Consider the following 54,462-nt stretch of genomic DNA (forward strand, 5'->3'; position numbering starts at 1 on the left):
CGATAGGAATGACAACATTTATAAAAGAAATATGTTTTAAGACAGGAGGCATATTAAAAACCATAACAAAGAGGTAATTATTCCACAAATTAATTCATATTCACCCAAACATTAGATAATGCTAAAACAAGAAAGTTGTTACAACTTGAAAATAAAAGAAAATATTCAATCATGCGAGCAAGGCTTTGAAAACTAAGATGCGAGATTGAATATTTTCTTAATTATTGCCTATAATTCTAATGGATCTCCATTGTCATCTATTTTTAATTTTTTTAAACACATTTTTAAATTGAGTCTACAGATTTAATATTTAATCTATATCTATCATCTCTAGTAGACTAAAAGGAAAAAAATATTTAAATAATAATAATAATAATAATAATAGTAAACTCACTTGGATGTTTTCATTGTCTAGTTTTTTCTTTCTCCATTCTTAACTATTGTGCCTCTCTCCCACCATTGAAATATAAGATAAATCCTTAAGATTATCAAAAAAATATGATAGAATAATAAAAACTGAGTCATGTTGGATACTATTCTTCAAGATTTATTTTGCAATCTCTTAGGAAAAAAATAAATTCTTCTGGAATTTTAATTACAGGATCAAAACAGCAAAAATTTATTTCTAATTTGCAACCTAGCAGATAGCAAAAAAAAGGAAGGAACGAAGTAGAAAATGGAAGTGATTTTCTTTGTGAAAGTGCATGCTATTTATAGTTAAAAAACTAGTTCTTGTAAGTTATTATAAAAAGTTTAAGATAATATAATCAAATTTGTATAATATCTTAACAAACAGATTTAATATTAGATTTAAATATTAAACTTGCAACAACAAAAAAATCTCATAAATAAAATTTTCAATGACTATAAAATCTTATAAAATAAGATAATTATATTTGAGATATAAAATATTTAAAATATCAAAATTAGTATTTATAGTTTAAAATATACACTTTTTGTTTTTATAACAGTACCACTATAGCAAGTTTCGGAAGTAAGCTCTATTATTAGAAATCTTTTATACAAATCAAATATGAAATGAAACCCGTATAATATAATCTTTGTTAATATTTCATTGAATTTCATGTCTTTGACCACTAAAGGAAGGATTTAGTGTCATGTTAACTTCACTTTTAATAGCGGAGGGTCAGTGCGAGACATGCATGCTCTACTGCCTATTTCACCAAACTTCAACAATCTCCATATGCCTTCAACCATAACCATGGAGTTTTTTTCTCTAATTACACAAAAAACAAAAAATAAATCCGATGAAACTCAATGAATCAAGCTCTGGATTTGCAAAAGAAAAACAACATCTCTGCTAGCAAGATTAAGCATCCTTTGAAAAGGGCAAAAAGTGTTGAAAAGCTTATGGGCTCAATCCAATGCAAATGGTAGAGTGCTTGACTAAATTGAGCTTGATGAGTTTTGATGATGGATGGCTTTCTCTATAATACCTTTAGGCATTTTGGTTTGGCCCTACCTCACTTTACATGCCTTTCTTTTTTTTTCATCTACTTTAGATGTCAGGTTTATTGCTCACTTCACCTTTCTCTTTATTTTTTTGTTATTCTCCAACACTCCCCCTCAAGCCCAACTAGCCTAAACCAACTGTAACTTACTTTTATTTTGTTATCTTGGATTTGTGTTTTTTTAGTCTTAGAAGCCTTAGATCTCTTTTTCACTTTTGTCTAGGCTTGTACTCTTTTTGAACTTTAGAGGCCATACAGCTTCAATTTTTTAGGTGGATCTTTCTCACTGAGCCTTCATTCTTGGACTTTAAGTCATTGGCCTTGATCTTTAACATTTTTATCTAGATTTGGAACCCACTAAAAAATTTCTTGAACCTTGAATCTTCATAGGCCATAGGGCCATTGGACTCTAATAATGCAAAAATTAATGAACATATATTAGTGGATAATACAAAAATTAATCTTTGCTACACTTCCACGTTCTTTACTAATTTGTATTTTCTATTATTTCTTTTAATTGGTAATAGCTGTCATATAGTGTCCTATTTTGCTGTTAATGTGTCTTTATTATTTATTTATATATATATATATATAAATAAAATTTAGGATCAGATGAGATTGATGAATAAAATAGTCTCACTTGTTTGATAAAGCGATCCTATAGATAATTATCTATGTTCTTATTTTAGCTTGTGTACTTATAAATACTTGTTCAGATTTAACATCTAGTATCAATGCCAACAATATCTAAATGGCTAACAATTCTATAGGAGTCAATCTTTAATAACCTTTGGTCCCAATTCTCTAAGGTAACAATTATGACATATGGAGTATCAAGATGAAAACTCCATTTTTTTTCCCAGGAAATAAAGGATTTAGTAGAAAGCGGCATCAGCTAAAATTCTTTGAGACGTGCGGAAAAAAGATATTAAAGTTCTTTTCTTCATTCAACAAGCAGTAGATGATGCTATTTTTCTTTGAATTTCAGCAACAATAAAACCAAAAAAGCACGGAAATACTCCAAAATAGTTATCAAAGTATAACAAAGGTGCTCACATTAAAGATTAAAAGCTTTGCATAAAATTTGATTGCTTCTTTGTGAAAGATGGTGAATCAATGCATGATTATTTCAAAAAAAGTAATGGAAGTCATGAATCAAATGATAAAGTAAGGTGAGTAATTGTTTGATCAAAATGTTGTCTGATCAATTGTTTGAAGAACCATCAACCCACATCTTCCATTCTTCCTTCTTCTTAGCTTCTAGGAGAATTGTGGGTATGAGTTCTGCTACAAAGTCTACCAATACTTGTTCCTCCAATGCTTATCTGGTTGCATATCTGATATCATATGTGCTTAATTAGACTGTCCATTATGTTAATCGTCCAGTTATGTCGTGCCTGTGGAGCAATTTTCTAAAAGGATAGTTACTTCTTACCTTAATTGTATGGATCTCAAAGTAAGGTCGCAATTTCCTAGATGCTAGTAACACCAGATAAGCCAATTTTTTAAGGCTGGGTAATTGCTTTTGGCTCCTTTCAATATCTGGCTAGTATAATAGATAGAAAATTGTTCCCCCTTATATTTCCATACTAATACTAAACTTATAGTCTTTGTTGTTACCAAAAGGTATATTACAATGTTTCTCCTTTGGATGTATCAAGAAGTGGTGGTGTGGAAAGAAAATTTTTCAACTCCTCAAAGGCCTTTTGGTAGTCTTCTCCCCATCGAAACTGCTTTCTGGCTTTCAAAGCTTGGTAGAAAGAAAGGCATTTGTGGAACAAGTTATAAATCTACCCAACATTGTTATTCTCTCAGCCTTTGCACTTTCTTAATCATTTTTTGTGGTTGCATGTCCAAGATACTTTGATTTTCTCTAGAGTGGCTTCGATTCCTCTTTCAGATACCATTAAACTAAGGAACTTTTCAACTTTGACTCTAAATGTGCACTTTTAATAGCGGTTGTCGAAACCGTAAAAAATAAACCTATTAGAAATCAACAATTAAGAACTATAAATAGTAGTAATAGGGTCGAATCCACAGGGATTTGACACTAAGGACTTTACTAACAATGATTTGGGCAAATTAATAAAAGTAAATTAAAGAGTGTGTTTTTTTGAATGATGATGGACTAAGATTAAAACTAAAGTAGTAAAGGAAAGCAAGGATTAAAATATGAGTAAATCAATAATAAAAAGACTCTAGTTAAAGCTTAGGATCCATTTCAGTTTTGAATTGATCATTGATACTTTGATTTTTTTATTTATTTCAATAAATTAGTTTAAGTTGTGGAAGACGCTCCACACAACCAAATTCCTTCTTAAGTGTAGTTTGATTAGAAAACGTTCGCTAACCAAAAACTAGTTAACAAGTTGCCAACAAAACGTCCTTTGGGTTATTCGCTTTTCAACTGTTAACTGCTTTATGAAATGGAGAAACCTAATTCTAACTTTGCCAACCGCGTGGTTTAGTTAGATCATGCAACCTATTGTTACTTGTATTCAAACAATCTAAGCAATTATGGACCTAGATTATTCAAAACTAACAATATATTACTTCGCAATTAAAAGCAACGGGCCCTTCTAAAAGCAAGGCAATAATAACATGAAGAACAAGTTGCATAAATACTGAAAAAATAGAATTTTGACAATTGAATTTTAAATTTCCCGATTCATAATAAAACTGAAATTTCCCCCACTTCAACTAGAAGAATATGTGTTTAGCCACTCATGGTGGGCAAGGAATACATAAAGAGAAAAGAAATAAGAAGAGAAGAAGATGTGGTGCTGCTGAAGCTCTTTGCCGAAAATTGGATACTTTGCTGCTGCTGCATGTTGCTCTCTTATAAGTGAGAAACCCTAGATTAGTCCTTCATGAGTTGAAATTCCAATTTGACTTTGGTCTTTGATTTCTTCCTTACTTGTATTTCATCATAAATAGACCTCCTTGGGTGAAAGACCTCTTTTTGCGTAGTTTTGGAGGTGTCTTGGATGAGTCTTAGCGTATTTGAGATAGGATGGAACTCTTAAACTCTTAAAAATTTAAATTTCTGCAATTCCCGCGCTTCTACACTTTTCTGCTGGAGACAGTCGATTTGGGCAAATCACTTGTCCCAATCGTTTCTGCAAGATACTTTCGGGTTTCAGTTGTCACTGGCTTCTAGCGATTTGGCCAGTGATCTGGGTAAATTGACTCAGGCATATCAGGATTTGAGTTTTGGTTTCTTCTTCCTTCCACTTGTGCAGCTTCCTTAGCCATTCTTTGAGGCTGATTTGGCTAAATCACTTCGGCCAAATCAATTTTTCAGCATTTTAAGCCATTTTCACCAAGTTTTCATTTTTCATCTTTTCTGCAGAAAATATCACAAAAACACAAATTAAGTTAGGAAAATGCATGATTAAGCAATAATAATAATAGTAAAAATGTGGCTAAATTATGTTTGATCAACTTCTCAAGGTTGAGCTTCATTCTAGCCCGATCTAGGATGTCCAAATCTGTTATAATATCTATGGCATAGTCTTCTACCTTCTTGCTTTTGATGATCCTATTATCGATGTATACTTCTATCGTCTTTTCTATGTGCTCTTCGAACCATTCTGTAACGACCCGAAAATCGGACCGCTACCGGCGCTAGGATCCAGGTCGACTTAAGGCCGCCGGGACCCGTAGCAAGCCTAACATGCATCCTGTTAACCTGTTTAATCCCATACATGATCAACGACATACATAAAAATTAAAACTTTTCTTTCATACATTCTACCATACGCCAAACTCAACCTGTGCATGCACTGAACATAATCATCATTATAAACTTGACCCCTCTATGGGATCTCATCAATGCCCCCAATGGGTGGCATACAAATGTTGAGTTGGCTAACATAGTCATCAATGAACATTAAGATCATGTAACAAAAAGGGATTACAACATCTATAGGGTCAAGCACAACTTCTAATCCTCAATATCAATATACATAACATAACTATTCAGTTATACATCATCTTACAATTTATCATGTCCACTTTCTAACTATTACAATTACAAGACTTTACTCTTCTTGACTTCTCTATCTAGCCCGTACCTGCAATCCTAGGGGATTAGGGAAAAGGGGTGAGCTACTAGAGCCCAGTGAGCAGAATAATAGAAAACATCATTTAAATTTCATGCCATCATGTAATGCAACACATCACAACAAATCACATCTCGGATGGTATTGTCACCAATAGTCCTCTACATTCCAAAGTGCCGGGACGTAGAATGGGTACAACCGGTCTTTCTCTTAACATAACATATCATACATACCAATGTGCCAGGGACGTAGAATGGGTACAACCTGGACTTTCTCTTACATAGTGCCAGGGACGTAGAATGGGTACAACCTGGACTTCCATACCATATCATGCCGTAGCATCATCATACCATATGAGGACTAAAGGATCATTCAATAACCAATCCACATCAACATCATAAATGCAATGCAACATATTCGTGAATTCTAATGCAAACAACCTAATTAATCACATGGCATTCATGATGCATGAACATGCTCAACTGTATAATTCATTTGCTTTAAAAACATAAAGGTTTATTCTACTCACCTCTGGCTGAAGCTCTACTGACTCAGAAGCAGCTGAACTCACTGCTGGGGTCCTCGGTTCCTCGGGTCTGAACCTACACAGGTGGACTCAAATGAGGGACCAAACAACTAGAACATAACTCTAAAAACATCCCCCAAAAACCCCCTAAAACACCTCAAAACAATCATGCAAAAACATGCAAAGGAAGGTAGAACAGGGCAGGTTCGGCGGCACCTTCGGCGGCCGAAAGTCCCTCCAGAGCCGAAACCCAAGCAGGTTCGGCGGCACCTTCGGCAGCTGAAAGTCCCAGACAGAGACGAAAGACTCTTTTCGGGGGCAACTTCGGCAGCCGAAAGGCCTACCTCCCAAGCCATGTTCGGCGGCCGAAAGTTCCTTCGGCTGCCGAACCTGGTTTCTGCCAAAGGGCAGAAACTTGGCTCCCTTTGCACAAAAACTTCTCCCTTCCATTCCAACATGCATATAACTCACCAAATCATGCAAATATACATACATTGGCTCCTAAGGGTTTCAAACTACCTAAAACCCCAACTACAACACACAACAACAACACAAATCCAACATACATTGCTCAAAACATAACATTAACTCAAAAACCTAACTATGAGCTAAACATGCATTCTACCCCATAGATCTTGCATAAAACTTACTTTAAACATGAAATGAGCTTAAGATCGGCTCTTACCTCTTGAAGATCGAGAGAGAGACGTCCTAAACTCGGAGGTGGGAGATTTTTGAGTTCTTGAACCTCAAAACTCCAAAACTTGCTTTAAACTCGAAAATCTTCAAAACAAAGCAAAAACTTGTGAAAATCTTGAAAGATTTGAAGGAAAAACATCAAAGATTGGTGAGGGACGGCGGAGAGCTCACCTTGGCCGAAAATGTGGAAAAGCTCGCCCGTTTTCGGCTAAGGGACCCTTTTATAGTGGCTGGCCAGACCACGTTCGGGGACCGAATGTGCCTCCGCATGCATGCCATGTTCGGCGGCCGAACCTGGGCTTCCCTCACTTATGCCTTCGGGGGCCTAAGGCTCACCCGAAAAGCATGCATGTTCGGCGGCCGAACTTTGAGTTTCGGCGGCTGAACCTGAGTTTCCTCCAAGGGTGTTTTTATTCAAAAACTCATTTCCTCTTTACTTAAAATCATCAAAAACATTAAAACATTTCATGAAAACATGGTTTTACCCTTCTAGAGGTCTCCGACATCCGAGATTCCACCGGACAGTAGGAATTCTGATACCGGAGCCTAGCCGGGTATTACATTCTCCCCCCCTTAAGAACATTCGTCTCCGAATGTTCCTCAACTAGCACATAGCAAGGCATATACAACATAACATACATATAAAACACATGAAACACATAACGCTCACAAGGAACTAACCTCAGAAAAGATAAGGATATTGCTGGAGCATGGACTCCCATGTCTCCCAAGTGCATTCTTCCAAATTGTGGTGGTTCCATAGGACTTTCACTATCGGGATTTCCTTGTTTCTCAGCTTCCTGATCTGGGTGTCTATGATCCGCACTGGCTGCTCAACATAGGTGAGATCCTCTTGGATCTCCACATCAGCCTCACTAAGAACCTTGCCCGGATCTGACACGAACTTTCTCAACATGGAAACATGGAAACTGGATGGATTCTTTCCATTGAAGCAGGTAAATCTAGCTTGTACGACACATTCCCAATCTTTTGCAAGACTTCAAAGGGTCCGATGTATCGTGGAGCCAGTTTACCTTTCCTTCCGAACCGAACCACTCCTTTCATTGGAGACACCTTGAGCAATACCAGATCCCCCTCCTGAAACTCTACCTGTCTTCTGCGGATGTCTGCATAACTCTTCTGTCTGCTTGCAGCAGTCTTGATTCTCTCTCTAATTATGGGTACCACCCTGCTGGTGATCTCTACTAGCTCAGGCCCTGCCAAGGCCTTCTCTCCAACTTCCTCTCAGCAAACAGGTGACCTGCACTTCCTTCCGTACAAAGCTTCATATGGAGCCATCCCGATGCTAGCATGATGGTTGTTATTGTAGGCAAACTCCACCAAAGGTAGATGCTGCCTCCAAGAACCGTCAAAGTCCAGCACACACATTCTAAGCATATCCTCTATGGTCTAGATGGTCCTTTCTGATTGCCCGTCCGTCTGGGGATGGAAGGCAGTACTGAAATCCAACCTGGTACCCATGGCATTCTGCAGACTCCGCCAAAACCTGGAGGTGAACTGGGGCCCTCTATCAGACACTATTGAAACAGGAACCCCATGCAGCCTGAAGATCTCATCCACATACACCTGCGCCAACTTGTCCACAGAATAGCCACTCCTGACAGGGATGAAGTGAGCAGATTTGGTGAGTCTGTCCACAATCACCCATATGGAGTCCAATCTGTTGGACGCCGCCGGTAACCCCACTACGAAGTCCATAGCTATATTCTCCCATTTCCACTCTGGAATAGGTAGCGGGTTAAGCATTCCAGCCGGCTTCTGATGTTCCAGCTTCACCCTCTGACACACTTCGCAGGCTGACACAAACTGTGCCACTTCTTTCTTCATCGCTGGCCACCAATAAACTTTCTTCAAGTCTTGATACATCTTGGTGGCTCCGGGGTGAATGCTGTATCTTGCATTATGAGCCTCTCTCATAATGTCTCCTTTTAGCCCTATGTCATCTGGTACACACAGTCGACTCCCATAGCGGAGGATCCCCTTACTGTCAAATCTGAACTCACTGTCCTTGCCTGACTGAACAGTCCTGGAAATCTTCACTAACTCTGGGTCCTCATGCTGTTTCTGAGCCACCTGCTCCAGAAACACGGGTGTCACTTTCATCTGAGCAACCAAGGCACCTGTACCAGACAACTCCAACTGTAGACCTTCATCAATGAGCTTGTAAAACTCCTTCACCACTGGTCTCCTCTCTGCCGTGATGTGGGATAGACTGCCTAGTGACTTCCGGCTTAGGGCGTCTGCCACGACATTCGCCTTACCCGGATGATACTGAATCTTGCAATCATAGTCACTTAGCAGCTCTACCCATCTCCTCTGTCTCAAGTTCAAGTCTCTTTGACTCAGGATGTGCTGCAGGCTCTTATGATCTGTAAAGATCTCACATTTTACCCCATAGAGGTAGTGCCTCCACATCTTGAGCGCAAAGATTACTGCTGCCATCTCTAGGTCATGTGTGGGGTAATTCAACTCATGCTTCTTCAGTTGTCTAGAAGCATAAGCAATCACCCTCTCATTCTGCATTAGTACACAACCCAGTCCCACACGGGACGCATCACAAAAGACTGTAAAGTCCTCATCACTAGATGGCAGAGCTAACACTGGTGCTGAAGTCAACCTCTTCTTAAGCTCTTCAAAACTCTCTTCGCACTGGTCGGTCCACACAAACTTTTGATTCTTCCTAGTTAATCTGGTCAGAGGAGCTGCAATCTTTGAGAAGCCCTGAACGAACCTCCTGTAGTAACCTGCCAAACCCAAGAAACTCCTGATCTCCGTCACTGAAGTGGGTCTAGGCCAGTTAGCCACAGTTTCTGTCTTCTTGGGGTCCACCTCAATCCCATTCTCTGACACTACATGCCCCAAGAACGAAATGTTCCTCAGCCAGAACTCACACTTAGAGAACTTGGCATACAAGCCATGTTCCCTCAAGGTCTGCAGAACCAACCTCAGATGATGGGCATGCTCCTCTGCATTCCTGGAATACACTAAGATATCATCTATGAAGACAATAACGAAGTGATCCAGGTATTGACTAAACACTATGTTCATGAGATCCATGAATGCTGCAGGGGCGTTGGTTAACCCAAACGGCATTACAAGGAACTCAAAATGCCCATATCTGGTCCTGAAAGCTGTCTTTGGCACATCATCTTCTCTGATCCTCAACTGATGGTACCCCGATCTCAGATCTATTTTGGAGAAACAACCTGCTCCAGCTAGCTGGTCAAATAGATCGTCGATCCTTGGCAATGGGTACTTATTCTTGGTAGTGACTTTGTTCAACTGCCTGTAGTCGATACAAAGTCTAAGGGATCCATCCTTCTTTCTGAAAAACAAGACTGGTGCACCCCAAGGTGAGGTGCTCGGTCGGATGAAGCCCTTTTCTACCAACTCTTGCAACTGTTCCTTCAATTCTTTCAACTCGGCTGGAGCCATCCTGTAGGGAGGGATAGAGATCGGTCGGGTTCCAGGCATCAGTTCTATCTCGAACTCTATCTCCCTAGCAGGTGGTAAACCTGGCAGCTCGTCTGGGAAGACGTCTAGAAACTCTCTAACCACTGGCACCGAGGCAGGCTCTCTAACCTGACTGCTAAGCTCTCTCACATGAGCCAAATACCCCTGACATCCCTTCCTAAGCAACCTACGAGCCTGAAGAGTTGATATCAGACCTCTAGGTGTACCCCTCCTGTCTCCCCTGAAGACCACCTCTGACCCATCCTGAACTCTGAACCTGACTACCTTGTCCCTACAGTCCAAGGTAGCACCATGGGTAGATAGCCAGTCCATCCCTAGAATGACGTCAAAATCTGTCAAATCTAGAACCACCAGGTCGGCGGACAAGCATCTTCCCTCAACGAACACAGGACTACACTGGCAGACTGACTCTGCCATTGATGGATCACACTTGGGTCCACTGACCCAGAGAGGACACTCTAACTCAGAGATCATCAACCCCAACCTCTGGACGGCTCTCGGAGCAATAAAAGAATGAGATGCACCAGGGTCCATCAAGGCATACACATCTGAACAACCAATGACTAAATTACCTGCCACCACGGTGTTAGATGCATCTGCCTCTTGCTGAGTCATTGTGAAAATCCGTGCTGGAGCTGATGGACCTTCACCTCTGAAACCCGCTGAAGAAGAGGCTGCCCCTCTCCCTCTGCCTCTACCACTGGCCTGAGTCATGGCTGGAGCTGCTGGCTGAGCCACACTACCAGAAGCTGTCTACTGAGACTGTGCCCCAAAAGCTGCCCTAGGACACTCCCGAGCCATGTGTCCCTCTTGCCCGCATCTGAAGCAGGCTGCTGTCCCAGCCCGACAAACTCCCCTGTGTAGCCTACCACACTTTGCACAAACTGCATTATCCGCGCCAGAGCTTGAGCCACTCCCTAGTCCCAGACTAGACTTGACCTTGTTCCAAAACTTGTTCTTCTTGGGCTTCCTAGTGGTGTTACTCCACTTTTTGCTACCTGAAGCTGCTGCACTAAAATAAGAAGAGCCTGGGGTCTTAGAACCAGAAGGCTGTGCCACTGACTGCTTAACTGTCCCCTGAACGATGGCACTGGCCTCCATTTTCCGGGCCATATCCACTATGGCATGGAAGCTCTCCCTATCTGCTGACTGGATCAAGGAGGAATATCTGGAGTGGAGTTTCATGATATACCTCCTTGACCTTTTCTAATCCGAGTCAAGATTTTGCCCTGCAAATGGCAACAGCTCCAAGAATCTGTCTGTGAACTCCTCTACACCCATATCGTCAGTCTGCCTCAACTGCTCAAACTCTATCATCTTCAGCTCCCTTGAACTATCTGGGAAAGCCCATCCTGCAAACTCGTTTGCAAACTCCTCCCATGACATGCTGTCTACTCTGGGGTTCACATAATTCTTGAACCACTCTCGTGCCTTCTCGCACTTAAGAGTGAACCCAGCCATCTGAATGGCTCTACTGTCATCAGCCCCAATCTCATCCGTGATCACCTTAACCCTTTCCAGATACACGAATGGGTCATCCCCTTTTTCATACTGGGGAGCACCCAGTTTCATGTAGTCGGTCATCTTGACCTTGCTCCCACTGGCTGAGCTAGGTCTAGGAGGTTGGGTAACTGGGGCTGCTGGTTCTGTAGGTGGTGGAGGTGGGGCAACATTTTCTGAGGTAGGGTTTGGATAGTAAGGTGGGGGTGGATACATTGGGTATTGTGAATATGGTGGGTAGTAGGGTGGGTATGGCATCTGTGTGGGGTAAGGGGTGAAGCTAGGATAATCCGATGTACCTTCCATCGAATACCCGGGATTTTGTGAGAAGTGTGGGTAGTGGGGTGGCTGAACAAATCCCGAGGCCTGAGTGCCTCCCTGGGATTCTCCCATTCCCTCTTCTGACATGCTAACTCCCAGACTGTCATCCCTCCTCTGCTCTACATCCATATCATCCCCCATGTCTTCTGACATTCCTCCCTGAACTGTTCCCCTCACTGATCTGCTTCTACCCAGATCCAGAGACCTTCTAGGGTCTCTTACTGCTCTTTCTCTGTTAGACCTACTAGACATTGCCCTAGGCAATGTAGGAGGACGGGCGCTCATGCCCTCATCCTCAGGTGGCACTCCAGTCAATCTTGCTGATCGACGAGTTCCCCTCATCCTGTTTTCTGAAAGGCAGCACATAACAAGCAAACATTAGCATCATATGGTTCATGTGGGCACACATGAACCCTCATCACATACATCACATACAGATCATTCATATCATAACATTAATGCACATGTATATAATCTTGACATTTCACATCATCATGCAAGACAGGACTCCACATCCTATCCTAGTGGACATGATCTTCCTATTGTGCTTGACCTTCTACAACATCTATGAGCCCGACACTCTAGGTCCAACCATATGAACCTAGGGCTCTGATACCATTCTGTAACGACCCGAAAATCGGACCGCTACCGGCGCTAGGATCCAGGTCGACTTAAGGCCGCCGGGACCCGTAGCAAGCCTAACATGCATCCTGTTAACCTGTTTAATCCCATACATGATCAACGACATACATAAAAATTAAAACTTTTCTTTCATACATTCTATCATACGCCAAACTCAACCTGTGCATGCACTGAACATAATCATCATCATAAACTTGACCCCTCTATGGGATCTCATCAATGCCCCCAATGGGTGGCATACAAATGTTGAGTTGGCTAACATAGTCATCAATGAACATTAAGATCATGTAACAAAAAGGGATTACAACATCTATAGGGTCAAGCACAACTTCTAATCCTCAATATCAATATACATAACATAACTATTCAGTTATACATCATCTTACAATTTATCATGTCCGCTTTCTAACTATTACAATTACAAGACTTTACTCTTCTTGACTTCTCTGTCTAGCCCGTACTTGCAATCCTGGGGGATTAGGGAAAAGGGGTGAGCTACTAGAGCCCAGTGAGCAGAATAATAGAAAACATCATTTAAATTTCATGCCATCATGTAATGCAACACATCACAACAAATCACATCTCGGATGGTATTGTCACCAATAGTCCTCTACATTCCAAAGTGCCGGGACGTAGAATGGGTACAACCAGTCTTTCTCTTAACATAACATATCATACATACCAATGTGCCAGGGACGTAGAATGGGTACAACCTGGACTTCCATACCATATCATGTCGTAGCATCATCATACCATATGAGGACTAAAGGATCATTCAATAACCAATCCACATCAACATCATAAATGCAATGCAACATATTCGTGAATTCTAATGCAAACAACCTAATTAATCACATGGCATTCATGATGCATGAACATGCTCAACTGTATAATTCATTTGCTTTAAAAACATAAAGGTTTATTCTACTCACCTCTGGCTGAAGCTCTACTGACTCAGAAGCAGCTGAACTCACTGCTGGGGTCCTCGGTTCCTCGGGTCCGAACCTATACAGCTGGACTCAAATGAGGGACCAAACAACTATAACATAACTCTAAAAACATCCCCCAAAAACCCCCTAAAACACCTCAAAACAATCATGTAAAAACATGCAAAGGAAGGCAGAACAGGGCAGGTTCGGCGGCACCTTCGGCGGCCGAAAGTCCCAGACAGAGACGAAAGTCTCTTTTCGGGGGCAACTTCGGCAGCCGAAAGGCCTGCCTCCCAAGCCATGTTCGGCGGCCGAAAGTTCCTTCGGCTGCCGAACCTGGTTTCTGCCAAAGGGCAGAAACTTGGCTCCCTTTGCACAAAAACTTCTCCCTTCCATTCCAACATGCATATAACTCACCAAATCATGCAAATATACATACATTGGCTCCTAGGGGTTTCAAACTACCTAAAACCCCAACTACAACACACAACAACAACACAAATCCAATATACATTGCTCAAAACATAACATTAACTCAAAAACCTAACTATGAGCTAAACATGCATTCTACCCCATAGATCTTGCATAAAACTTACTTTAAACATGAAATGAGCTTAAGATCGGCTCTTACCTCTTGAAGATCAAGAGAGAGACGTCCTAAACTCGGAGGTGGGAGATTTTTTAGTTCTTGAACCTCAAAGCTCCAAAACTTGCTTTAAACTCGAAAATCTTCAAAACAAAGCAAAAGCTTGTGAAAATCTTGAAAGATTTGAAGGAAAAACATCAAAGATTGGTGAGGGATGGCGGAGAGCTCACCTTGGCCGAAAATGGGGAAAAGCTCGCCCGTTTTCGGCTAAAGGACCCTTTTATAGTGGCTGGCCAGGCCACGTTCGGGGGCCGAACGTGCCTCCGCATGCATGCCATGTTCGGCGACCGAACTTGAGGTTCGGCGGCTGAACCTGGGCTTCCCTCACTTATGCCTTCGGGGGCCTAAGGCTCACCCGAAAAGCATGCATGTTCGGCGGCCGAACTTTGAGTTTCGGCGGCCGAACCTGAGTTTCCTCCAAGGGTGTTTTTATTCAAAAACTCATTTCCTCTTTACTTAAAATCATCAAAAACATTAAAACATTTCATGAAAACATGGTTTTACCCTTCTAGAGGTCTCCGACATCCGAGATTCCACCGGACAGTAGGAATTCTGATACCAGAGCCTAGCCGGGTATTACAAATCTGTTCACCAAACACTGGTATTTTGACCCAACATTCTTGAAATTAAAAGGCATAACTTTGTAACAGAGGACTCATTCGTCAGTGATAAAAGTTTTTTTTTTCAGTATCAAATTCATCCATCATGATCTGATGATATCTTGAGATTGCATCAACTAAGGAACAAATGGTGTGTCCAATGGTTGCATCAACTAGTTTGTCAATGGAAGGGGGATAGTGATCTTTCGAGCATGAGTGATCTTTCGAGCATGCTCTATTTAAATCCATGAAGTCGATGCATATCTTCCACTTCCCATTTGATTTCTTGATCAGTACCACGTTTGCTACCCAAGTTGGGTATTGGACCTTTTCAATTAGGCCAGCTTCCTTCAGCTTCTATATTTCTTTAGCGATTACCCTTCACTTTTAGGGTGCAAAATTTCTCTTCTTCTACTTTACTGGTTTAGTACAAGGGTCTACATTGAGCTTATAAGTGATGATTGTGGAATCTATTATTGTTACATCTTCTGGTTTCTAAGCGAAGGTGGATATGCGACTTTTAAGAGTTTCTAAGATCTTGGAGTGATTCTCCCTTTCCAATATTGAATCTAACCTGACTAGCTTTCCTTCTTCCAATTCCACAATAGTAACCTCATGTACTGGTTCTAGGAAGATAGTCTGCTCAGGCTTTCTCCAAAAGATCTATGGGTAGAGAGGTCTGGTAGATCACCTTTGTGGACTGCTTGTAACATTCGTGGGTTGATTTCTCGCTCCTTCTTGCAATTGTTATACCTTTAATGGCTTGGAGTTTCAAGCACAAATACTCCATATTAATGAGTACTCCATAGTTATTAAGGATGGATCGTCCCAATATTACATTATATGATAGAGGGATGTCAACTACTGTCAACTCAGTATAGATCTCTCTTTTGTATTTCTCATCCCCCAAGACTATAGTCAGGTTTGTAACACCCATTACTGGCACTGATTTATCTCCCAATCCCACAAAAGGATAGGGGACCCTTGAAAGGTCCTTTTTCTTGTCCAAACCTAGCTTGTCAAACACTTCTAATGTGATCAAGTTTACAGAACTCTATATCAATCAAAATTCACTTTACCACTAATTTGTTCACTCTTGTTGAGATCACTAAAGGGTCAGAGTGAGGAGATGAAACCTTGTTGTCTGCTTCTAACTCGAATTTTATTGGATGTCAGGATAATGTCTCCATTGCTATAATGTGTGCTTCTTTGTAAGCTTGCCTTCCTCTCTTTCGTTCATCTCTCTGGAGTTCAGGTCCACCCTCGATCATATTAATAGTTCCTAGAGTCTCGACACAATCTTCCTCATTCATGTCCTTGTCCTTGGGAGCGATCCTAGTCCTTCTTTTTCTGAAATTTGCCCTTCTATCTTCCCTTTGATGGGTGAACTTGTTTAAAGCTCCATTCTTCACAAGCTTCTCAATTGCATCCTTTATATTTTAACATTCATACGTGATGTGGCCATAACCATCATGGAATCAACAGAACTTGCTTTTGTCTCTTTCATTTACAGTTTTGGGATTCATTCTCATAGGGCACTTGATGTGCTCACCATTCTTCTTAATCCATATGGGGAAATCGGACCTGCTTTTAGTTAGGGGGGTGTAGCTTTAAATCTCTTCTCCCTTTATCGCTTGGTACCCCCCTTCTCTAATCTCCTGGTACCCGCCTTCTATCTATGAACTTCTCATCTCTTTTCTCTACTTTCTAGGCTTGCTTTTCATCGTCTAATTGAATGTATTTTTGGGCCCTTTTCGTCAGCTAGTGGTAACCTCTAACCGAGTTTTTTATTAAAGATTCCACGAACCTTGTGTTGCGGCACCCCTTTTTTATTACTTCGAAGGCTGTTTCATGATTTAGGTTGTCCACCTGAATTGCCTCCATATTAAATCTATCTACATAGCTTTTGAGGGACTCATACTCCCCCTACCTTACCTTTTGGAGGTCAGAAGATGACCTTTTTTGAGGGATACATGTGATGAATTGCTACTTAAAGGTGTAGGCTAATTCCTTGAAGTCATGAATGAATTAGCTGAAAGATGTTGGTACCACTTTTGAGCTAATCTAGTGAAAGTAGATGGAAAAACCCTACATAGGACCATGTTGTTGATGTTCTGGAGGAGCATGATTGTGCAAAAGATAGCCAGGTGGCTATGCGAGTTAATCTTGGCGTTATATTTATCCAAAGACGGCAGCTTGAATTTGTCTAGAAAGGAGTCAGCTAATATCTCAATAGAGAGGGGAGAAGCATTTCTGATTTCAAAGTCATCCTCCAACTGCTCCTTTTGGATTCTCCTTACAGCATCCATCATTCTCGCTTTCAGATGCTCGCCTTCATGGTTTTTAGTTTTCATTCCAACAGTTTCGCGACTTTCTAACTTTCTCTCCCATACATCATCCCTATTCTCCCTAGCATGAACACCATGGGACTAGGGGTGAGCATTCGGTCGGTTCGGTTCAAAACCGAACCGAACCGAATAAACCGAAAACCGAAATTTTAGATTTTATAAAAACTGAACCGAACCGATTTTGGTCAGAAACCGAATCGAACCGAACCGGTCTGATTCGGTTCGATTCTGTTCGGTTTGATCGGTTTCGATTTTTAATATTTTTTAATTTTTTACACTTTATTTTTAGTATTTTAAAATTTAATTAAAATATTTTAATTTTAATATAATTTAATTTCTCTATATTATTGAAAAAACATATTATTATTCCTAATCGGTTCGGTTCGGTTTTTTCGGTTTTTTTCTGATCAAAACCGAACCGAACCGAAATAACCAAAATTTCTGAAATTTAAAACCGAACCGAACCGAAATGTATAAAAAACCGAATCAAATTTTCAAATCGGTTCGGTTCGGTCGGTTTTTTCGGTTCGAACCGGATTCTGCTCACCCCTACATGGGACCCTTGCGGGATGCCTTCTCCTTCTCGTTTCTTCAATAGTTCTGTCAACATTCTCAATTTCTCTAAAAGTTGTTCCCGCGTGAACAATTTATCTCCGAGACACTCTTCCATACTTGTGAGGTTCTCATTGTTGTCTACTTTGGTGGTATTGTTATTATTCATTGCCGCGATTAAGAGTAAGAAAATTAAGAATCACCTAAAGATAGAATTGAGGCAAACAAACACGAAACTTGTTTTCCTTTGAAAAAACTTTTGTTTTCCACAGACGGCACCAATAATGTTGCTCCAATTCTTTTTTCGGGTATGGATCTACAAAACAATAAGAAAACTAGGTGGTTTGGTGGGCAAAACCTTTAATACTTAAGCGAGTCAAGGGATCAAAAAGATATTTAGTGAAAAGATTAGATAATGAGATTGATCACATATTTGGAGATTGTGTGTTTATATAGCTTATCGATGGTCTTATCTTAATAGGATTCAGAATCTATCATTGAGTTATTAGTAGTATAAAAAACTTTATTTAACTTTTATTTAAGTATGCTCTATAAAGGAGTATAGAAGGCCCGTTCGAATTATTAGGTCCAATGTCTAATATCTCGTAGTATTGAATCTTTAAAGTGAGATATTCTTAAACACAGCAATATTCATTTTGTCTTTTTCTCAGTATATACTATTAACAGCCACATTAATCAAATAATTTTTAATTTATGGATATTAATATCGTTTTCAAAATAATAAAATTTTCAATTCAAAATCTAAATAAAATAAATGAAAATTATTCCTTTATGCCACTAAGTCAATTGCCATTCGAAATTTTTATAACTCTTATTTGAAATGATAAATTTTAAAAAAACTTAAAAATATTTTTCTAAAAATTTTTATATCTAACAAAATCAATAATATGAAAATTCAATTTTGAATTAATTTTAAATTAAAAATAAACATTGTTAGAATTTTATAAAAAAATAATTTTACTTAAAAGGTTATTTATATTAAAATTATTTAATTAGCCTTTGATTTTTTTTTATTTTTTATCATTTATCTTTTTACTTTAATTTTAAATTTATTTTTTTATTTTTAATTAATACTTTCTCTTACAAAAATTATTTTAATTTAATAGTGATTATTAATATATATTTAATATATTTATAATTAATATTAAAATTTTATTATATTATTTTATTAATTAAAAAATATAATTTTTGTATTTTTAATTAATGGTAAAAAATTATGTAAAGTTTATATTTTAAATGTTATAAAAATATTAATAATGTTTTATCAATGAATAAAAATTATTATTATTTATAAAAATAAATATTTATGTTTAACTTAAAATAATAAAAATAATGAATAAATTAAATCAATTTAAATTTTATTATTAATCTATTTAATATAAAAGCATCAATTAATATTTATTAATTTTTTTCTCATAAGAATTGCATATCAAATAAGGGCATAGTATTCTACATATTAAATTTGAGTTAGATCGAAAGGAAAAATTATTTACAACTCTTATAAAATGAACATTATTCCTATTTCATTTAAATCGATGCGGATTCAATATATTCTTAAACTCAAAACTATATTAGACCGTGAAATATTTATAAGAGATTCAATAATTACACGTGAAATATTTACGAAAGACTCAATATTGATATTGAGATTTATGATTTAAATTTAATTAAATCTAATTTACTCTAAAAATTAACTCAGGCGATGTGAGATCCACCAATTAAAAACTAGAAACGTTGAGATCTATATGGATGAAGTTGTTAATTAGGGCGTAATCCAACCAAACCACCCTACCACTTACAATTTGAGTCAATTCAGTTTTATTTTTCATATTCAAATTTAATTTGATTTTTATAAAGCATTGATTTTGCATTATTTATTTTTAAAAAAATAATTTTTTTATAAAATTAAATATAATTTCAAATTTTATTAAAATAAAAACTTTTAAAGTTAAAAAAAATTAAATTATCTTATTTGGGAATCATTAAAAAAAATCGAATTGAATTCTTAACAAATTACTGATTCTAATTAAATAAAAAGAAAGGGTTTGAAATATTCAAACTGAATTCAGTTTTTTAAAAAATTAAAATAAAATAATAAAAAATAAATTATTTTAAAAAAATTTATTATTTAATTTTTAAATATGGTGATTATTAATAAGTCAGTATCTTCATTTTTTAAAATTTATTAAAACATATTTATTTTTTTAATTAATAAAATAGTTATTTTATTTAATTTTATTTATTTATTTCATTAAAAATATATCAAAAGACTAAATTAGTATGTGTTCTTCTTTTTTATTTTTTTTTATAAAAAAAAATTGAGTTTTAAAATTTAAGTTATTGAAAAAGGAAAAATTAAAAAAATTAAATTTAAAAATTAAATTATTGAGAAAGAAAAAGAAATATAAAAGAAATTGAATTTTAAAAATTAAGCTATCGAAGAAGAAGAAATTGGGTTAGCGAAGAAGAAGAGGAGGAGTTATTGAAGAAAAAACATTATATTTTAATATTTTTTTTATTTTTTATTTATTTTTAATAAAAAATGAAAGATTATTTTGTTAATGAAAATAAAAAATAAATATATTTTAATAATTTTTTAAAAATATAGAAAATAATTTATTAATAATAACGAAATAGCAAATTTTTTATTATCTTATTCTATTATCTTATTAAAAAATATTTTCAAGGGAAAAAATTTCTCATAACAAATATTTTGTAGCAAATAGTCTCAAATTAATTTATAAACCGAAGCCTTTGAATTGATTAACTCATGATTTGGAGCAGACAATAAAAATAAATTAGGTTATGAGTTTCACCGAATATTTTTTTAAAACATTTTTTATAATTTTCAGAAATTAGTTAATAAAAATATTTTATTATTTAAATGAAAATTTGAATATTTTTAAAAAATTGACTTCTTTTTTAAAGAGGAAAAGTTACTTTCTGCTCATCGAGAATTTTTTATTAAAAATTTATATATAAATCTATTAATATATTTTATTTTTTAAATTAAAATTAAATAATGAAAATAAATTAGTTTCACATGAAAATCATTTAAAAAAAATATTTTTCGCAGAAAAATATTTTTTAAATATAAATTATTTCTACAAATAAACAAAACCTAAGTTATCAGAATATTTTTAATAAATTCTTTATGTTTTTTCCATATATATATCCATTTATTTCGATTGAAAAATATGTTATTATGTAATAGAAAAATTACTATTTAATTTTTATAATATAAAAAATTTATTGATTAATTTCTCAATTTCAAAAAATATATAAAAATATATTAATTACTCTTTTTATTAATTATTTTACTATTTAGTTTCTATAATTTTGAAAAATTTATTAATTGATTTTTTAAATTTTTAAAAAGTTTACTAATTAATTTTTATGTATTAAGAGTATTTTAGGTTATTTTATAATATTTAACGGTTAAGATTAATAGATGGACTAAATAGTTGAACGTATTAAAAATATTTTAATATATTTTTTAAAATTAAAAAATTAATTAATACTTTATCCATATCATAAAAATTAAATAATAATTCTCTATGATAATTACTTATGAGCTTGAGCCGATCAATAAATTTAGTTTGACTTTTTTTTTTATTATTTTGTATCTAAAATTTAGAAATTCATAAAAATTTCAGGATTTTCAAAAATTATGAAGCTTCTGAAACAATTTTTATAATTTTCATATAATTTTGAAAATTTTTAAAAATATTGCAAGCTCTTGTGCTTTTAAAATTACTGAAAACTTGGTGAAAAAAAAATTATTATATAGTCCATGTATTATAAAAAAATTTATTAATTTATTTTTTAAATTTAAAGAATATATTAAAAAATTTTAAATTTTAAAATTATTTACTAATTAGGGTATTTATGCTAACTTATAAGTTTTAAATTTTTTTTTGAGATCAATAGCATTGTAATTAATTTTTTTTAAAAAATAGAATAATTAATTTTAATAAATAATAATTTAGGCGTCCTATTATCAAACATACAGAAAGCCACGTTCCGCCCCATTTTAATGGCGTGCAGGGCCAAGTGTGAAAAGCCCACACGAGAATGAAATAAAATTGATAAAGAAAAAACTTTTTCCGTTGCCGGGAATCGAACCCGGGTCTTTCGGGTGAGAGCCGAATATCCTAACCAACTAGACTACAACGGATTTGTTAGTTCAATTGGCATGACTTAATTGTTCTTAGTATTTTGTGACTTGTTAATTAATTTTGCTGATAGTGAGATTGGAGATGGTTAAAAAAAATAATAATAATTTGAGCAGTTTCGTTTTCTCTTTGTAATTAGAGGAAGGGAATGCAGAGCAAGGAGACGAAATGATTTTGAGGACTAGAGCGATATTTATGACTTGGATGGATATCTAGAATTTCATTTCAACTTAAATAGGAGGAATTAAAATTAAATTAAAATTAAATTATTTTAAATTTAAAATAAAATACAAGAATTTTACCTAAATCTTGGCCAACTTTTTAATCTAAAATAAATTTAATTATAGCCGTTATATATCTTATGATGGTTAAAAATTTAATTTGTGAGATTTTTTTTATAATATTGAAATATAATATTAAATTTATTATACTTTATTATATTATTTCAAGATTTTTATAACAAATTATAATAACTATTTTTTTCAATTATAAATAAATTAAATATAAATTTTTATTAGTCTAATCATAAAAATTAAATTTAAGAAAAATCTATTTAATTTTGGAGATTATAAAATAAATTTTTAAGAATAGTGTTCAAAACAACTCAGATTTTATTATTTTATTCTATTTTTTAATAATTTTTTTAATAATAATAATAATAATAAATAAATAATTTAAAAACTGATATGACCAATTAAAATATTAGATTGCATTATATTATATTAATATACATTTTAATAATTCTAATAAAAAATATATTTATAAATTACTTATTATTAAATATGTCAATCACTTATTAATGATTTATAAATATTTTAATTAAATATATAATTATTTAAATTAAACGTACAAGTTTCAAATAATTTATAAATATAAATACAAAAAATTAAATAATAAATAAAATTAAGAAATCAATTAATTAACTAAATAATAATGAATTTAATTATTAAAATTTTTAAAAATAATATTTTAATATATTTTTAAAATTAAAATATTATTTAATGAATTTTTTTATAATACAAAGAGTAAGATCTTATTTATTTTTAACTGTTGAATATAATTACTAATAACTTATTATAATTTATAGTTAATAATTAATTCCAGTGAATATATTTTAGATATTTAGTAAATTATATTTAACCGTTATTGATATGTAAATAATTAATAAAAATATATCAATTTATTATATTAATAAAATAAATATAAAAATATTAATTTATTATAAAATATATATAATAATTTTAAAATGTAAAAATTATAATTTGAAAAAATATCATTAATAAATGAACTCTTAGAGCTTATTCGAAAATTATAGGATGGAATTACATAATGTACTTCACATGCGGTAACACGTGTAAATATGAAATGGACCGCGTAGTGGAGATGCGGGGTATCGATCCCCGTACCTCTCGCATGCTAAGCGAGCGCTCTACCATCTGAGCTACATCCCCTCCTGTTGATTTGATAAACGAAGTGTTTATAAAGAAAATTACGCTTTCATTTGAGAAAATAAATAAATCTACTTATTCATAGTTTGAGTTAATGATTGACCAAATTCCATAATTTAAATAAGTAATTTTTTGACATGATTAAAGTAATATAGTTAATATAATTAAAGTAATATTATATTTTTGACATGAAAAATATTTTATTTATGTTTACAATATTTAAAAAAAATAATTATTGAAGAATATTTTTTTATAAATAAAAATTTAAGTTATTTTAAGAAAAATTACTTTCTATTTTCAAAATAGAAAAGTATTTATTCAAAAATATTATTAAGAATTCTATGTATAAATTTACTAATATATTCTATTTTTTAAATTAAAATTAAATAATAAAAAATAAATTATTTTAAAAAAATTTACTATTTAATCTTTAAATATTATTATTATTAACAAAGTCAATTCCTACATTTTTAAAAATTTATTAAAATATTTTTATCTTTTTTTCTTATCAACGAAATAATTATTTTTATCTAATTTCATCTATTCCTTTCATTAAAAATATATTAAAAAAATTAAATTACCATGTGTCTTCTTCTTTCATTTTTATTTTTTTATAAAAAATTGAGTTTTAAAAATTGAGTTATGAAAAAAAAAATTTTAAAATTGAGTTATTAAGAAAGAAAATTAAGTATAAAAAAATTGAAATTTAAAAATTAAGTTATTAAAGAATATGAATAAATTAGATTATTGAGGAAGAAGAAGAAATTAAATTATTGAAGAGAAAATTAAATTTTAAAAATTTTTTCACTAATTTTTTTTATCTATTTTTAATAAAAAAAATAATAATAAAATATTTTATTAATAAAAAATAAAAATAAGTACATTTAGATTTATAACGCAGGAAGTGATCTGTTAATAATAATTAAAATAGTAAATTTTTTATTATCTTATTAAAAAAAATTTCAAAGAGAAAATTTTCTCATAGCAAATGGGAGCTAATATTTCGATTATAATTCAGAAAGGGAGGCTAAAAAATTATGTTGTAGCAAATAGTCTCAAACTAATTTATAAATCGAAGCCTTTGAATTGATTAACTCATGATTTGGACCGGACAATAAAAATGTCCCTTAAGATGCACAGTTAGACGGAGACTCCACCATAAGAGTGCAAACCATTTATGAAATTGCTGGTAGATGATTGCAACCCTCTACCAAATGCCGCAGAAAAGGGGTAGGATTGGAAAACAAAAATTTTATTTTAAAATATTTTAAAAATATTAAATAAGATTGGACTGCTAAAAAAATTATATTTATCAGAGAGTAACCTCATTTATCACTCTTGTCATGTTGCTTTACGTCCCACAACAAATTCTCTTTCACTAAAAAATATTTTTTTTCCCATTTTTAAATGATAAAATTATATATTAGTATATAGAATAAAAAATAAATTATGAAATGATAAATAAATGAAAAAATGTTTTTAATGCATAGAAAAAATTATTTTATAAGAATTACTAAATTTAATTTGTTATTATATAATAAAAAATTACTACTTAATTTTTATGATATAAAAACTCACTAATTAATCTCTTAATTTTAAAAAATATATAAAAAATCTACTAATTACTTTTTCATTAAATATTTTATTATTTAATTTTTATAATTTTAAAAAATTTATTAATTGGTTCATCAGATTCTTAAAAAATTTAATAATTAATCTCTATGTATTAAGAGTATTTTAGACTATTTTATAATAATTAATAATTAAAATTAATAGATAGATTAAATAGTAAACACTTACATTAAAAATATTTTAATATATTTTTTAAAATTAAAAAATTAATTAATATATTTTTTATATTATAAAAATTAAATAGTAATTCTCTATTATAATTACTCATGAGCTTGAGTCAATTAAGTTTGATGTTTTTTTTCCTATTATTTTATATTCAAAATTTAGAAATTCATAAAAATTTCAGGATTTTCAAAAAGTATGAAACTTCTGAAACAATTTTATAATTTTCATATAATTTTGAAAATTTTTAAAAATATTGCAAGCTCTTGTACTTTTAAAATTACTGAAGAATCGGTGAAAAAAATATGGACAAATTATTATATATTCTATGGATTATAAGAAAATTTATTATTTTATTTTTAATTGTAAAGATTATATTAAAATATTTTTAAAATTTAACATTATTTACTAGGGTATTTATACTAACTTATAAGCTTTAAAAAAATTTTTTGAGACCAACAGCCTTGTAATTAAATTTTTGAAAATAAAAATAGAATAATTAATTTTAATAAATAATAATAATAATAATTTAGGTGTCCTATTATCAAACATACAGAAAGCCACGTTCCGCCCCATTTTATTGGCGTACAGGGCCAAGCGTGAAAGCCCACATGAGAATGAAAAAATTTGACAAAATAAAATTTTCCTTCCGTTGCCGGGAATCGAACCCGGGTCTTTCGGGTGAGAGCCGAATATCCTAACCAACTAGACTACAACGGATTTGTGGATTTGTTTGGCAAGATATTTATAAGATATAAATATATTATCAAGTTCAAATAAATAAAATATAAAATTTTAATATCTTTGTTCAACTTGTTAATTAATTTTGCTGATAGTGAGATTGGAAATGGTTAAAAAAAAAAAAAAAAGCTCTGAGTAGTTTCGTTTTCACTCTTTGTAATTAGAGGAAGGGAGTGCAGAGCAAGGAGACGAAATGATTTTGAGGAGTAGAGGGATATTTATGAGTTGGATGGATACCCATCATTTCATTTCAACTTAAATAGGTGGAAACAAAATTAAATTATTTTAAATTTAAAAACGTACAAGAATTTTACCTAAACCTTAGCCAACTTTTGATTGTAAAATAAATTTATAGATTTAAAGAAGGAAAAAAAAAATCAAATTTAAATAAGAGAAAAATGTGAGGCTATCGAATCACAAAGGGATCACAAAGAGAAACTTGTATCGAAAGTAGAATAACTTTTGTTTAATTATTCATATTTTCTATTTTAATTTTTCTATCTTCTATATCTTTTATTGGATCATAAATTAAATTATAGAAAAACATTGTTTAATTCTGATATTAACAATATCTTATAAATTAAATTCTAGAAAAATATTGTTTATTTTTTAGATTACAAAATAAATTGTTAATTACAGTCTACCTTATTTTTTCCATAATAATAATAATAATAATAATAATAATAATAATAATAATAAATAATTTAGAAACTGATATGATCAATTAAGATATTATATTGCACTATATTATATTAATATATATTTTAATAATTTTAATAATAAATGTGTTTAAAAATTACTTATTATTAAATATGTCAATAGCTTATCAATAATTTATAAATATTTTAATTAAATATATAATTATTTAAATTAAATCTATAAATTTCAAATAATTTATAGGTATAAATACAGAAAGATTAAATAATAAATATTTTTATAAAATTAAAAATTAATTAATAAGTTTTTTCAATATAAATTATTTAATTACTAAAATTTTAAAAATTTATTAATATTTTAATTTTTTAAAATCAAAATACCATGAATTTTTTTTATAATATAAAGAGTAAGGTCTTATTTGATTTTAACCGTTGAAATATAATTGTAATTAATAATTAATAATTGATTCAAACTGATATATTTTAGTTATTTTAATAAATTATATTTATTGTTACTATTTCTTTTTGAAAGCAGTTTATTGTTACTATTAATTTATTATATTAATAAAATAAATATAAAAATATTAATTTATTATATAGTATATATAATAATTTAAAATATAATTTTAAAATATAATTATTTTACACGTATATAATTGTTATCATATAATAATAATAACTATTTAATTATTATTTATACAATTTTTAATTTATGTAATATATAATAATTTTTTAATATAAAAATTATAATTTTAAAAAATATCATTAATAAATTAACTCTTAGACCTTATTCGAAAATTATAAAAATTATAATTTAAAAAAATATCATTAATAAATTAACTCTTAGAGCTTATTCGAAAATTGTAGGATGGAATTACACAATATATTTCACGTGCGGAAACACGTGTGAATTATGAAATGGACCACATTGTTATGAAAAGGAGGTGGAGATGCGGGGTATCGATCCCCGTACCTCTCGCATGCTAAGCGAGCGCTCTACCATCTGAGCTACATCCCCTCTCGTTTATTTAATTTCATCGGATCTATTAAAGAAATAAGACAAATGTAATTAAGTTTTTATTTGAGAAAAAAATTTGTATAGACCTGACATCATGATCGGAGATTTCATTATAAAAAATAAAAATATATATAGTTAATATAATTAAAGTAATAAAAGTTATTTTATTTTTTTAATACACTTTTTCACTTATATTTTTCATTATTGAGCTATTTTTAAAATAATAAATAAATTATTATATACATTATAATAAAAAATTGAGCTATTTTTAAAATAACAAATAAATTATTATATAAATTAAAATAAAAAATTTGAAGGGATGAGATGGAATGAAGCAGATTTTTTATTTTTTAATTAGAAATTTTGAATTTAATTTTTTTTAAAGTAGAATTTAAATTTTAAATATAGAAAACTTTTAAAATTTGAAAAGAAATAATTTTTTTATTAATTTTTAATAAATATAATTAATACGAATTCAAATTAATCTAATGATATATTCTGTTTAGAAGGGTGGAAATAATAAATTTATTTATAATTTAGTTTTTATTAAATAAATTGATTGCAAATTATCACTATTTATAAATATTTTAATCAAAATAATAACTATTAAAGTTTTTTAATAATTTATTAATTAAAATTAATTTACAAACACTAAATATTTATGAGCTAATTTTTGTAAGGAGCCCTACACAACCTCTAAATTTCCAAAGTTGGCTTCTTTCACGCGGTAATTTAAGTGAAAACTCAAAAATATTTTTAAAAAATTTACTAATTAATTTTTATATATAAAAAATATTTTAAATTATTTTACAATATTTAATGGTTAAGACTAATAAATAAATTAAGTAGTAAATTTTAAAAAGTTAAAAATATTTTAATATATTTTTTAAATTGAAAAAATAATTAATATGTTCTCCTTACCATAAAAATTAAATAATAATTTTTTATTATAATTACTTATGAGCTTGGCCAATCAACAAGTTTAGTTTGATTTTTTTTATTATTATTTTGTATCCAAAATTTAGAAATTCATAAAAATTTCAGGATTTTCAAAAATTATGAAGGTTTTGAAACAATTTTTATAATTTTCATATAATTTTGAAAATTTTTTAAAATATTGCAAGCTCTTGTACTTTTAAAATTACTGAAAAATTAGTGAAAAAAATATAAACAAATTATTTTATAGTCATGTATTATAAGAAAATTTTATAATTTATTTTTAATTTTAAAAAATATATTAAAATATTTTTAAAATTTAAAATTATTTACTAACTAGGGTAGATATATTTGTCCATTTCAAATAAATAATTATAAAATTTGAATATCTTTGTTCAACTTGTTAATTAATTTTGCTGATAGTGAGATTGAAAATATTGCAAGCTCTTTTACTTTATTGTTCCTCTCCTCTATATTTTATACTGAATTATAAATTAAAAATAAATTTTTACTATTTTAATTTTGAAAATTAAATTTTAAAAAAATTTATTTAATTTTAAAAATTATAAAATAAATCTTTAAAAATAATAACACAATTAAGATTTTATTATTTTATTTTATTTTATTTTTTCAACATTTTTTCTTAATAATAATAATCAATTAAATAAATAAATAATTTAAAAGCTGATATGACCAATTAAGATATTATATTGTACTATATTGCATTAATATATATTTTAATAATAAATATGTTTATAAATTACTTATTATTAAATATATTAATAATTTATAAATATTTAAATTAAATATATAATTGTTTAAATTAAATTAAACGCATAAATTTCAAATAGTTTATAAATATGAATGCAAAAAAATTAAATAATAGATGCTTTTTTAAAATTAAGGAAATTAAATGAATTTTTTCATATTTTGTTAATTAAATAATAAAATATTTAATTGTCAAAAGTTTAAAAATTTATTAATATTTTAATATATTTTTTAAAATTAAGATATTATGGATTTTTTATAATATAATAAGAAAGGTCTTATTTGATTTTATATAATTGGTTGTTAATAATTGAATCTAACTAACCATTATCGTTGTTAATATGTAAAATTTATTTAACCGTTATGGTTGTTAATATGTAAAATGATTAATGAAAATATATAGTTTATTATATTAATAAAATAAATATAAAAATATTAATTTATTATATAATGTATATAATAATTTTAAATAATTTATTAATATAAAAATTATAATTTTATAAAATATTATTAATAAATTAACTCTTAGACCTTATTCGAAACATTATAGGATGGAATTACATAATATATTTCACGTGCGGAAACACGTGTGAATTATGAACTGGACCACATTGTTAAGAAAAGGTGGTGGAGATGCGGGGTATCGATCCCCGTACCTCTCGCATGCTAAGCGAGCGCTCTACCATCTGAGCTACATCCCCTCCTGTTGTTTTGATTTCATCGAATTTTATGAATCATAAAAGTAAATAAGATAAATGTAATTAAGTTTTCATTTGAGAAAAAAATTGTATAGACCGCTATTATGATCGGGGATTTCATTATAAAAAATAAATAAATCTACTTATTCATAGTTTGAATTCATGATTGACCAAATTACATAATTTAATGAATAAAAAAATATAGTTAATATAATTAAAGTAATAAATGTTATTTTCATTTTTAATACACTTTTTCACTTATATTTTTTATTATTGAGCTATTTTTAAAATAATAAATAAATTATTATATAAATTAAAATAAAAAAATTCGAGTGGATAAGATGGGATCACATAGATTTCTTATCTCTTAACTAGAGAATTTGAATTTAAATTTTAAATATGAAAGACTTTTAAAATTTAAAAGAAAATATTTTTTTAGTTAATTTTTAATGAATATAATTAATGCGAATTCATATTAATTGTATGGTATATACTAAAAAAGGAAAAAATAAAAGTAAACCTATTTTAAAGGAAGGATGGAAGTAATAAATTTATCTATAATTTACTTTTTATTAAATAAATCAATTACTAATTATCACTATTTATAAATATTTTAATCAAAATAATAAAAATTATTTTTTAATAATTTATTAATTAAAATTAATTTACAAACACTAAATATTTATAAGCTAATTTTTGTAAGGAGCCCTACACAACCTCTAAAATTCAAAAGTTGACTTGTTTCAAGCCTTGTTGGTAATTTAAGTGAAATCTCAAAAAACCTTTAAAAAAAAATCAATTTTATATTTATACAACTTCTAAGAAATTTTAGGGTATTATAATCCAATGTCTATATATTTTGCTAAAAAATTATTTCTGATACTTTAGAAACAAGTTCAATGTTTAAAGAAATTTGGAGTTCTTGAATTCAGAAGCGTAAGTATAATGAACCGAGCATTTATGTTAAAGATAATATGGGATACTATTATTGACAAACAAGTTTTATGTGTGAAAGTCCTTGTCCCTAAATATAAAATGGAAATAATTTAACCAATCTTTATGTTGTAGCATTAGGTGTAACAACTCGGTTCAAACTGACCCAAATAATTTTTCGACCCAAGATAATCTGAGATTCAGAAAGTGATAGGTTTTGGTATGAGAGAGTAAACTTAGCTTGAATGTTTCATGCCTTTTTCTTTTATTTCTTTTTCCCTTATCCTCTATGATGCATAACCGCCACTCTGCTCCAGTGCCATTTATCACTATCAACCAGAATCGTACATATGGACATGTCTGCCTTTTCACCATCATCAGGCGGTCATTTGATTCTCTTATAGCGCTCGTATTGATAGGGTCACTGTAATTAAATTTAATTTAGATCTTCTAGTATCAAACATAGAATAATTAACTTTTTTAAAATAAAAAAATTGTAATTAAAAATTGGTCTCAAAAATCCAATAGCATTGTAATTAAATTTTTTAAAATAAAAATAGAATAATTAACTTTAATAAATAATATAATAATTTAGGCCTTCTAGTATCAAACATACAGAAAGGCCACGTTCCGACCCATTTTAATGGCGTAGTGGGCCAAGTGTGAAAAGCCCACATGATAAAAAACTTTAATAAAAACCTTTTCTATATTTCCGTTGCCGGGAATCGAACCCGGGTCTTTCGGGTGAGAGCCGAATATCCTAACCAACTAGACTACAACGGATTTATTGACATATTCTTTTTAATGAAACACATAATTGTTTAAATTAAACATATAAATTTGAAATAGTTTATAAGCATAAATACAGAAAAATAATAAATTTTTTTATAAAATTAAGAGAATAATTAATAAATTTTTGTATATTTTTTGAATTAAATAATAAAAAATTTAATCGCTAAAACTTAAAAAATAGTAATATTTTAATATATTTTTTAAAATTAAAAAATAAAATTTTCATAACTTATAACTTATTATAATTCATTACTAATAACTTATTATAATTGATAGTTAATAATTGATTTTAATTGATATATTTTAGACGTTTGATAAATTATATTTAACTGTGACTAATGACTAATAAAATATATACTAATTTATTATATTATGAAATAAAAAAATATATTAATTTATTATATAATATATATAATAATTAAAAATAAAATTTTAAAATAAAATTATTTTAACACTTAATAATAACTAGCTAATTATTATTTATAGCATTTTAAATTTATGTATTGTATGATAATTTTAATTTTAAAGAATATAATTAATAAATTATAAAATAATAATATAATTTAAATAAAAAATAAATCATTAATAGATCTTATTCGAAAATTATAGGATGGAATTATGTATTTCACACGTGGTACACGCGAAAATATGAAATGGACAGCATTGTTAAGAAAAAGTGGAGATGCGGGGTATCGATCCCCGTACCTCTCGCATGCTAAGCGAGCGCTCTACCATCTGAGCTACATCCCCTCCCGTTGATTTCATCGAAGTTTCCAATAGGAAACTTGTGTAGATCGTTATCATGAACTCAGTATCATATATGACGGGATTTCATTATTAAAAAAAAAAAAAATCTAATTTTAAATTTAGATAATTTAATTGGGTATTTTTAAAATAATAAATAAATTATTATATTTAAAAAATAATAATCTCTAAGTTTAAATAAAAAAAAATTCGAAGGGATGAGATGACACGATTTTTTATCTGAATATAAAATATATTTAAAATTTGAGAGATTATTTTTCTCTTAATTTTTAATGAATATGACTGACGCAAATTTAAATTAATTAAATGATATATATTAAAAAAATAAAAAATAAATTTATATTTATAAATGGTAAAAATAATAAATTTATTTATAATTTATTTTTTATTAAATAAATCAATTACTAATCATCGCAATTTATAGATATTTTAATCAAAATAATAATTATTATTTTTAATAATTTATTAATAAAAAATAATTTATAAACATTAAATATTTATAAGCTAATTTTTGTAACGAGCACTACGCACCCTCTAAATTTCCAAAGTAAATTAAGTGAAATCTCAAAAAAGTTTAGAAAAAAAAAATCAATTTTATATTTATACAACTTCTAAGAAATTTTAGAGTATTATAATCCAATTTCTCTATACATTTTTTTTCTTGAAAATCAATTAGGTTACCTTGTTATGGGCATAATTTATTTAACTTGTCTTGAAGATAATTTTTTTAGATTTAAATAATTATTCTAATTTTTTTTATTTTAAAATAATTAATTTAAGGAATACTTAAAAATCAATCTTGAAAATAAAAATCAAGTTTGCCCCAGTATTAAATGGACCACAAGAACAATAAATCCACAGAGTCTACCCCTTGCACAGTGGCTCAACTTTATCATGAAGGTAGACAAAAATCAAGGATATATTAAATAAGTTAATGCACTGAATTTGTTAAAAAAAAAAAAAAAGTTTACTGCCCTCAAATTTTGACTTTTTTTTATTTAATAATTATATACATTTAAATTGTTATGTAGAATGAGTATTTTGTTAAAATGGGGCTTTATTATTGTTAGGGGTGAGTAGTATTCGGTTCAAATCGAAAAAATCGATCGAATCGAATCGATTTAAAAATTTGGTTCGATCTTTTATATATTTCGGTTCAGTTTTTAATTTCAAAAATTTTAATTATTTCGGTTCGGTTCGGTTTTAATAAAAAAAAATCGAAAAAACCAAATCGAACCGATTAGTGATAATAATATATTTTTTCAATAATATAGAGAAATTAAATCATATTAAGATTAAAATATTTTAAAATATTAAAAATAAAGTGTAAAAAATAAAAAAATTATTAAAAATCGAAACCGATCAAACCGAACCGAATCAGACCGGTTCGGTTCGATTCGGTTTCTGACCAAAATCGGTTCGATTCAGTTTTCATAAACACTAAAATTTGAGTTTTTGATTTATTCGGTTCGGTTCGATTTTAAATCGAACTGACTGAATGAACCGAACCGACCGAATACTCACCCCTAATTATTGTAATATTAATATAATTTGTCTGATAAATTTTAATTTCTAATTAAAAAATATTTCCTTTTAAAAATTATTTGTTTGAAATAATAATAATTTTATTGAGATGAATTATTGTAATATTAATATAATTTGTCTGATAAATTTTAATTTCTAATTACAAAATATTTCCTTTTAAAAATTATTTGTTTGAAATAATAATAATTTTATTGAGATGTAAAATAATGTTTGACAAAAAAAAATATATGTATTGGTTTTTTAGTACGTGGCCTTGCGATTTTGATAATCAGAGAATTGTTGCTCTTCTTCCTTGTGATAGAGGCACGGCAGCAATGAAGACGCTGGTAATGTCTACTTAGCTTTAAGGTTTTCTATATATTGGCTGTAAATTTTTTTAGTGAATTTAGGGTTAAGCTAATTTTATTTTCTTAAACTTGTGTTTTGCGTTTGTATGTTTTAGTGTTGCACCTGTTTTATTTTATTATAATCTATATCTTTTAACAAAATTAAATAATTATTTAAAAAAAAAATAAAAGTTTATAAAATACTGCTATTTTAATGATTTTTAAAATATCAATACTATTATATTTTAATAAAATTTCAATTACTTAAAAAATATTAAAGTTTTGTGATGGCTTTTACCGATAAAATTATATTTATTGATTTTTTTAGATTTTTCTAAAATATAAATTTAGAGTATATTTTGATAAGTGTTATTGTCAAGTGGTTATTTATAGGGGTGAGTATTCGGTCGATTCGGTTAAAAATCAAACCGAACTGAATAAACTGAAAATCGAAATTTTAGTACTTATGAAAATCGAACCGAACCGATTTTGGTCAGAAATCGAATCAAACCGAACTGGTCTGATTCAGTTTGATTCGGTTCGGTTTAATCAGTTTCGATTTTTAATAATTTTTTATTTTTTATACTTTATTTTTAATATTTTAAAATTTAATTAAAATATTTTAATCTCAATATGATTTAATTTCTCTATATTATTAAAAAAATATATTATTATCACTAATCGGTTCGATTCAATTTTTTCAATTTTTAAAATTAAAAATCAAACCGAATCGAAATATATAAAAAATCAAACTAAATTTTCAAATCAATTTGGTTCGATCAATTTTTTCAGTTTGAATCGAATAGTACTCACCCCTAATTATTTAATCCTATTTGGCATTAGGTGAATATGATCCAGATATTATAGAATTTTTTATTTCATAAAATTTATTGTTTCATAGAGGTAACCGATTATTTATACATATAGAGTTGCACCGTCTGATTCGTCAAAGTCTAGGACTTATACACAGAGTATACCATGCATCGAGTTCTAATAAAATTAGACATAATTTTTTTTCATGTAAACTCTACCGTGATCGGAATATTTAGAATTCATTTGTAATTATTTATAATTATTTAATTAAAATTTAAAATATTTAAAAGAAAATTTTAAGTATTAATAAATATTAAATTTATACTTATAAATTAATGTATAAATTAAAATACATTTTAAAGTCAAAAGCTAATAAAAAAAACCCGAAAAATCATGAGATCATGTCTCTTTGACTGGTGAATATTAATACAACAAATCCAAGAATTAGGCGTGCTAATCTTCTAGATTGCGACTTTTTTTAATTAATGAATCAATGACTTGACTTAATCTAATAATTATTTAAGAATTAATTATTACCGTAGCATGGAGAAAACCATGGCAACTTGCAAGTTTTCTTTACTTAGAAGAAATGACAATAGGTTAATTGGGCGTGAAAAGTCAAAATTTTCTTTTTTTTTTTTAATTATTAATTATTAATTATTTTTAAACATTCTAATTTTGAGCTGCATATCAGTCTTTAATATTCTAAATATTTGTAGCCAAACTTTAAAATATAATTTTTTTTAAACTCAAAAAATTAAATCATAAAAGATTTAATGAGTAAAATTAATAAAAAAATTAATTAATAAATTTTAAATATTTAAAATTATTAAATGTTTTCACAGATTAAATAATAAAATTTTTTTACTTAATACATGTTGTTATACTCAACCTTAACTAATAAAGATATGTTGACTTAATTTGTAAAAATTAATTTAGTTTTTATAAATTATTTAAAATTTATAAATATTAAAAATTTTAATCATTACCTATTTTGATTAAAATATTTATAATTGATCGATAAATAATTAATATATTTAGAAATTAAAAATGATACTAAATAAATTCATAATAAAATTTTAAAATTAAATAAAAGTAATATAATACATTACTTAATTAAAATAATTCTTAAGTTTTTTATTTAAAATAGCTAAATAATTTTTGGCATCCGTTAAGATTATTTTATTTTATTTTGGAAACACGTTACCTTTATTTAATTATACATGATTAAATGTTATAGTCCATTTCCATGGCTTGATGGTCATAGGCCAACCGCATCGGTTGAAAAGTCCCAGACAAGTCAACTGTATCTCACGTAGTCACGTGTATATATAATTGCAACTGTTTTTCTTTTTTAATTTTTAATTTTTCATATTTCTGATGCTGAATTTTGCGAGGGAATTTGTTACGGGGAGATCTATTGCTCGGGATTTTGACTTTAGGTTCCAACAAGAAAGATTACTTTGTTCATAATATTATATTTCGAGATTGCACCAAGACATTTGGGTCAATACATCCGTCGATCTTTTTCGATTGAACTGTCTCTTTTTTCGATTCGCTTCAGTCATTGAATTACCCCTATTTTTAAAGACTTGTTGCTTATTTGTGTGTTACATATTTATTGCCTTTGATTTTCTTGCTTTAATAATATTGTGTGCTCTCTGCGACGTTGTGTGCAGTTTAGAGGTGAGTAATCGGTCGATTCGGTTTAAAATCGAATCGAATCGAATAAATTGAAAATTAAAATTTTAGTGTTTATGAAAATTGAATCGAATCGATTTTAATCAGAAATTGAATTGAATTAAATCGGTCTGATTCGGTTCGATTCGATTTAATAATTTTTTTATTTTTTACACTTTATTTTTAATATTTTAAAATTTAATTAAAATATTTTAATTTTAATATGATTTAATTTGTCAATATTATTGAAAAAATATATTATTATCACTAATCGGTTCGGTTCGGTTTTTTTGGTTTTTTTCTGATCAAAACCGAACCGAACCGAAATAACCGAAATTTTTAAAATTAAAAACCGAACTGAACCGAAATATATAAAAAACCGAACCAAATTTTCAAATTAATTCGATTCGATTGATATTTTCGGTTTGAACCAAATACTGCTCACCCCTGGTGCAGTCAATACTGTTTCTGTGATGTCAGTATATATAGTTCGTCGTCACATTTCTGTATTTTTTTTTCCGTGAATTTGCTTACTTGTTTCAGTTTTAATTTTAGTATTTGAAAATCATATCGATAAATCAATACATAATAGTGAAATCGATCGACTCAATGATGATGAATGATATAATTGGATGGTTGGATTTAATTTTAATTTTATTTGATTTTTTATTTTAATTTGTACCTAATTTGATTTTGATTTGATTTCTTTTCATTTTGAATCTTTATTTTCTATAGTTCTTTTGTATAGTTTATGGAATGCAAAGATATAATATATCTAGCATTGGTTAAAAAAAATTTTTTTTACAATAAAAAAATAGTTGGAAATATATATATATATATATATATATATATAACCAACTTATTTAGTAGCTACAAGATTAGGTAACTAGTAAAATTTAATATTCTATAATTATTATTATTATTATTATTATTATTATTATTATTATTATTATTATTATTATTATTATTATATAGTTTTGAATCCAATGGTTGAACTCGTGAATGCTGGCGTCAGAGAAGAAGTCAGAGCGATTCTTGATTTGCATGTGAAGGAGTAATATATTTTATACTTAAAGGATACATGCAAGCAACTGCAACCTTATATAAAAATAATCTTATGTTTACTTTATTTATTTTAAAATATTTATTTAAAATTAATAAATATTATAAAAATAAAAAATTTCATATAATAAATACAAAAATCTAAGTTTAAATATTTAACATAACAGTTTATAAAATATATTTTCCTCTATAATTAAGTTTATGATGGTCACATATTTATTAAATTTGGATGTACTTCATATAAGCTTGAATTACACGTGTATGAATTCAATAACTGGTAGGTTTAATATTTTGTCGAAATTTATATAAAATTAATTAAAATAAATTAAAATAAATTTAAAATATAAATATTTAGTCTAACATAAATAATTTGGCTGTACTTTTCACGGTTTTACCTTTTAAATTTTCAAATAAAATGGTAAGTTGAATTATTAAATTTTAACATTTTAATAAGTTTATTTATTAAATTAAATGGCTTAATACTGTAAAACGCTTTTTGAGATCTAATTTATAAGGAAAATTGAAAACAACCATCAAAGGAACGGTATTCTTTGGATGTATTTATTTTTGTTGTGGTTTTTTATTTTTTATTTGATAAAAAGTTAAAAAAATTTATTCAGTTGTTGATATATTATTTTTATTTTTATTATTTGTTTTAAAAATATTTTTAAAATTAAAAACTGAAAACTATAAATATTCTTTTTTTTACTACCATTATATTTTATTTAAAAAATTTTATCATATTAATATTAATAATTTTAAATTTTTATTTTTATCAATTAAATATATTTTTTAATATATATTCATTCAATTAATTTATAAAAATATATATTTATTTTATTATTAGAAGAAAAATTTACTATTTCGTAAGATATTCATTCAATTAATTTATAAAATATATATTTACTTTGTTATTATAAGAAAAATTTACTATTTCGTAATTGTACCCGGAAAACTCATTAATTAGTTCATTGATTTTGAAAAATATATTAAAAAGTGCTTGAAGTTTTAATAAATTAGTTTTAATTTTTAAATATTTCACTATTTAGTCCTTACAGTATGAAAAAACTTATTAATTAGTCTCTCAATTTTATAAAAATATTTAATAATTATTCTCCCCGTATTAAGCACATTTTAAACTTTTTACAAGAAAAAATTATTATTTAGTTCATGTCATATGACAAAACTCATTAGTTAGTTTTTTAACTTTTAAAAATACATTAAAACGTCTTAGAGTTAGAATAGGGTTAGAATAGGATACCATTTTAATTCATTAGTCCTGCGTTTGAATGTGTGCTAGCTGCCACTTATTTGATCAATCGAATTGGCTTACTCCCTATAAAAGGCTTTATAGGAAAGCTCCTGTTCACAGTCATTTGAGAGTTATTGGATGCCTTTACTTTGCTATCTCTCTTGTCCATAAAGACAAGTTTGCTGCCCAGGTTTATTGAAGTAGTAGTGCTTGGTTACTTTGGCTCTCATAAGGATTACAAACTATTTAACTTGGCTACTAGAAAAATCTTTGTATCTAGACAAGTTGTTTTCTTTGAGGATCAATTTCCTTTTTCTTCTCACCTCTAGCTGACACATGCCTATACCGAAGCAGCTATCTCACTGCAAACCTCTACGGTCTCCCAAGTTCGATCCTACACAGATGGACTTAAATAAAAAAACCAAACATAACTTTTTCAATACTTAAAACAACCCCCCAAGAAACTCCTAAGAATACACAAGATCACTCGTAGGAAATAAGCAGAAAAAGGCTGAACATGGGACTTTTGGCAGCAGGTTCGGCGGCCGAAGATCCCTCACAGATCCGAATGTCAAAACCTTTGAGGGTAGGTTAGGCGGCCAAATGGCTGCATCCACATATAGGTTCGGTGGCCGAACCTTATTTCGATGGCCGAACCTGAGTTCTCCAGCAAGGCAGAAGCTTAAAACAACCATACTCACTTAACAAGCATAATGAACACCTTAAATCGACCTAAACTGAACACGTATCAATCATGAACCAAGAGAAAACATCCATCATCAAATCTAAACTCAAACCTTTCAACTTAAAATAACAAACTTCCATGCATCAATAACCCCTTAAACACCTATAAATCTTGCTGAAACTTTCAGAAAACAGAAGAAAAATAAGGATTGAACTTACCTCTTGAAGAACACGAAGATTACAGCAAGCAAGGGGATGATTTAGGAGATGGAGAGATGAGCTCCGAGGATCCCAAAAGCTAAAACTTTGAAACACAATTCAAATCTTCAAAACAAAAGTAAAAACTCATGAATTCTCTAAGAAATATGAAGAAATCTCAGCAAGAACATCAAGGAATCATAAGCCTACCTCTGCCCCGAAGAAGAGAGAAGAGTTTCTCTCAAAAAATCGGGTTGAGACCCTTTTATAGCTGGATCTGCTAGCTAATATTCAGCGGCCAAACATGGAAGGTTCGGCGGGCGAACCTTGATGATTTAAAAACCATTTTTTTTAACACGATTCCAAAAACTTCAAATTTATTTTCTGAAAATCCTATTTTACCTTTCTAAAGATTCTAGTTTCGAGATCTCGGATTTCGACGGAAATTCTATCGAAAAGTTGGAATTCTGACGCCGAAATTTAGTCGGGTATTACAATAGAGGTTCTTATCATAGACCTATCCTTATAACTATGGATCCTTCTTTTTTAAAGGCTAAGAATTTTTTCTGGTTCGATGCTAGGTGGACATGTCTATAAGAAGTTTCGGACATAATCAACGTTGCTTGTTATATGCATGCGTCCAGCTCACCTCTTTTCTCTGTTCATTCAAAATTAAAATCCTGCACGCATTCTTTGATCAAATGGAACAAGACAAATTTCACAAATGCTCTTACAAAAATTAAGCAACTCCAAAGGTTGCTTGAAGTGTCTCTTCCTTCCAAAATTTGCATTTTTCTATGGCAATTTTTAGTGAAGTGGCTTTCTTGTGGTGATCAGTTGCATGTTAGAATTAATTCTGTTGACCCCTCTTGCTTATTCTTTAGTTGTCCACGTGCAGTTGCTATTTGGATCCACTCACCTTTGAGACTCAGATTGTAATACCCGGCTAGAGTCCGGCACCGAAATTTCTGTAGTCCGGTGGAATCCCGGGTGTCGGAAGTCTCTAGAAGGGTAATACATATATTTTCTAATGTAATTTGACTTGTTTCATGGTTTTAAGTAGAAGGAAAATGAGTGTTTGAAAGAAAAGAGCCAAGGGAGAAAAGGGCAAGTTCGGCCGCCGAAAGTGAGTTTCGGCAGCCGAACCTTGCATGGTTTCGGATTCACGTTTGGCCGCCGAAGGTGGTCTGGCCAGCCACCTATAAAAGGGCGCCAAGTCGGTGGAAGGATGTATTTTGCTTCCATCTTCAGCCAGAGGTGAGTCCAACATTTTCCCTAGTTGACTTTCATGATCTTGCTCAAGTCTTTTAAGGTTTTTAAGAGTTTTCATGTGTTTTTGAAGGTTTTGAGGGTTTTGAGCAAAAGAACTAAGTTTTGAAGCTTGGAGAGTTTGAGAGAGGATTTCTCCATATCTCCACGTTGGGATCGTGTGATCTCTTGTTTAGAAGAGGTAAGTACAGATCCAGAACCTCCTTTAATGATTTTTGAAGGTTTATGGAAGTTTGATGGGTAGTATGCAAGATAGGGTTTTAGTTGAGGTTTTTCATGATTTTGTGTTCAAGCTTGTTTAAGTGTTGTTTGAGGTGTTTGGTTGAGGGTTTAGGAGAGTTTTGGACCTCTTTATGTGTAATACCCGGCTTGAGTCCGGCATCGGAATTCCTGTAGATCGGTGGAATCTCGAGTGTCGGAACTTTCAAGAAGGGTAAGACATATGTTTTCATGTGTTTTGAAGAGTTTTGCATGTTTTAAAGTGTTAACAGAAAATGAGTTTGGAAAGAAAAGCAACAAGGGAGAAATGCAAAGGTTCGGCCGCCGTGACCTTTCGGCCGCTGAACATTGCATGGTTTCGGATTCACGTTCGGCTGCCGAAGGTGGTCTGGCCAGCCACCTATTTAAGGGCCAAAGGTCGGTGGAAGGAGGATATTTTCTCCTCCACTTGCAGCCAGAGGTGAGTTCCAGCCTCTCCCATGTTGACTTTGATGATTTTCATGTTTTTCACCAAATCTTTCAAAGGTTGTAAGAGTTTTGGTGTATTTTGAAGGTTTTGAGCAAAAGAACCAAGTTTTGAATTTTGGAGCTTTGAGAGAGGATTTCTCCATATCTCCACGTTAGGATCCTTCATCCTCAAGTTCTTTAAGAGGTAAGTGAAGATCCTGAGCATCTTTGATGTTTTTGAAAGGTTTTATGAAGTTTGTATGGGTAGTATACATGTTTAGGTTTAGATGAGGTTTTTGGTGATCTTTGGTGTTTAAGCATGTTTAAGTGTTATGTGCTATGTTTGTTTGGGGTTTAGGGTAGTTTTAGACCCCTTTATGCATGTTTTATGGTATATGCTAGTTGGGAGTAGTTGTTATGCATGTTGGGTAAATTTTTGGGTGAGTTTGCATGAAACAGAGCAGGGTTCTGTCCTCTGGACAAAACCAGGTTCGGCCGCCGAACCCCTTGTGGAGGCAGTTTCGGCTGCCAAAGCTTGCCCCCGAAAGCTAGGCTTTCGATTTAGAAAGGGACTTTCGGCCGCCGAAAGAGGGAGTTCGGCCGCCGAAAGTGTGTGAGTTTCGTCTCTGGACGAGACCTTCGGCCGCCGAAGGTGCCGCCGAACATGCATGAGTTTCGTCTCTGGAGGGGGGTTTCGGCCGCCGAACCTGCCGCCGAAAGTGCCCTGTCCAGCTTTCTTTTGCATGTTTTGTGTGTTTGTTTTAGGATGTTTTAGAGGGGTTTTGGGGGAGTTTGTAGAGAGGTTCTTGAGTTAGTTTGGTCCCTCATTTGAGTCCACCTGTGTAGGAACGGACCAGAGGAATCAGGGAGGTCAGCAGTGAGTCCAGTTTCAGAACCTGCAGAGTCAGCCAGAGGTGAGTGGAACTAACTTTAATGTTTTAATATGAGAACTGGATATTTTATCATGTTTCATGCATCATAAACATGTTATAGGTTGAGTGCATTAGTGAACATGAATATGACGCATTGCATCTATCCTTGTACTTGGCATGGCTCCTTGTACATTGCTTTTGTGAGGCAGTACGGACTTTGTGAGGATTCAATAGCCCTCGGAGGAAAGACCTGGAACAGCCCTACGGGGACCAGGCACATGGTACCTCAGTACCCCAGATGAGATATAGTCCTAAGAGCTCCTTTGTGGGCTGGACATAGATAGAGGGAATTTTGATCCGTCCGACTGAGATTATGTGATTACTTGTGATGTGATGCATTCCATGAGAGCATGTTTTTATCACCTGTTATTTTATTATTGTTCTACTCACTGGGCTATAGTAGCTCATTCCACTCCCCTAACCCCAGTTTTGCAGGTTCAGAGTACAGAGGGAAGTCAGCAGGGTTCAGGAAGAGTTAATAGTTTGTAATAGCTAGTGTGGACATGTATTATAAAGAGATGGTGTATATGTACAGTGTATAGAATGGTGCTTGATTATAAGAGTTGTTATCCCTTGTTGTATATACATGATCGTTTTATGTAAATGTTTCCTGTTGTATATCTGGTAAAACCAGGCTTAACATAGATGAGTTTAGCCGCCTTGGGCATAGATGAGAGCTCTGGCAGGCGTTGTACAGTACAGTGATAGTATGTGCACAGGTTAAGCCTTGGTACATGCAAGATTTTTATGTTTTTACAGAAACTGTTTGATCATGTATGGGATTTCACAGGTACACAGAGTTCACAGCAGGCTTACTACGGGTCCCGGAGGCCTTAAGCCGATTTGGATCCTAGTGCCGGTAGCAGTTCGGTTTCCAGGCTGTTACATTATGCATGTTATATGGTATGTGCTAGTTGGGAGTAGTTGAGATGTATGTTGGGTAAGTTTTGGGTGAGTTTTGCATGAAACAGAGCAGGTTTCTGTCCAATGGACAAAGCCAGGTTCGGCCGCCGAAGGAAGGTTTGGCCGCCGAACCCCTTGTGGAGGCAGTTTCGGCTGCCAAAGCTTACCCCCGAACATTTGAACTTTCGTCTCTGGAGGCAAGGTTCGGCCACCGAAAGTGCCGCCGAAGGTTGAGTTTCGTCTCTGGATGAGACTTTCGGCTGCCGAAGGTGCCGCTGAACATGCATGAGTTTCGTCTCTGGAGGGGGGTTTCGGCCGCCGAACCTGCCGCCGAAAGTGCCCTGTCCAGCCCTCTTTTGCATGTTTTATGTGATTGTTTTAGGATCTTTTAGAGGGCTTTTGGGGAGTTTCTTAGGGATGTTCTTGAGTTAGTTTGGTCCCTCATTTGAGTCCACCTGTGTAGGAAAGGACCAGAGGAATCAGGGAAATCAACAGTGAGCACTGTTTCAAAACCTGCAGAGTTAGTACAGAGTCAGCCAGAGGTGAGTGGAACTTTTATTTTCCGAACTAAAATGCTTTGAGCATATTTCATGCATCATAATGATTATAGTAGGTTGACTGCATTAGTTTCACGAATATGGCGCATTGCATACTACGATGACTATGATGATGTGGATGGACCAAGTCGATTCTAATAGCCCAAGCTCTGTTATAAGACCTGGCCGGGCCAGGCAGCCATCTGTAGGTAAGACCTGGCTAGGCCAGGCAGCAGAGATAGTAAGACCTGGCTGGGCCAGGCAGCAGAGATAGTAAGACCTAGCTGGGCCAGGCAGGCAGAGTTGGTAAGACCTGGCCGGGCCAGGCAGACTGAGGTTGTAAAACCTGGCTGGGCCAGGCATCCTTACATTGGGAGTTTTGGTGGTCATGTCTATCCCTGAGATGAAATGTTTGTGATGTGATGCATTCCATGAGATCATATTTTATAGTTCTGCTCATTGGGCTTGTATAGCTCATCCCTCTCCCCTAATCCCAGTCTTGCAGGTTCAGAGTCCAGAGGGAGTCCAGCAGGGTATGGAAGAAGAAGAGTTATGTAATAGCTAGTATGGACATGTAATTGTAAAGAGATAGTGTACAGTGTATAGACTTGTGCTTGACTTATAAGAGTTGTAATCCCTTTTTGTATATACATGATCTGTTTATGAAAATGAGTTTATTGTTATGTATATGAGAAAAACCAGGCTTAACGTTATGAGTTTCTCCGTCTTGAGAAGGATAAGATAGAACAGAAATAGTGCATGCACAGGTTAAGCCTTGGAGTAAAGAAACATGTTAATGTTTTGTCAGACAATGTTTGATCATGTATGGGATTTCACAGGTACACAGAGTTCACAACAGGCTTGCTACGGGTCCCGGCGGCCTTAAGCCGATTTGGATCCTAGCGCCGGTAGCAGTTCAGTTTTCGGGCTGTTACAGATTGGTATCAGAGCATTAGGTTCACATGGTCGGACCTATAGAGAGAGAGTTGGGCTCATAGAGGTTAGAGGGTATAGTTGGTCAAGCACAATAGGAAAACATGTCCACTAGGATAGGATGTTTCGTCCTGTCTATATGATGATGTGGAATGCCATGATTTATGCATGTACATTATTTTATCTGTGATGTATGCTTATGTGTTCTGATATGTGCTGTTTTCCAGAGAGTTAAGATGCGAGGAACTCGTCGATCCGCGAGATTGATCGGAGTCCCACCTGAAAGTGAGGGTATACCTGCTCGTCCACCTGCAATGCCACGGGCAAGATCTCACAGGTCAAGCAGGAAAGGAACGTCACGAGACCCTAAAAGGTCTTCTAACGAGAGCAGAAGAGGAGTAGGCAGAGGGGGAAGGTCAGAAGAAGAGGAGAGAGTTGCTATGGATGTTGACCAGAGCAAAGATGAAAGCATGGGTGTAGGAAGGTCGGAAGAAGGTATGGGGGAGTCCCAGGGAGGCGCACAGGCCTCGGGGTTTGGCTATCCACCCTTTCCACAGGGCCCAGGGTATCCGATGGGAGGCACGTCGGATTACTCCAGCTTCGCCCCATATCCACCCTACATGCCATATATGCCCTATCCTTCCTTCTATCCACCATATCACATGTATCCACCCCCACCTTTCCATCCAAGTCCAGCACATTTTGAATCCAGAGAAATAGTACCTCCACCACCACCACCTGAACCAGTAGCCCCTGTTGTGGAAGCACAACAACCTAGTTCTTCAAGGGGAGACAAGGTGAAGATGACGGAGTACTTAAAGTTGGATGCTCCTAAATTTAATACGGGAGATGATCCCTTTGAGTATCTCAGTGCAGTCAGAATGATAACTAGTGAGTTGGGAGCAAATGATAGCAGGGCCATTGAGATGGCAGGGTTCACAATGAAGTGCAAGAAAGCCAGAGAATGGTTCAAGAACTATGTGGACCCCAGGATAGACAGCATGACATGGGAAGAGTTCGCCAACGAATTTGCTGGGTGGGCTTTCCCTGACAGTTCTAGAGAGCTAAAGGTTGTGGAGTTTGAGCAGTTGAGACAGACCGAGAAGATGAGCGTTGATGAGTATACAGATAAGTTTCTGGAATTGTTACCATACGTGGGTCAGGCGTATGATACAGATCAAAAGAAGGCAAGGAGATTTGCCACAAGACTTCATCCCAGGTATTTCTCCTTGATCCTTCCAGCGGAAAAAGAAAGTTTCCACTCGATTGTGGATGCTGCTAGGAAAATGGAGGCCAGTGCCATAATACAGGGATCCGTCAAGCAACCAAAGGCACAATCTTCTGGTGCTAAACCAGTTTCCTCCTCACAGAGTACGGCAAGTGTGAGCAAGAAGAGATGGGATAAACTCAGAGGCAAAGGGGCAAGTTCTGGAACAGAATTAAGTCGAGTCTGGGAATGGGTAGCGGCTTCAGCTCTGGCATAGATATTCTAGTTTGCAAAAGGTGTGGAAGACCGCACAGAGGAGCTTGTCTGTTGGGATCTACAGCCTGCTATAGATGTGGGCAGGAGATACATTATGCATGGGAATGTCCTTAGGCGACTTTGGTTACACCATCCCAGCAGATGACCTCAGACAGTGTAGCACAGCCAGCAGCTTCAGCTGTACCACCAAGCAGTGGCAGAGGTAGAGGAAGAGGGGCAGCCTCTTCATCAGGGATGGGTTCCCGAGGTGCAGGTCCGTCAGCCCCAGCACGGATTTTCAACATGACGCAGCAGGAGGCAGACACTTCGAACACAGTGGTGTCAGGTAATCTCATCATTGGGTGTTCAGAGGTGTATGCTTTGATGGACCCCGGTGCTTCTCACTCTTTCATTGCTTCTAGAGCCGCAGAAAGGTTGGGTTTGATGGTCTCCGAGTTAGAGTGTCCTCTTTGGGTTAGTGGACCTAAGTGTGATCCATCTTTGGCCGAGTCAGTCTGTCGGTTCAGTCCCGTGTGCATAGAGAGTAGATACCTTCCAGCTGACCTTGTGGTTCTAGAGTTGACAGATTTTGATGTCATTCTAGGGATGGACTGGTTATCTACGTATAATGCTACCTTGACCTGCAGAGACAAGGTAGTCAGTTTCAGAGACCAGGATGGATCAGAGTGTGTCTTTAGAGGAGATAGGAGGGGGACACCTAGGGGCTTGATATCAGCCCTTCAGGCTCGTAGGATGTTAAGGAGGGGTTGTCAGGGGTTCATAGCTCATGTGAGGGAGCTAGACAGTCAGGTTAGGGAACCATCCTCAGTACCAGTTGTCAGAGAGTTCCCAGATGTGTTTCCCGAAGAGCTTCCAGGACTACCACCTGATAGGGAAATAGAGTTCAAGATCGAATTGATGTCTGGTACCAGACCGATCTCTATTCCTCCCTACAGGATGGCACCAGCAGAGTTGAGGGAGTTGAAAGAACAGTTACAAGAGTTGGTAGATAAGGGTTTCATCCGCCCGAGTACCTCACCTTGGGGTGCTCCAGTACTGTTTGTCAGAAAGAAGGATGGATCTCTTAGATTTTGTATCGACTACAGGCAGTTGAATAAAGTCACTACCAAAAATAAGTATCCTTTACCCAGGATCGATGATCTATTCGACCAGTTGGCAGGAGTAGATTGTTTTTCTAAGATAGATCTGAGGTCCGGGTACCACCAGTTGAAGATCAGGGAAGAGGATGTAGCCAAGACTGCTTTCAGGACCAGATATGAGCATTATGAGTTCCTAGTAATGCCGTTCGGGTTGACTAACGCCCCTGCAGCATTCATGGACCTCATGAACAGAGTTTTCAGGGAGTACCTGGATCGTTTTGTGATCGTCTTTATAGATGATATTTTGGTGTACTCCAGGAATGCAGAGGAGCATGCCCAGCATCTGAGGATAGTTCTACAGACCTTGAGAGAGGATGGCTTGTATGCCAAGTTCTCCAAATGCGAGTTCTGGCTGAGGAGTATTTCCTTTTTGGGGCATGTCGTATTAGATGAAGGTATAGCAGTGGACCCCAAAAAGGTAGAGGCAGTAGCAAACTGACCTACACCCACGACAGTGACCGAGATCAAGAGTTTTCTGGATTTGGCAGGCTACTATCGGAGGTTCGTTCAGGACTTCTCGAAGATAGCTGCTCCTATGACCAGACTGACCAGAAAGAATCAGAAGTTCGTATGGTCTGAGGAATGTGAGGAGAGTTTTGACGAGTTGAAGAGACGGTTGACTTCAGCACCGGTGTTAGCTCTGCCGACTAGTGATGAAGATTTCACAGTGTTCTGTGATGCATCCCGAGTGGGATTAGGTTGTGTGTTGATGCAAAATGATAGAGTGATAGCTTATGCTTCTAGACAGCTGAAGAAGCACGAGCTGAATTACCCGACACACGATCTGGAGATGGCAGCAGTTATCTTTGCACTCAAGATGTGGAGACATTACCTCTATGGGGTGAAGTGTGAGATCTTCACAGATCATAAGAGCCTACAATACATCTTGAGCCAGAGAGAGCTAAACTTGAGGCAGAGAAGGTGGGTAGAGTTGCTCAGTGATTATGATTGCAAGATCCAGTATCATCCGGGTAAGGCTAATGTCGTAGCTGATGCCTTAAGCCGGAAGTCACTTGGCAGTCTATCCCACATTACAGTAGAGAGAAGGCCGGTGGTGAAGGACTTTTACAGGCTCATGGATGAAGGGCTACAGTTACAGTTATCCGGTACAGGTGCTTTAATTGCACAGATGAGAGTTACACCTGTGTTTCTAGAGCAAGTGGCTCTGAAACAGCACGAGGACCCTGAGTTGGTGAAGATTGCCAGGACTGTTCAGTCAGGCAACAGTGCAGAGTTCAGATTTGACAGTGAGGGGATCCTTCATCACGGTAAGAGATTATGTGTACCAGATGACAACAGTTTAAAGGAAGACATTATGAGAGAAGCTCATAGTGCAAGGTATAGCGGTCACCCTAGAGCCACCAAGATGTATCAAGATCTGAGAAGGGTGTATTGGTGGCCAGCGATGAAGAGGGAAGTGGCACAGTTTGTGTCAACCTACGAGATATGTCAAAGGGTGAAGCTAGAACACCAGAAGCCGGCTGGAATGCTTAACCCACTGCCGATTCCAGAATGGAAATGGGAGAACATAGCTATGGGTTTTATAGTGGGGTTACCGGCGACGTCCAACAGGCTAGACTCCATATGGGTGATTGTGGATAGACTCACAAAATCTGCCCACTTCCAGTCAGGAGTAACTATTCTGTGGACAAGTTAGCACAGGTGTATGTGGAAGAGATAGTGAGGTTGCATGGAGTTCCAGTGTCGATAGTCTCAGATAGAGGACCGCAGTTCACCTCCAGGTTTTGGCGGAGTCTGCAAGCTGCTATGGGCACAAGATTGGATTTCAGCACTACTTTCCATTCGCAGACAGACGGTCAGTTAGAAAGAACCATCCAAACTATTGAAGATATGTTGAGAATGTGTGTGTTAGACTTTGGCGGTTCTTGGAGGCAGCATCTACCTCTGGTGGAGTTTGCCTACAACAACAGCCATCATGCTAGCATAAGGATGGCCCCTTATGAAGCTCTGTATGGGAGGAAGTGCAGAACACCTGTGTGCTGGGAAGAGGTTGGAGAGAAGGCTCTAGCAGGGCCAGAGTTAATTGAGATTACCAGCAAGTTGGTGCCTATCATCAGAGAGAGGATCAGAACAGCTGTAAGTAGACAGAAGAGCTATGCAGACATCCGTAGGAAGCAGATCGAGTTTCAGGAGGGGGATATGGTATTGCTTAAGGTATCTCCGATGAAAGGAGTGGTTCGGTTTGGAAAGAAGGGTAAACTAGCTCCACGGTACATTGGTCCTTTTGAGATCTTGCAGAAGATTGGGAATGTGTCGTATAAGCTGGATTTACCTACATCGATGGAACGAATTCACCCGGTATTTCATGATTCTATGTTGAGGAAATTTGTGTCGGATCCGAGTAAGGTTCTCAGTGAGCCGGATGTAGAGATCCTTGGGGATCTCACTTATGAAGAGCAGCCAGTGCGGATCATTGACACCCAGATTAGGAAGCTGAGAAACAAGGAGATACCAATGGTGAAAGTCCTGTGGAACCACCACAATCTAGAAGAGTGCACCTGGGAGACATGGGAGTCCATACTCCAGCAATACCCATATCTGTTTTAAGGTTAGTTTTTCCCCTGTTCTATATGTATATGTGTTATATTGTTTGAGGAACATTCGGGGACGAATGTTCTTAAGGGGGGGAGAATGTAATACCCGGCTAGAGTCCGGCACCGGAATTTCTGTAGTCCGGTGGAATCCCGGGTGTCGGAAGTCTCTAGAAGGGTAATACATATGTTTTCTAATGTATTTTGACTTGTTTCATGGTTTTAAGTATAAGGAAAATGAGTGTTTGAAAGAAAAGAGCCAAGGGAGAAAAGGGCAAGTTCGGCCGCCGAAAGTGAGTTTCGGCCGCCGAACCTTGCATGGTTTCAGATTCACGTTTGGCCGCCGAAGGTGGTCTGGCCAGCCACCTATAAAAGGGCGCCAAGTCGGTGGAAGGATGTATTTTGCTTCCATCTTCAGCCAAAGGTGAGTCCAACATTTTCCCTAGTTGACTTTCATGATCTTGCTCAAGTCTTTTAAGGTTTTTAAGAGTTTTCATGTGTTTTTGAAGGTTTTGAGGGTTTTGAGCAAAAGAACTAAGTTTTGAAGCTTGGAGAGTTTGAGAGAGGATTTCTCCATATCTCCACGTTGGGATCGTGTGATCTCTTGTTTAGAAGAGGTAAGTACAGATCCAGAACCTCCTTTAACGATTTTTGAAGGTTTTATGGAAGTTTGATGGGTAGTATGCATGACAGGGTTTTAGTTGAGGTTTTTCATGATTTTGTGTTCAAGCTTGTTTAAGTGTTGTTTGAGGTGTTTGGTTGAGGGTTTAGGAGAGTTTTGGACCTCTTTATGCATGTTATATGGTATGTGCTAGTTGGGAGTAGTTGAGATGCATGTTGGCTAAGTTTTGGGTGAGTTTTGCATGAAACAGAGCAGGTTTCTGTCCAATGGACAAAGTCAGGTTCGGCCGCCGAACCCCTTGTGGAGGCAGTTTCGGCTGCCAAAGCTTGCCCCCGAACATTTGGACTTTCGTCTCTGGAGGCAAGGTTCGGCCACCGAAAGTGCCGCCGAAGGTTGAGTTTCGTCTCTGGACGAGACTTTCGGCTGCCGAAGGTGCCGCCGAACATGCATGAGTTTCGTCTCTGGAGGGGGGTTTCGGCCGCCGAACCTGCCGCCGAAAGTGCCCTGTCCAGCCTTCTTTTGCATGTTTTATGTGATTGTTTTAGGATCTTTTAGAAGGCTTTTGGGGAGTTTCTTAGGGATGTTCTTGAGTTAGTTTGGTCCCTCATTTGAGTCCACCTGTGTAGGAACGGACCAGAGAAATCAGGGAAATCAACAGTGAGCACTGTTTCAGAAACCTGCAGAGTTAGTACAAAGTCAGCCAGAGGTGAGTGGAACTTTTATTTTCCGAACTAAAATGCTTTGAGCATATTTCATGCATCATAATGATTATAGTAGGTTGACTGCATTAGTTTCACGAATATGGCGCATTGCATACTACGATGACTATGATGATGTGGATGGACCAAGGCGACTCCAATATCCCAAGCTCTGTTATAAGACCTGGCCGGGCCAGGCAGCCATCTGTAGGTAAGACCTGGCTAGGCCAGGCAGCAGAGATAGTAAGACCTGGCTGGGCCAGACAAGCAGAGTTGGTAAGACCTGGCCGAGCCAGGCAGACTGAGGTTGTAAGACCTGGCTGGGCCAGGCATCCTTACATTGGGAGTTTTGGTGGTCATGTCTATCCCTGAGATGAAATGTTTGTGATGTGATGCATTCCATGAGATCATATTTTATAGTTCTGCTCATTGGGCTTGTATAGCTTATCCCTCTCCCCTAATCCCAGTCTTGCAGGTTCAGAGTCCAGAGGGAGTCCAGCAGGGTATGGAAGAAGAAGAGTTATGTAATAGCTAGTATGGACATGTAATTGTAAAGAGATAGTGTACAGTGTATAGACTTGTGCTTGACTTATAAGAGTTGTAATCCCTTTTTGTATATACATGATCTGTTTATGAAAATGAGTTTATTGTTATGTATATGAGAAAAACCAGGCTTAACGTTATGAGTTTCTCCGCCTTGAGAAGGATAAGATAGAACAGAAATAGTGCATGCACAGGTTAAGCCTTGGAGTAAAGAAATATGTTAATGTTTTGTCAGACAATGTTTGATCATGTATGGGATTTCACAGGTACACAGAGTTCACAGCAGGCTTGCTACGGGTCCCGGCGACCTTAAGCTGATCTGGATCCTAGCGCCGGTAGCAGTTCGATTTTTGGGCTGTTACACAGATATTCCCTGCTGAATCAAACAACTATAATTGATTTATGGACAGAACTTTGTGGTTCTTTTAACTCTCACGAGCACAGAGAACAGTTAATGCAAATAATGGGTTTTATACTCTGGCATAACTGGAAATCACAGAATGCATTAGTTTTCAAAGGGGGAACAATTTACTTTTAATGAGATCCTAAATGTAGCAATGAGGAATCGAGTGGATTTTGCTATGGCAACTTCCAGTGAGGAATCTCAAATTCATAATGCTCGATCTTCAGAGGTTTGGAGACCACCTGTAGGTCATATGGTGAATTTTGATGCGGTGCTAGATAAACAGAAGCAAATGGGGGCAATTGCAGTGGTTTGCAGAAATCATTTCGAGTAGGTTCTTGATTGGGGTTGCAGATTATGGCCAAAATATTCAGGGTCCTTTAGTGTTGGAATGCCTGGCTTGCCGAGAAGCTATGTTGTTAGCAAAGAATAGAAATTTCTCAGAAGTTGTAATCAAAGGGGACTCTTCAATTGTTATCGACGTATATACGGGGAGCTCTGCTCCTCTTATCATTATTGACATTATTGAAGATTCCTTTCTTTTAGCTAGGGGTTTTAATTTTGTTTCTTTTGATTCTGTAAGGAGGCAGACAAATAGTGCTGCCCATGGTTTAGTTCAGTTGTTCCTTAAAGATGCTTCCTTCATATGTAATCCATCTCTTTAGATGGAGTTTGTGTACAATCGTTTGCCACCTTGATGGCTTTTATAACACCATAACTTTCAAATTAAAAAAAATAAAAAGAACTCCACGTTCTCTATATTCGCTTAACATTTATTGTATATTATATAAGTATGTTTATAAGTCTAGAGTTGAAGAGGAGTAACCAAAATTTAGGTTAGGAGAAGACTTTTCCATGCTTGAAAAGGGTAGAGAAAAGCTTGCAAGTGGTCATAAATCTCTCTATGCACTAATAAGCTAGCTAATAAAATTATAATGAAAATATTACTATATGATTCCTGCAATATAGAAAAACTTATTAGTTAATTTTTAATTTTAAAAAATACGTTAAAATATCTTTAAAATTTTAAAAGTCGACTATTGTGCATGAAAAAATTTTATAATTCGGTTCCATTTTTAAGTCAAGCACTTTGTCTGCTATTGAAGTCTAGTTTCTTCCTATTTAAGGAGACGATTTCAATGCCTATTACAAATTTATAAAGCTTGCAAGTGGTCATAAATCTCTCTATGCACTAATAAGCTAGCTAATAAAATTATAATGAAAATATTACTATATGATTCCTGCAATATAGAAAAACTTATTAGTTAATTTTTGATTTTAAAAAATACGTTAAAATATCTTTAAAATTTTAAAAGTCGACTAATTAGTCATCCGTTAATTTTAACCATTAAGTGTTATAAAAAAATTTAAGATGCTCTTAATGTAGAAAAATTAATTAATAAATAATTTTATAAAACTGAAAGTCTAATTAATAATTTTTTTATATTATATATACTAAATAGTAAAATATTTAATAACTAAAATTAATGGTAAGATTAATTAGTATATCTTTTAAAACTTTAAAATAAATTAATGATATTTTTTATACTACTAAATAGCAAAATTTTCAATAATTTACTGTGATAATTACCGATAAATAATTCAGGAACACATGTTGTAACGTTTCTCCTTAATGTATATGCTCATGCCATCTCTGACTATATTAAAATAGAATCATTATTATA

General features: G+C 33.1%; 7 non-coding genes across 7 annotated transcripts; all 7 read right to left on the reverse strand.

The window, feature by feature from the left end:
• Positions 1–21,918: 21,918 nt before the first annotated feature.
• TRNAE-CUC lies at positions 21,919–21,991 on the reverse strand. Its single transcript has one exon. It is a non-coding gene; the product is annotated as a tRNA-Glu (tRNA).
• A 1,376-nt stretch (positions 21,992–23,367) lies between these two features.
• TRNAA-AGC lies at positions 23,368–23,440 on the reverse strand. Its single transcript has one exon. It is a non-coding gene; the product is annotated as a tRNA-Ala (tRNA).
• A 2,438-nt stretch (positions 23,441–25,878) lies between these two features.
• Positions 25,879–25,951, reverse strand: TRNAE-CUC. The gene has a single exon. It is a non-coding gene; the product is annotated as a tRNA-Glu (tRNA).
• Positions 25,952–27,573: 1,622 nt separating this feature from the next.
• Positions 27,574–27,646, reverse strand: TRNAA-AGC. The gene has a single exon. It is a non-coding gene; the product is annotated as a tRNA-Ala (tRNA).
• A 2,332-nt stretch (positions 27,647–29,978) lies between these two features.
• Positions 29,979–30,051, reverse strand: TRNAA-AGC. Its single transcript has one exon. It is a non-coding gene; the product is annotated as a tRNA-Ala (tRNA).
• Positions 30,052–31,691: 1,640 nt separating this feature from the next.
• Positions 31,692–31,764, reverse strand: TRNAE-CUC. The gene has a single exon. It is a non-coding gene; the product is annotated as a tRNA-Glu (tRNA).
• Positions 31,765–32,450: 686 nt separating this feature from the next.
• TRNAA-AGC lies at positions 32,451–32,523 on the reverse strand. The gene has a single exon. It is a non-coding gene; the product is annotated as a tRNA-Ala (tRNA).
• Positions 32,524–54,462: the final 21,939 nt, after the last annotated feature.

This window comes from Manihot esculenta, chromosome 7, assembly GCF_001659605.2.
Source record: "Manihot esculenta cultivar AM560-2 chromosome 7, M.esculenta_v8, whole genome shotgun sequence".
Lineage (NCBI taxonomy): Eukaryota > Viridiplantae > Streptophyta > Magnoliopsida > Malpighiales > Euphorbiaceae > Manihot > Manihot esculenta.